General features: G+C 31.9%; 11 protein-coding genes across 11 annotated transcripts; 6 read left to right on the top strand and 5 right to left on the bottom strand.

The window, feature by feature from the left end:
- Positions 1-5733: 5733 nt before the first annotated feature.
- TRIADDRAFT_53164 (uncharacterized protein) lies at positions 5734-6800 on the bottom strand (the record flags this gene model as incomplete). The annotated part of the gene is made up of 3 exons (XM_002109249.1): positions 5734-5807; positions 6051-6287; positions 6530-6800. 3 exons carry the CDS (start codon positions 6798-6800, stop codon positions 5734-5736), a joined length of 582 nt encoding a protein of 193 aa, XP_002109285.1.
- A 3645-nt stretch (positions 6801-10445) lies between these two features.
- Positions 10446-12898, bottom strand: TRIADDRAFT_63088 (expressed hypothetical protein). Its single transcript, XM_002109248.1, has 7 exons — positions 12869-12898; positions 12622-12671; positions 12425-12466; positions 11579-11873; positions 10948-11333; positions 10570-10745; positions 10446-10459 (listed from the first exon to the last, which is right to left on the bottom strand). Exons 2-6 carry the CDS (start codon positions 12668-12670, stop codon positions 10672-10674), a joined length of 846 nt encoding a protein of 281 aa, XP_002109284.1. The 5' UTR covers position 12671; positions 12869-12898; the 3' UTR covers positions 10446-10459; positions 10570-10671.
- Positions 12899-19508: 6610 nt separating this feature from the next.
- On the top strand, positions 19509-21963 carry TRIADDRAFT_53162 (uncharacterized protein; the record flags this gene model as incomplete). Its single annotated transcript, XM_002109819.1, has 5 exons — positions 19509-19636; positions 19844-19999; positions 20165-20240; positions 21075-21158; positions 21913-21963. The coding sequence occupies 5 exons, from the start codon at positions 19509-19511 to the stop codon at positions 21961-21963; spliced, it is 495 nt and encodes a 164-aa protein (XP_002109855.1).
- A 141-nt stretch (positions 21964-22104) lies between these two features.
- TRIADDRAFT_53161 (uncharacterized protein) lies at positions 22105-25533 on the top strand (the record flags this gene model as incomplete). Its single annotated transcript, XM_002109818.1, has 10 exons — positions 22105-22230; positions 22320-22429; positions 22635-22701; positions 22891-22947; positions 23348-23418; positions 23512-23619; positions 23918-23950; positions 24423-24501; positions 24677-24710; positions 24857-25533. The coding sequence occupies 10 exons, from the start codon at positions 22105-22107 to the stop codon at positions 25531-25533; spliced, it is 1362 nt and encodes a 453-aa protein (XP_002109854.1).
- A 6408-nt stretch (positions 25534-31941) lies between these two features.
- TRIADDRAFT_63632 (uncharacterized protein) lies at positions 31942-39901 on the top strand (the record flags this gene model as incomplete). Its single annotated transcript, XM_002109817.1, has 19 exons — positions 31942-32072; positions 32286-32435; positions 32819-32894; positions 33083-33164; positions 34092-34198; positions 34434-34517; positions 34659-34708; positions 35323-35476; positions 35596-35645; positions 35876-35996; positions 36207-36316; positions 36564-36630; positions 36756-36977; positions 37250-37317; positions 37983-38021; positions 38212-38361; positions 38453-38531; positions 39110-39155; positions 39291-39901. 19 exons carry the CDS (start codon positions 31942-31944, stop codon positions 39899-39901), a joined length of 2397 nt encoding a protein of 798 aa, XP_002109853.1.
- Positions 39902-41906: 2005 nt separating this feature from the next.
- Positions 41907-43845, bottom strand: TRIADDRAFT_13686 (uncharacterized protein; the record flags this gene model as incomplete). Its single annotated transcript, XM_002109247.1, has 4 exons — positions 41907-42344; positions 42534-42629; positions 42908-43010; positions 43151-43845. Coding segments are annotated over 4 exons (1332 nt in total), but the record flags the coding sequence as incomplete, so codon positions are not given.
- Positions 43846-44905: 1060 nt separating this feature from the next.
- TRIADDRAFT_21640 (uncharacterized protein) lies at positions 44906-46465 on the top strand (the record flags this gene model as incomplete). Its single annotated transcript, XM_002109816.1, has 2 exons — positions 44906-45385; positions 45983-46465. The coding sequence occupies 2 exons, from the start codon at positions 44906-44908 to the stop codon at positions 46463-46465; spliced, it is 963 nt and encodes a 320-aa protein (XP_002109852.1).
- Positions 46466-47391: 926 nt separating this feature from the next.
- On the bottom strand, positions 47392-50788 carry TRIADDRAFT_20976 (uncharacterized protein; the record flags this gene model as incomplete). The annotated part of the gene is made up of 14 exons (XM_002109246.1): positions 47392-47457; positions 47603-47689; positions 47801-47874; positions 48004-48190; positions 48281-48370; positions 48449-48525; positions 48595-48715; positions 48809-48925; positions 49002-49088; positions 49204-49275; positions 49353-49430; positions 49506-49601; positions 50158-50209; positions 50724-50788. 14 exons carry the CDS (start codon positions 50786-50788, stop codon positions 47392-47394), a joined length of 1269 nt encoding a protein of 422 aa, XP_002109282.1.
- A 1639-nt stretch (positions 50789-52427) lies between these two features.
- TRIADDRAFT_21639 (uncharacterized protein) lies at positions 52428-54141 on the top strand (the record flags this gene model as incomplete). Its single annotated transcript, XM_002109815.1, has 6 exons — positions 52428-52505; positions 52601-52653; positions 53233-53273; positions 53485-53552; positions 53642-53760; positions 54009-54141. Coding segments are annotated over 6 exons (492 nt in total), but the record flags the coding sequence as incomplete, so codon positions are not given.
- Positions 54142-59641: 5500 nt separating this feature from the next.
- Positions 59642-61470, top strand: TRIADDRAFT_20602 (uncharacterized protein; the record flags this gene model as incomplete). The annotated part of the gene is made up of 11 exons (XM_002109814.1): positions 59642-59710; positions 59790-59863; positions 60033-60150; positions 60244-60326; positions 60443-60546; positions 60616-60665; positions 60754-60801; positions 60894-60929; positions 61012-61055; positions 61147-61224; positions 61380-61470. Coding segments are annotated over 11 exons (795 nt in total), but the record flags the coding sequence as incomplete, so codon positions are not given.
- A 1732-nt stretch (positions 61471-63202) lies between these two features.
- TRIADDRAFT_53154 (uncharacterized protein) lies at positions 63203-66375 on the bottom strand (the record flags this gene model as incomplete). Its single annotated transcript, XM_002109245.1, has 7 exons — positions 63203-63378; positions 63592-63679; positions 64131-64232; positions 64339-64444; positions 64529-64772; positions 64891-64990; positions 66301-66375. The coding sequence occupies 7 exons, from the start codon at positions 66373-66375 to the stop codon at positions 63203-63205; spliced, it is 891 nt and encodes a 296-aa protein (XP_002109281.1).
- Positions 66376-72089: the final 5714 nt, after the last annotated feature.

Genomic DNA, 72089 nt, shown 5'->3' with positions numbered 1-72089 from the left:
CATTACAAGATAATATTGTATTGAGAGATATAAAGTACGGGTATACGGCACTTTTACAAGCTAGAACTTGATAACTAGAGGATAATTTACTTAACTACATTGTGTATCATTTCTACTTTGAAAATGCCACTAATGGTTACTTATTTAAGTTGGTAAATAAATAAATGCTCAAAGTTAAAAGATTCAAGCTAAAAGGTAGAAGAGAAATATTTCACTGATATTTTTGAAAAAATTAATCAATTATGAATAGTGCATGATCATTTTATAAAATTTAAGAATTTTGATGTAATTAATTTATGAAAGAAGTAATGTATATAAGGAAATCATTACCTGTCCGTTTTGGTACACTACCCAGCTCTCAGATATGTTTGCATAGGCCACCGTATAATCCAATACGTATTCTTCACGTCCAATGTAGAAATTACGCCCTTGTGTTGAAATTCCACTGATATATGTTGGCGCAAGTAAGTCTACTTGGATAAATTGATCGTATGATGTCGCCGCACACCATCCGCCATAGCCCTTTACGTCATTTAATCGTCCGTACACAGGGCTTGTTAGGGAATTGCGAAATGATGAAGCAACCAATTGTTCATTGCTAACTCCCCCAGAGCTGATGCCTAATTGTCCCATGCAGACTATAAGCAAAAATTTTAATAATAAATGTTAGTCGTATATTATTTATAAAAAATTAGAGTGTTGGATCAAGGATCAATACATAAGAGAAGGCTTCAACTGCAAGGACATAAATAGCAACTTAAAAAACTAGCAATATTAACAAATAGCTGATACGAATAACATGAAAAGCATGACGAAACATTTATATTATTACATCACTTAAAAGCATACACTGGTCTTCACTAAGTATGCATGAAACTCTTAAGCTGATGCTGAGATACTTCGTAATCTAAAAATTATCTATCTCGAAGAAGATATTATACACACCACTTAAGAGGTAAATAATAAATTAGAAAGAAAACAGAAGATTAAACTTTGATATTAATCTTTTTCTGAAAAAAAATATAACTACTGTTTTTTATATTGATAAATCAATCTATAAAATGTCACATTATAGCTATTGGTATGATTTTACAGCCCTAACCTGTAATTAATAATTGAGAATTATAATTGCTTAGGAAAAGGAACTAATCCATATATACAAGTAACTATTAGTGGAATATAGTTCGCTGATTTACTGGTAATAACCACTACATGTTCGAAAATTCTTCTCCTACCCCAAATCCCTATGAATTCATGATAGCTTTCTAGTTTTAAAACATTTTATTGATCATTAAATGGAAAGTAATTCGTTTCCGATAGACTACAGAACTTTGCTACCGTATGTATTATAGTACACGAATAACTTTGGCTCTCTCATAGCTTTTAAATTGACCTACCAAACTTTAAACGACATACATTTTATGTTTTGTCATGATTGTCCTAGTATCTAGTCTAATAATTAATTAATCTAACCATTAAAGCTAGGGTAAAAGACAAGAGCAACTGGCATTCTAGGCGTAGTATATTGAGGCCTCGTGCAAATTTAGAATTATCTTTCTTGTATTTAAGAGAATTCTTTCAGCAATTATGTCATCATTAGTATGTAAAGTAGAAATAACTTTAAAGCAATTACGTCCCTATTATAGCATAGCAATTTCTACAAAAGTTTAATTGATCAACAAATTATATAAATTATAATTTTTATTGCCATACAAACCTTGTGCGTCAGTTTGCAGTAGGAAATGGAGGAGTACAGTAATTATTAAAGAAACTTTAACGTCTCCGGATAGCATATTTGATATTAGTAATAATTTTCGCCTTTCCTTGTTCACACTTCTACAATGATTAATTGATTTTAAGATTAAACTCCTTTAAAGGGCGATTGCAATATTTTATCAGGATCTTTGGACGCAAAATAAAAAATTTCTCACTTCAATTACTGATACTACTACGAATTTTTCAACATGTCGTTTTCAAAAGCGTAATTGGATCAAAAAATCTCGAAGATCAAGTTATAATATGCATTAGCATTATCCATGTGATCGCATTTAAAATACTAATGTTAAACAGATGGAACAACTGCGGTGATAGAGATCATACCAGTAGAGGCGTAGTTTAACTTACGCAAATTATAGGTGGAGTTTCACAAATATAATAATAAATCAAGATTGATAAATAGGGCAAAGAATTTTGATAAGTCAAGTAATAAGTCGGAAAAAGCAGGCGCAATTCTAAATTATTACCAGTTTAACAGTTGTTTTGTGCATATATATGCTAGGTTAAATTTATAGAATCTTTTTTGTTCAATTTATCGATCATACGGACCCTAACTTCAATATTTATATTTACGAAAGGCCCTTTAGTGTAGTTAAAGTAAATAAATATAAAAATAGCCAATTGAATTACTATAAAGAATATCTCACTTATAATTTGCATATAAATAAAAAAGCAGCTTTTGGGTCACTTTTTGGTATGTTACCACTTTAAAGTGACTCCGTGGATTTAAATCAGTATTTAATACGGACCACTTGATAACCTATCAGTATACTACGTCATATCATATTGTACCGTCTTCGCTGTGATAAAAATTTTCTAATTAACACCTTCCATTTTGTTAGTGATCAAAGAATATTGTTAATAGGATAAAGGTCTAGCATAGCTACAGCATAACTTAATTTAGTCGAGATTTTTAGTTATCAATAATACAGATCACTTTTCAAAGTAGAAATACTAAAAGTTTTGCGAAAAAATTGCTATACTCTGTGCTTAATAGTTGAACACAACTCTTAGTAAATTTTCTGTATCAGACATCGCAACGATTATTTTGACTTTAGTAAAAAGCGTTGAATGACAAAAAATTGGTACGTTGAGAACGTTGCAAATAGAATTCTAAATAATTGTGATTTAGGTAACAGAAACCTCATAACCATATTATTCTAGTTAGTTAACAAATTGAGCTAATAGAATACCTGGTATACGTATATTCTACTTTAATATTATCATTTGCTGTATAAAGTAATTCATATTTTCAAGATCTCCATGTAATACGTAAAATTGTGATATTTTACTATACTCGTTGATATTAGATACTGTACTCCTTCAATTAGCCCAATCTTTTCTTCGTTTTCTCGTACCATATTAGGTATCAGCATTCAATCATATATCTATATATCCCCTATGCGTCTTTACCTATATTCCTAATAATGCAATTAAGCATTTCATATACTACGTTTTCAAGTTTTTGATTACGTAAAAGTACTGGTTCTGATTTACATCATACTGTATAAAGATTTTAAATGCTTTTAAGAGAAAGTTTGGTTACTAATATTATTTACTTCAACTATCTTACACTTTTTAATGCTATAATGTGTAGTTGTATACCATACAGCGACGAGAAAATAATTTAAATATTTTTTTATTCCTGTACAAAATTGTCCACAACTTGAAATATTTCACTTACGTGAGGTCAATCTATCAAATAGAATTTTATTTGTAATCAAAATAACATATGCCCTTTGGATACATTCTATTTAGTTACCGCGTCAAGTCTGCAAGATAGTTGATACTATATGGCGCTGTATTCCAGTAAACTTATATATCCAATAAATGAGCGATGACGTATGGATTGGCGTCATCAAACTAACGTCGAATAAAGTTCATGATTACTTTTACATAATTCTTTTTTTAATATTTGTCTATGTTGAATAAGTACACTAAAAATAATTCTGCTGTACCTGTAAAATACTTTTTATAATGAATCTCCCTCATATTCTTTACAGTATTCGACCATATGCCATCAGTTACCTCAAAGTATAAAATGGCTACTTTATTATCATTCCTTTATTTCTCTAAATTAAGTGAAAGGTTTTTCACTAATAAAATAATTCATTGAATTTAATTCATCTTCCTTTTTATACTATCCAATTTATTTTTTAATTTTTTTTTGTAAAGCATAGACTGTCAATAAATAAGGTTCTGAATATTTATATATCTTAGGCATTGTTAAATTTAATGCTCCTTTTGTATTCCATAGTATCTCTAATAATCAATAAAATTATTTCTGGAAGCTCATAAATTTCTCTAGGGTTTATGTAGTTTTTCTGATAGATTCAGCTTTTAGTTAAGAATCTTTACTTGAATGGGATTATCATCAATCATATCAACAAATAGATAAGTTAATGCTACTTAATCTTTCCATAACTGCCCTTCTACAACAACAAACCTTAGAAACGTGGCAGATAACTATGAAAATCGATTTAATTTATGAAGCTTTATGATCACAGCTTAGTGTCTTACTGTATACCAATAAGATGCAAGCATCGTAATGCTGTTGCATATTTATTCAATTTATTAAATAGAAAAATTATGCACCGAAATTACCTTGTAGTTAATTCAAATTTAGGGTGGTAAGTTTCGATCAAAGAGAACTTAGTAAATTAATCTAACAAAATGTGTTATTATACTACTAAACATTGTACTGCATACGATGGGGAGCTGAAAGGTAATGTCTTTCATTCGTTAAAGAATTAACTATTCTAAAAACTTTATCATGGATAAGTGTATCACATTGAGGTGATTTATAGTCTACATTCATCAAATATTATCATGTATAGCTTCATATTACTTCAGCAATTACCCAACAAATCCAAAGCTATCTCTTACAGATTTATGCTCTAATGTAAAGAACACAGATGGTAGTATAGCTAGCTGTAGTAGGTAGATATTTATTATGTGATGTTCAAAAGACAAAGATCGATAAGCAGGACTCTGCCAGTAAGCAATATCACCGTTAGCACGTTTATTTCTGCACGAATAAAGCTCTTTATGGTGCAATGTACCACATATATTATAACCGGACTATAATTTAGGCATACTAAATTTTTCTTACTTCATCACAATGAATACAAAATATTATCAATGTGTAATTAACCGTTCATTTGTCCAGTAAAGTAAGATTTCAAGTTTCCAAATGTTACTATAATTGTTGAAACAATTTCAATTAATATTTTCAACGATGTCTTTGTCGGTGTAATAGTTACTAAATGAATGCAATCAATGATAATTAAATTTACTGTTTACGTGTGACGAAATAAATGTTAATTAAATTTCACTTTCAATGTTGTGATTTTGTAATAAAAGTAACTGTTTTTTCTATAGCTCAATCAGTGGGATCGCTATCTTCCCTCCTAATTATATTCGTCTAAATACTTATTTTGGAGAATCCTATTTTTTACTCTAGCAAATGCTCAACGTACACTTCATATTTAGAAGCACGCATTACGCTTTTTCTCCAAAATTGCTCGTTGACGCTAACATATCTTTACCGATATAAACTAATGATTACGTTACTACACAAATTCTTAATTGATAGTATATGGCCTAAAAGTATATCTCTAACTTAAATAATGTGCAAAAAAGCATGATACCAACTTTGATAACAGTGATTATAAAATCGATAGCAGATAGATCCTAAACCTGCATAGGATCAGATAACAGTAGCAAAAGAAGTTTTTTAAGGCAAGCCCTAACTTTCACTCAAAATTCATAAAGAATACAGGTTAGTTTAATGCTAAATTAGTTTATTTCTAGCAGTTAAAAACGATATAACAGCTAATGTAACATTAATTTTAGTCAAAAGTACATGGAGTTGTTCGATAGCTATCTCTCCTATGACAATATACCATACTATATTCAGTATAGATCAGAAGCTAAATCTAGTAATTCTCGATTTCTTTATTTATTGTTATTGATCCAGTCGTAGAAGGCTGAGACACGAGCATAGACATCAGGGTTACCACTAGCGCAAGCTGAGAATTAGAAGGAACAAGTTAAAAATAGTCAAGAAAGCAAATTATTAGCATCTTAAATAGAAAAAATATGGAGTGGTACTATTTTAAGATCAGGATGTCTGATTAACTCACGTGTCATGACATAGCTGCAAACACCATATTGAATGAAGGTGCTCTTACTTTCGTACACAAGTGGGCCACCACTGTCTCCCATGCAGATACCTTCGCCTCATGTGGTGTAGGTTGCAACTTGACTCTTACTCTTATAGTTGAAGAGTGTACCCCACCAAGCCTTGAAATCGCTGCATCTTTCAGTGGTAATTGCTTGCAAAATATTAGGTCTAGTTTTTGATTCGTAATTGGTATAACCCCAACCTGTTACAATACTGACTGTCTTATCAGGAGGAGTGCTGGAAGCAAGTGTAACCTTGGCAACATTGGAATCGTATTTGAAAACCCCTTGTATTTTAATTAATGCGACATCATTGTTGATAGCGGCTGCATTTCAATCAGGATGGATGATACTGTTTAATAAAAGTTAAAGGATAAAATGTTATGGAGAGACATTTTATATTATATAATATACTACAGTTACAATAAATTGATAATTTTAATTAATTTATCAATAAGTTTTTTCATTCTCGCCTTTACAGCAATATATTTTGATCTGCTACCATTGTTTACATCATTATAGTATTTAAGATCGTCAATAAACAATCAAAAATTCTCTTATTACTTACAGTTCTTTAACATAGATAGTAGTTTCAACACCTTCGATTTGTTAAAATCATATTCGGCACTGACAACCCTGTACTCGCTAGCTGGTTTGGAATCAACACAGTGAGCAGCAGTTAGGACCGTGTCATCGCCGATGATAGAACCACCGCACGTGTGATACCATACTCCAGTACTTGAGGTAGTTTGCAACGAAATTTGATATGGATGAGCATGTGGAACGTCGTTAGTACCACCGATAATTCTGTCCTGATAATGAGCATTTCTGTAGGTCATTATATTTGGCCTGATTTCAACAGGTTCTATATCAATTATTAATTCATTTCATTGTCAATCAAGAAATTAGCAAAAATAATCATACAGTAACGGTGTACGTATATCGTAGGTGTTTAAGACTCTGCTTACAAAAATTGGTATAAATCGCAACAAACATATACGCTCCAAATACTTTCTTTTAAACCATATTTCAGATTTTTAAATCGCGTAATGGGCGATGAAAAGATCTGCTTTAATTTTGGCTCATAAATAATTTTTGAGCAGACACACGATAAGTAATACTTTTATAAGGACGCGATGTACTATCACGTAGAATATAAAGGTAATCTATATGAATTCAGCATTAAAGTTGCAACAAATCAGAATTTGTTAAGAATTTTAATAATTACGTTAGATTTCTGATAATATTCCACACCTTGCAGTACAGTAAATAATTTACGGTGCTGTTGAGTGTCACGGTTATGTGTGGTTTGGCCATAAAAATGTTAATATATTGAGAGACATTTTAAGTGTTCATAAAATATAAAGTAGCGCAATCGGAAGGTGACGAAAAATTTTATGACTAAGTTGGGGTGCCTAATGTTCAAGAAATTATGCCGCATATTGCAATAATGATGGCTAAAGTGTTAATCTGTAAAGGAGAGTCCGCGAATATCAAAATCTTGTTAACATGACAAAAATATTGCTGCCCTTTTACGTAATTTCAAATACACTTTTATCCTTCTTTTATCATAGCCTTAGCAAAATAAATTAAAATTAGAAGCTTCCGTTTACTAATGCAAACGTATTTTGTTACAAGAAACTGTAAAGAAGTATATAAAACTCTGAATTATTCCTTGTAATGCAGTATCCTCATATTTATTTTGTGATTACAAAAAACTAATTACCATATTTGATTAAGTTAAACATATCAGTTTTATAATTTTATAATTTTTCTTAGTTATGATGATATTTACAATTAGTTGAAACAAACTCAATTGTATTATACAAAATTTATCTAGTCCTGATCTTATTTACATCCTATAGAGGTAATAAATCATAAAATTTGTACAGGCATAACTAATACAATTTTAAGAATTCTATTATATTTTTCATCTCGTCTTATCTCCTAGGTGCTGTAGGAATATTCAATTTTATATATGGCAAAGCCCATTTTGCTAGAAAATTAAGATATCACTTCTAATCAATTGATCAGTCATCCCTTACGAAAGATGACTTCTGAGTGTACAATTAATTCGCTATCAGCATAGTTTAAGGTGCAGAAAAGGTCACTAACGAACGATGTTATAAAGTTATGGTAGAATTTGACAGTATCGCACTAAATAATGCGCTATCAAAGCAGTAATTAGGTTTATAGCTTTCTTACCCGACCGAAGGACATTTGCGAAAGCGCAGCCAAATAAGGCGAGAGCAATGATGAGGGCCTTCATTTCTAAGCTGTACCTATTGAATTAAGTGAAAGATTAACAACAGATTAGTCTCCATAATTTTGTACTATATACTCGTAGAACAATTAAGTCTGTATATAGGATATATATAAATACTCACATATGTGTATTTTATTACTAATGCTATAAATTTTATATGGACGGCTTTTAGAAAAAAATTGATAACTAATGGATTAGATACTAATAGATCTTTACTCAGTTTTCATATTGAGATTCACTTATGTCGAATTTTTTAGGCAAATGAGCGATAAATGCTTGCGTATCTCGCTATCAAAGAGCACATGGTTAGAATGTTCGTAGACGTTATAATTAACATGATTATGTTGCACTATCCATCAGCTGTCGATAATTCTCAGTTTAATACTTTATTGCAGTATTACATTAAATATCATTGCTAGTTTTGGTCTTTAGTCTTATCATTCCATCTACAGTGGAGTATTACTGAAGATATAATTTTACTCTTATTACTACGATATCAGTAACATATCTAGCTTCGCTGTAAGTAGAGAATTTATTAAGTTAAAGAAAAGAATATTATACGTAATAACATCATTTTTGTCAATTAATCATTTTTCGATAACTTTAAGCAAAAACAGTAAAAATAACAGCTAGTCATATTGAATGATACCTTATGGATTCTACTTCGTTAAGATGTCAGTCTTATCTTGAAGAGTACTAAGGAGTGATTATGTGAATATTGGTAATGTAGATAGAGATTTAACTGATTTTTCTCAACGTCGATAAAATTAAGATTATTAGTTTAAGTAAATCGTAATTTATGTCAATACTAATAAAGTTATGAACTATTTACAGAACGGATGGAACTATCTCATTTGAATTTCAATAATGTAAGTAAGGAAATACGCCCTCACAAATAGAACTAAAAGGATTGCAAAGTAAATATTGTAATCGGGCCAGGTTCTATAGCATAATATCAATGATTTGAAGTCCTATTTATGCAAGCAATTCGGATCATTAGTATCTATTTACATAATATAAAAGACTTAATGGATTATATCTATTATACTATTTAAATTCTTGATAAATTATTGAAACAAACTAATTAAAATATTCAAAAGCTGAAGGTAAAAAAATTTAGCTTTCGACCTTTTGATAGCACTCAAAAGATACGGGTTATGGATAGTATTTCAGGTTTCAAGCGACCAGTCATATGTAAAATCTGCATTAAGGTTATTGTTATAAGTCATAGAAAGCAAAGATGACCTTCAATATGATTTAGTAGAACAAATATCGGTCACGCATAGTTATTAATTTGTTTTTAAACATAATTAATGACCTTTAGCCTCTCTCTATTTTGCTGAACATATGTAAATAAATTGCGTGGTAGAAAATAGTTTTATACATTTTGCATTATGCCTTAATGTAGATCATGCAGAAATATCATAGTTCCAAACTAGTCATAATTATACGTTGTTGCTTATAAACTACGATAAATATGTAAATGTATATTAACCGCGAAAATAAATTAATTAAAGTTATTGCGAATGACATCAATTTTCTTGCAAGTCCACCAATAAAATTTTACGTTATATGCGTATAACGTATATAAGATCAAGCAGGATCATTTTAGCTCGTTATAAGTTGCCAGTTTTTACTATACGCGTATCTTGCTATATTAGTCTCAAACTGATGATATGGCTTTATCATATTCAATCTTCAGCCAATACGTGATCGTAGACATCATTCTTACGAGTATATCATAAGATGAAAACTTGATGAATTAAAGATACTTACTCATTTCTTATGAGTATATTCGTTTGCAAGCTGCTCTCAGTGAACTCTTATACATTGAATTGCTATATTACCCAAATCAATATTCACTTTAGTTAGACACCTACGAACTTTTATAAAAATAATGGACACATTAAAGGGTTATATTATTGGAATTATCGATACTGTATCTTTATTTCATGATTGGTTCATAGCAATTTTACAGATTGGCTGATTGAATAGAGAGTATGTACACATGCACTATAACATACTACATTTTCTATGTCTGCAGATGATTTATTGTTACTAGTTTAGTCCACATACGTATGGTTATTTTATTAGTTAAGAAGAATTTTTTTAAAATGGTGCTCAGATTGCCGGCAATAGTTAATTATAAATGATAGCAGATAAAGCACACAAAAAGAAACAAGATGTTTAATAGTTTTGAAATATGCCTTTTATTAAGCTAGAATCTCGTTGCTGATATCTATTATGATTTCAAGCTGATTTACTCCTAGTTAACTCTAGAAATCAAACGGATCATAGTCCATATGATGTCTTTTTCTTCTAAGAAATTATAGCAATACCACCTAATAAATCATTTGTGTATTGCATAAATGCTACAGGAAGGTTTAAAGTCACCTAAAATTTACTAATGTAACTAATTACACGGTATGTGTCTTTGATCAAATTTAGGCCCTGGTTAGGATCCAACTTCTGAAGTAAGATACTCGTGCATAGTAGTCAGATTTGCTACTGCCGCAGGCTGTAAGAAAATTTTGAAACGTGTTATGTTAGTAATTTGCCTGGATATCCCTTTCATACTACAAGACTTCGATTAGAAAATTCATAAGCTGCTATGAAATCGATTTAATTATTCGTATTACAATAAGTAGTCTATGAGTTATCATATCAGTGACTTTCTCATCGCATAGTTACGTAGCAATTGATAAAGAACTAGAACTTACGGGTCAAGACGTAGCTGCAGACACCGTATTGCGTCAATACGTTGCCATTTTTGTATACGAGTGGACCACCGCTGTCTCCCATGCAGATGCCTTTGTTATAATTGTAACTTGCGACTTGAGTTTTTTCATCGTAGATACTGCTCTCTCTATCTCCCCAGTAATCGCTTTCCCTTTCAGTTGCCATAATTTGTAAAATGTCAGGTCTTACCGCGGGTTCGTATTGAGTCCTTCCCCATCCGGTAACCCAACTGTCTACACCGTCATTAGGCGTGGTTGTAGCCAATACGACTGGAGCAGCATAGGAATTGTAGGTGATTGACGAGGCCAACTTTACAACTGCAACATCATAGTTGATTACAGCTGGGTTCCACTGTTCGTGGATGATACTGTGAAATACAAAATGATAGAAGATGACTTCCTATGTTTATGCATTTATTTATACCCAATATTGTGGAAATATTGAAGATGTTATTATCACAATTGATTTCTAATATTACTATGCACGCAGTATGACAACAAAGAAAGGTACTTATTATAATATTAAGGGATTATTCATCTTAAAATTACTAAATGGTGTATTCAAATTAAACCTAATCAAAGTTCATTAAAATATCATATGTCGTTTTCCTACAGTTGGCTGACAGCAATGGTTTGTTCACCGCCATCCGATTTCTTCAAGTTGTATTCACAAGCGACTGCTCTATATTCTGAAGCGGAACCACTGTCAACGCAGTGAGCGGCTGTCAAAATAGCTCGGTTGTTAATGATGGAAGCACCGCAAGTGTGGTACCAGCTGCTGCCACGTCTTTGCAGAGAGATCTGGTATGGATGATCACCTCGATTTTCAACGTTGCCATTCACGATTTTGTTTGTACCACTTCCACGTTTCCTTGCAGGATAGGTCATCAACTTAGGCCTGACTTCGACTTCGGTATAATTCAAGATTATTACATTATATCAAATAATGAACATTTGCAACAACGGTACATGTTTTAAACTTTATTACCGTTATAGCCTTCGTAGATAGGGTAAAATATGATGATAGTCACGTCGATACGTTAGAATTAACACTGCCAGTTAACAGCAAAGATTTAACTGCTTCAAAGCTAGCATATCGTAGACTGGCTTAAACTTTATAATTTTATTTAGGGGTAATAGATATTTATGGCGATAATTATTGTAACATATAAACGGCGAAGATAGCGGCAAACTCTGGAAAATACTAATTTAAAAACATGCTAATTTTTTTTACTTGCTTACTGATATGAAAAGCGAACGGTTCCAGTATGTTTAATGACAGTTTGAACTTCAATAATTAATAAACAAGTACTGTAGGAGATTTAATGCTGATAAATAATTAATTAATTAACAATTCTAACCATAAGCTATTACTGATAAAAAATTCTATCAATCTGTTGTATAAGGATCTATATTAGGATTACATAGCAACCGTAAAATGTTATATCGACAAACTAACCAGCTTCAGGTGAGTCCTCCAAGTCGAAAGGGACTGGAGGAGCTGTCGGCGTTTCACGTAAATATAATTAGAAGGGAATATTACAGATTTACACAATGAAAATGGATGTACTGCAGCAGTTTTCATAAAGATTACAACTTAGATCCTTAATATCTTACTATCGACTATTTGAATATTATGATTTCCGTGAAATTTACCTGCGAGAGTTAAGGCAAACAAAGTGCAAAAGATGATAGCGGTCTTCATACTATATATTCCGGTAAAAGATTTTAAATTAAATTCGTTATCATAGCTATTCGAACTTTAGTGAAGCCAATTTAAGGTTTTAATTAGATTGATTAGTATTTCTGGATTTGCCTTTTAAGTTACTTTAAACTCAAAATTCGTGGTACTTTACAGATATTTTTTTGAAGTATAAATAGCTCGTCAACTTAATATACTTACATTGACAACGTATTTTGGTGGGTTGAATGTGGATAGTTACAAATTTCAACGGTATTTATATCATCGCATTACATTGTTAATCCATGCATAAAGTAAATAATCTATTGCATCTCATAATATTTGCTTAAATTTTTCTTTAGCAACGAAGATAGTACAGCAGTTATATGAATAGGGAAAACGTAATCAAGGTTTGCTTGATTATAGAATTCATCTATTTGTAATTTGCCTAAAACTATTTTAAGCGTTGAGTAAACATAATTTTCTTCAAATCCATTACATTCTTTTAGCATTGATTTTTTGAGTAGTTAATCGGTAAATAAGTCTTAAATTGTACAGTAACTTTTTATGATGAGTTATTTAGGGCCCTTGATGAATTGTCCATAGGAGAGGTTGTATCAGTAATTCGATAAAACGTAATTCATCATGAGAAACGACATAGCAGAGGAAGATATAATACAATAACAGAAGGCGATATTGCATGATAATATGATAATTTTGGAGACCTATTTAAAAATGGGACAGCACACATAGACATTTATGAAACTCAGAAAACAGCAGGTTACTGCTGACTAAATTATATAATTGCGACGCACCATTGTTCAAGACTGACTTAGTCGCCCTATTCGTTAATAATTAGTTGCACTTAGTTTTGTGATGATTTTATTTCAAGTTGGTTGAAAAGCTAAATCCATAACTACCGCATTGTACCTCCGTTGCTATCAACAATAAAGTATTTTGCTTTCATTAAAACCCCTTGCGTAATTTCTGAGAATGACTACTAAGTCCGCATCGGCTGAATCTTCGAACCCTCCATCATAGCTATCACCTCTGCAGATGAGTTTCTTGGATTTTGGCTACTATCTCCTTGGTAAATACTTTATCTTATAGAATGTCTTACAGCATAAACGACCCGATATTCTATTAAGATTTAATGCGCACACTTGCATACTGATAGACAATTGAGTTATGTAAAAGGAAACATTCATAATCCTTTAAGTATTTGTTTTGGTCTATGCTACGGTACTAGAGTTATCGCATGATATAATGCAAAATAAGTAATTTCAATGTGGATAAACTAAATTAGCAATGTCAACGTCATTAAAAACTAATCCTTAATGTATTTGCTTTGGCCTATTATATGGTACTATAGTTATCGCAAGATATAATGTAAATTAAGTAATTTTAATGTGGTGCAAAAGTTAATATTCATTGCGTGGATAAACTAAATTAGCTACGTCAATATCATTAAAAACTAGTCCTTAATGTATTTGTTTTGGCCTATTGTGCGGTACTATAGTTATTGCATGATGAAATGTAAAATAAGTAATTTTAATGTGGCGCGAAAGTACATATTCATTCCGCGGATAAACTAAATTAGCTATGTCATTATCATCAAAGACTAATGCTTTCGAAAATTCAAGATTTTAAACTATTGTAAATTATACACTGAAGAGCCAATTAAGAATACTGCAGGACACGTACATCAAACCGAGTCCTTAGGATATTTTAACTGCTGGTATAAAACCAATAAAGTATTACCTTTCCTGGTAGAAGATTACATTATGTCGGTCACGTATAAATTACGCAAATATCAACTATAATACTTTTTCTGGATTGATAATACGTCTTACAAAGTATACATAATTTGTTTATTAATGACTTTAATCACACCAATATCACGCAAGATATTTAGGCAATTACCTGCGTTATACCTCCATATTATATTATTTTAGCCATACCTTAAGTAATATAAGGCAGTACCATCATATCATCCTGCAATTAATAAATATTTAAGATGCAGAAAAGCCTTTTAAGATCATATCTCGGAGGTCAATCTATAGCTTTATTGCAGGTTATTTCATTTCCATTGTAGTGATGTATTACTTCAAAATAGTTAACATGGAGAGATTACCTTATGATAATTATAATAGTGTCAATACTTAATTTCCTTAAAGATTATGTCTGCGAACATGATTTAGTAGAACCAATTTATTGAAAGTTTTTCAATCACAATTAAACTAAACTTACATTTAAAGTTCATAATGTGGCATTATAGTATCTAAGCAGTTCACATACTTGTACGCATGAGCTCTTAATTATTTGCATACTTATCTGCATTTGATTACTAAATTAATCAAAATATTTGATGAGATTATACATAAAATTCTAAAAAGAATAAAGACTAATCAATCACATGCAAAGTAAATGATCTTAAATTATGGACAGAGAATATGGTTAACTTTCCTCTCCTTTCTACTTATGAATGTAACATAAAAAATATGGATTTATGGCAATGACCTCTATGAGGTCATTCTATGAGGTCATTTACTGATTCTATAGTATTGCAAAATATACCATTACAGTGATTGTGAAGCTTCAGAAATTTGATCTCATAGCAGTATCAGATAAGGATTTACTTATAAGCTACTTTTAGTCATCGAATATTTAGCTTTATATGATGGATAAAATCAGTGGCATGTCTTAACTTTTAATGTGGTGTCTACAAAGCAAATATTACAGAGACATGATCTAAAATATAGCTAATAACAGTGACTTCAATAAAATTAAAACAGCTTAATAGAAAATTTACGATAGAATTTTTATTACAATATCTAATGATAATGTAACAGACTTTCACGATAATTGATTATAAATAGAAAAAATTACAAATACAAACTTCCTTCAAGCAAGATAAAATACTTTCGAGACAACAATTGATGAGACTGATTCATCAATTTTGCAATAAGTTCAATTGTAAGTAAAATCAGTTAGATATTTATTAGGCAGATGCGAGCTGGTTCCAACAAACTTTAATTCTATATATCGCTAACACTGACAGTGACATTCTGCTATTTGAAATTTCAACTGTTTATTGTACGTTTCCAATAGGTTAATCAGAATCATGTTCTATTAACGCTTTAGTACCGTAATATAGAGTATTAATGTAAGGTATCTCTTATTTTTATTATTTTCTTAGGCACTTGGTACAAGTAAAAATCTTCCGTTATTTTCTGTTTACGAAATAAAGTATGATAATTAATTTACTAAACTTTTAATTTATTATTAGTAGCCCGGTATGAATAAAAACTCATAATATCAAGCCAGCTATGTTAATTGCATAGTCATATACAATCAACAAAGAATCAGCCTGATGAAAACATAATTAGACATATACTAGTAAATCTCGACATATCATTTGCTACCATATAGCCAGCCATTCGCTGTATTACACCTATCAATCACATCATACTGAATCATAATTTGCAGTTAACTATTTAGTTATTCGTAAGAAAGTCTAACGGAAATTTTCAAAAGTTACGAAGCATACATAGCCTAAGAAAGATTTACCAATTTCTGATTTTTTCATCTGATGAAACTTCACTGAACAATCGCACTACAGGCTGGCATGCTCCTATTATATCTACCATCACTGAAATTTAGTTCTTCCCTCAACTACTTATTCGCTATTGCTTAAATCAAATGATACTAGATAATAGCACTATTTTTAGACCGGCTCAATAATTACAACTGGCTGTTATTATGCATTTTAAAATGCTGAGTCTAGTGGTGCTGTGGTAGCAATCAGTATGACTGAATGAGTGTGCGATTGGTCACTGACAAAATATTACATCGATAATGATGACTGTGTACTGAGCATAACATCAATTAGACAGAAATTTTATTTGCACGCCATTTTAACTGCACTCTACAATTTGATTCATTTCATTTACATGGCAAATAGTAACTATTAATTTGATCAATATCGAGAACGATAATTATTATCCGAAGACATAAACATGAATTTTATGTACTGAACTTACTACTTGGGTGTACATAACATTTCATTTATTTTATTTTATTTACTGTTAAAACGCTAGTGCTTTATTTTAACCTTAATTGCCTTTCATGCTCGTTCCCATCCTTCTGTATATCGGTCGGTACAGTACAGTTACGTCATTGCTGTAATTGACATTTAAAAATGTTACTTACCTTATATTTTTCATATAAGAAAAAGTACTTACCAATATTCCATTTCCTGACACTATTTCATAGCTGGATCTATTTTTATTTCATAAATAAAAAAATATTTGAAACCTTTCAGTTCCAGTCAATTAACAGAGAACAAGATCTTGAAGAAAATCTTTCCATATTGTCGTTGAATTATATCTGTTGCGTATCCATTACTAATGGCAGTGTATAACAATGTTTCGCCTGCCGCCACATCAGGTTAGTGTTCGTGCAGTCAATACATCATGCCAATATTTTGTCCCTTTGGGTAACCAAGTAAAATTGCGGTTAAAGGTTGACTCTTCCCAAAGTAAAATGGTGACCATTCACTATTTGTATATTAAAATGACTTCTATGATATAATCCGTTCTTAAATAAACATCTATACCGTCTATGTGAAAGACACACATCAGAAAATGTAACATTGAAAACGATGTCATAATGTTCGAGATGTCAGTAAAGTACTGCAGAGGGTACACCACAGAAAGCAAGGAGATTTTAACATAGCATGAAGTCAATGGAGCACAGCGCTAAATTCAGTTAATTAACTAGCTTGTTGATTATTGTCAAGAGAGTTGATATAATTATCCTTTGTAGCACTTAACTGCACAGGCATGTACACATTTCGTCTATTTTAATCCTGCTCATTTACTTAACGTACCGAATCAGCATGGTGCAATTCTGTCATCAATGGGTGATCATTTCCACAGTAATATTGGAATGCGTGTAATTAAGCGGCATACTTTTTTGCCATATAGATATTATATTTGAAACTTCTTGAGTACAGTAAGTATGCTAGATTGTCATCGGATAGCTGTGCAGCCTGTACTGTAGGTTTGTAAGCTGTAGTCATGGCATTCATGCTTGCAAGCCATTAGAAAGGTAATACCATATGAGGGCTATTCAGTATTAGCCGTTTATTACAGTTTTCACTTTATACTCGTGAATAAATCCAATATAGTAGATCTTAACTATAAATAAGTTATACGGATACTATTGATACAATTAATGGCAATGGCTAAAGATTAAAAAACCCTTTGTAATTATTTCATCTATGAAAACAATAATGCACTTGATACTTTCATTTTTTTAAAATCAATCCGTGCTTTTAACTACTTACCGTGCACTAACAATGACTATAATTCATTGAAACAATTTATCGTTTGCATATTCATACCTTCTTTCTTTCTAATTGTGAATTGCTTTAGGATATGTCGTTTCCCTTCTGACTATTTTTATTTGTATTGCAGTGAATGCGATAAAAGCCCATTGTCAGTAACTGTGTCTCTGTCTCTTTTCGCTACGATGATCACAATAAAGGCGATTACATTATAAAGTATTGGATGGAACGAACATACACTCAATATTCAAGCCAACACTCTTAAAGTTTTGACTATATTATATTATTATAGCAGTACTTAGTTGCGTTTTGAATTATGTTTTGCCGTGATTATAACTACTGCATTCACATTAGCTAAACTGCCGTCGGTCAAATTTATTGTAATTTACAACTAGGTTTTTAACATAGTTTGGCAGCATATGGCCAAATCTGAAGCATTGCCCTTGTATGTACTAACTTTAGCAGCATTTATCCGAATTCTACAATTTTTTTTAATCTATCATAGTCAGTGAGCTGCTACATTATGGACACCGAAGTTGTGCAGTCCGATGAGATATTAAGCGTTTATGACACAGAACTTGAGTCATTCCGGTATCTATCAGCAGAATAAGCAGGTTTGTTATGGATTGAAATGAAATCAGTTCACAGCGGCTGAGTAAATCCGGTACTGAGAAAAAATTTGCTTGCTACGATATGTGTTGAGAGCAAACCATAGTACGAGCGAAATTTTGAACGACTTAATGCGATACTCGTGTTGTTACTTTTAGCCGCAATATCCCACGAATAGAGCCATATAAAGTTGGATAATTAGCTATACCGCAAGATTATTAACAAAAAAGTATTCAATATCGCGAAATTACATTAAATAATTTGCTTTAATCGACATTCACGAATGATGCGAAAGTTTTTGTTAGTGGTGGGCATAAAATTGGCAGTGATCTTCAATGTCACGTTAAACCCGGTTTAACACTAATTAATATTTATTTATCACATCTACAACACAAAATAAGTTACCAACGATTGTAACCAGGATTGCACGAGTATTTAATAATTACGAGATGTAATAATATTACTTCACTTCGCGATACTTGGGCTGATAACGCATTAGCGTTATTAGAAATGGGTATATTTTTTATATGCTGTTTTGCATAAGAGATTACTAATAACTTTTTATGCAACGTAAATGGATAACCGAATGTATGGGCGGACCAAGACTTAGCCACAAAAAATCTACATCACTTGCAGTCGCTATAGCACGGTGAAATAAGGAATTATTACAACTTTTAACCCTGGAAGATTATTAGTATCAATTGAACAGCAGCTACAGGAAAACAGACCAGGCTGTTGGCTCATCACTTTTCACCATAAATATCAATTTTTGACACAGACTATACCATAATTCAAATTCAATTATAAAATGCTCTATCTTCATGATACATTACGCACTCAGCATGTTCATCGTTGCTTTATTTTACTAACAACAAGTTGAATTTTAATTTAATTACTACAGAAATGGCTACGATGCATGAAATTACTATTGGAAGAGACGAATCGGAATTATTGAACTACTTGGAAGAGTTTGATTTAGATTACTTCAGGAAAAGTTACTTGTCCGCAACAAGTGAAGAAGAGAGGTGTCGGTAAGCCAAGTTTTCTTCTTATTAATACGAAGAGATGATTAAAAAATATAAGTATTCAATTGTTTACCAGACTTAATTAATCTTAATATGACTGTATTCCAAAGGCACTACTGACTTCCATGACATAATCGACTCTCTTGCTGCTTCAATACTAACTGTAAAATTGTGTGCTTTTGTTATTGACTTGCGGTTTGTGTTCTCAATTAGAGTTGACGACCTCTTCATAAATCGTTGGGAATTATTTGAATATTCTGATGGGCAAAGTGAAAAGCTTTTTACTAAAAAATTGGAAATACAGCACAAAATTATTAGTCAAATTAGAGGCTTACCTTGGCCAATTGACAGAAAGATGGAAATTTTGAAGTAAGATAAATAGATTTTGTGGTATTGTATATTAGTGTGATCTTATGACTTTCTTAGCTCGAGTATTGCCTACGTATATACCACTAATATGATCAAAGTTTTATTTTTCCACGGTTAAAACACTTTTCTGATCTCTGTTATCATGTCATTACTGATAAATAATAGTAAACATATTGAATTCATGAATGCAGTTTCAAGTGATGTAATCGACATTCATGGATCCAAGATCTCTAGAACTACGGTTCGTACTATAAATCTATTATAATTATTATAATTTAATGAGTATATTAAAACTATTTCTACTAAATTATAGATTTGTGAGCAGTAGAATAGTAACCAACAGATTATACTACCGTAAAAATAATGTTTAAGCTGCCACAAAAATATCTTGTGCATCAATTTTATTTGATTATTCAATATGCTCACATTGCAACCAAATGTAACCATAGAGGCTATTCTACTCACCTATAACTTTTAATGATAGCTCTAATGATGTAATATTTTGCATAATTATTGATATTGCTTAGGGAACGATAAAATTTTACCGTAGCATTAAAAGCTTTTTCAATTATTTTGTTGTCTGGGAAAATCGAATCAAATTAATTGAAGGTACTGCTATTGCTATATTGCACGTCATAATTTACGCGTAGATAGCTTTCAACTATAATGCTCCTTTTATGATACTTAAGCGACTTAGTAGGGATTGCTTTTTCTATATACAGTAGAACATTGTATTTCTGTTCTTGCGCTTAAATTTACAACATGATTTTGACTGCCGTTCTGTATATTCCAGGTCACTTTGGATCCATTGTGTCGTCATTTTTCACATTTTTACGATCTTTGTTTCTGCTTAACCTAATTCTGTCGTTGATATATATTGGATTCATATTGATTCCTCAGGTAGCAGCCTCAATAATATTTCATATGTTAATTTGAAGTTTTTATTAATAAACAACACTTTCATATAATAATTCACAATAAATTTAAATTGTTGCTAAAATGTTTTCTTTAGTTACTTTCTATTCTTTTGAACTGTATAAGATATATTTGTAAATGTCTTTTGAATCTACACTAGTTAATTTTATACAAATGGACTCAACCGTCAACGTCATATAGTGCCCTGCAAGCTGATACGATTGAAAATGTAATCAATTTTCAGGTTGGTAGATCTCTATGGTATTTTTATCAATTTTTGAAATCAATTTTTATGCAAAGGGTATTTTATATCTGTTATATAAATGCATCGTCATCCGACTAATACACTTTACCTGAATCGAATTTAGGGGCCGGTTACCTATTCTTTCCTATTTTACGGGGCTTATAGTGTTATACCTATAGGTACAAAGAACAGCATAAACGTTTATGATATGCGCATAGCATATTTCATAGCACAAATTGGCATTCTTTTGATAAGTTATGTATATATTCTGAACAGGTACAGTAGTTGCACGTGATCTGTAAGCTTGGTACTTTGTTAAACTTTTACTTATTAGGACTAACATAAATACACATTCAACAGAATTAGTCGACACCGTCAGAAAACGAATAGGAAAACCATATCTTCCAGGACCAATTATCTATTTTCTTGGCAATTATTTACACGTTGGGACTATTTGATTACTTCTGCCAATTCAGCATCAGAGAAGAAGCAATCTATCAAAACTCAATTCAGGGTATGAATTAGCAGAGTATTAACGAGCTCTATAGCCTCTTGCATCTCGTATTTCTACCTTATTGTATTAACGGAATCGCCAATAATTATAATTTATGATACTCGATTCGTAAATTGGTATATCCTAGCGCGTAAACTGAGGATTAATAACGTTTCGGAAGCTGATTGGTATCTAGATTTAAACTATAATAAAGTCAGCAAGCATTTGATTTCTATCGCCATTTGTGCATTTCTTTACTAGGAATATATTGGAGATGTAACAGAACGTGACAAACCTTCCAGGCCTCTGTAATTACAATTATTACTACGCTGCACATTTAATAAATTTAATTTTTCTGCACTTAGATAGAAATATTTAAAATACGTACTTTCATTTCGTCAGATGTATTATTTTAATGGAATATTAATTTCTTTCAGTATTATTCATATCATCATGGGTATCATATCTAATTTTTTGGTGTTATTGACTTGGATTGCTTGTGGTGCTGCCATTCTGCTTACTCTTAGGGCGTATGAATGCTACCTTAAAAATACAAACAATATTATTATCCGCTATATGGTAATCGAAATGATCCTGCAACATGATTTAGAAGATGACTGCATCGAATGCTATTGCTTATTTATTGCAGTTTTACTATGATTTTATAGGTATCACTAGTAATTGCCGGATCAAATATAGTTGCCCCATTTTTATTTGATTTATTTGCCAAAATTGAGAATTATAAGGTTGGAACACAACTTAAACTTAAGTTATTTAGGTAAGTTTACATATATTTCTGTTTAATGCCTCACTAAATCTAGCTTTCAAAAGGTCTTTGAAACAGTACTAACAAGTTGTAACAAATTTAAAACATTTCATCAATTATTGAAAACAGTGTAATATACAGATATAAGAAAATTTGTTTGCAATAGTGATGTAATTCTAGAATGTTTATAAACCTTATAATCTGCTACATATAATAGAGTTATGGTAATGTACCTGTTGAACATGAGCGTGCTAATGTTTACATTATTTGGACTTACGCCGGTGGTAAGCAATCTACTACTTATACTGAGTAAACGCTATGAATTACGAGCCCTTATAGTTACTCTGCACATAAAATCGCTTTTACGAAATGTTTTTAAAGGAATACTAAAATGATTCAGGAAGAAATTAGCATTATTTCTGCCCTTATGCATAGTCTTAGGAATAACTGTAACATATATTTCATGATTGCAGGCAGGAACTGCCCAAAATCCATTATTTTGTGGCAATGTAACTATCGGATCGTCGAATGTTAGTTGCTGGGAAACATCAGTAGGCCAAGAGTTGATGAAAGTTTCCGTGATTGATCTTTATGCCGTTTTTGTTGGAATTTTTTTCGAAATATTAAGAGCCGCATTCGTACGCAGTTTTCCTGGCTTGCGTGATGGTACAATCGAAAATGTGAATATCTAAACAGTAATTCCAGTTTATGTAGACAATACGTCATTTTGAATTAACTCAGAGTTTGCTATAGCTTAAATTACTCAATATACGGCTGAAGGACTTAGCTGTTATAGATTGCTTTAAAATGCTCTAATATTTTACGTGCGCTAGCCGAATTTTAGTCAAAATTATAACAATAAATTTTAAAATGCACTGTTTCCATTTATGCTGCTGGAGCTGCATGACTGTATCCTGTATTTGTTTTTAGCCCCCTCCTTACCCAGAATTTGAACTTGCTAAGAGCGTGCTGCAGTTGATTTATAGTCAAGGCTTAGCTTGGTAACCAGTTTACTCAATAAATTATCAAGAATACAATCATCATAATTCTTTACTAAAATTACGAATAAAAGAGTTTATCTTTAATTTATGAAGGTTAGGCGTTTTTTTTGCTCCTGCACTTCCAGCACTCGCTATGGTAAAGTGTGGAATAATATTCTACGTTCGTGGATGGTCAGTAAAGACTGTTAACATAGCGCCAAGGTCGGCATTTACAGCAGTCAGCACTATAGGAACTTATTTTCAAATTTGCTTGGTAATGTTGTTCATCACCACATTTATAGCTGGTTTCTCAATAACCAAGTACGTCTATTAATTAATAATTATTAGTAGAGTTTTTCACGTACAACCGATCTTGCTCTTCCGTTTTAATTAATACTAATGAAAGTTGTGATTTTCTTATCCTAAAAAAATATTACGCCAAAGCCAACTTAGTTTCGATTTTTGAATTCTGTATATTGAAATACTTCAAAACACTAATTTTGCCTTATTTGTGTACTAGCATCGTTGTATCTCCAGATTGTGGACCATACAGGTGAGAAAATGTAATCACTAGCGGTTATAGTAAATTGCTGCCAGATACTTGTTATAGAATTTTCTTTTCGAAGTATATCGGCTTACTTTAATTAAATTTTAAATTAAAATAACGATATAAATTTTCTAGCAGCTCTTAATTAAAAACAATGGATTTTTTTATTTCATTTCATAAAAGGAGCTTCGTTGGAATGACTTTATATCAAATTATTGATGATTTTGTAAGAAGAAGCCCAGAAGGCGTTCGCACTTTCTTCGAATATATAACGCAAACTTTCGTTATTATTCCACTTATAATCTTACTCGTGTGCGTATGATAAAACGCTCTGATGAATTTGTCAGGATATTTCATTGTATAATTTTATTTTGGATTATGATTGGGCCTTTGCACCATTATGATGACAGTCAATTGTATTTAGTTTGACATTTGCGGTTATTTTCAATTTATATAAAATTTATATAATACTTTACAGGCTGATCGTATTATACTTTCGTGATTTGTCAGCGAGCTACAAAACTCTTAGTAATGACTTAAGAGTACAATTACAAAAGGTTCGTATCATCTAGTTGTAATACTTGATCTTGCTAATATACATTATAATTAGGCAGTATCGAAATAAAATAATGATATTGTGGTTGAGACGCTTTAATATATAATCGTACATTTAAACATAAAGTGCTGATTTGAAATTAATATCTACTATATATATATATATATGAATTCTAGGCTGTGTCTAGCGATACAAGGAGATTGCTTGCGAGTAAGATGTCACCGTTTTGTCTGGAGTTCTTGCTTGCCATATTTAAGATATAATTATGCAACTCTTCCCTGTAGTTTGCTATGTTCTTATTTGAAATTTTTATCAGCTTACAGTAAGGAATACTTATTTATTTCATATTTTAACAGTTCAGAATAAGCCATACTATGGCGATCGTTACAGAACTGTCTCTTATTTAGATCAAGATCGCATACACGTGGCGGATAATAAATTGGGGCCATTTTCATATCATTATCTGCATACAGAGAAACTTAGAAAAAGAGAGCTTTCAAGTAATGCAATAAGACAAAAGAGTAAAGTATCAAGCCTAGTTGCTATCGATGGAAGATATTTACAATCTAATACACCAGCGAGTGATCAACAGGATTCCGAAAATTTAAGAAGTTCTCTGCAGATAGATTTTCATTCATTCGGTGGAAAGGGTTCCGCTTTGAACGACATAAGTAGTGGTGAACGCTTGTCAACTACTCCACCGTTTGATACACCAAATACCACGGTTGACGAAACCCAAATTAGCGAACCTGTACAAGCAGATCAAATATCCATAACGACTAATCGTAGTTTATCCCTAACTGAATCAGCTATGGATCCTAATCGATCGGGAGAAAATACTAAAACTGAGTTAGCTCAAGCAAAGACGTCATCTTCGTCTCACTCACTAAATGACTTGATGACTCGAATGAAAAATAATCCTAGCGATCTCACAAGAGAAGAAATGCAACGTGTATTAAATTCCTTGCCCACGAATGCTCGACAAGCAGTATCTGAGATGTATTATAAATATAAAGCCAAAATGCGGAAATAACTAGCATCCCCAGTAATATCTAATATGCTTTATTAAAATTTTCGCTGAAAAACCATTTAAATAATCATTTCTTACAGTTTAACTGGTTTTAACTGACCTTATTAATTATTTATAAAGGAGCAAATCTCTATCATGCATATAAATTTTATAGTAGCTGCGAATGTGTCATGTTTAAAATTTTCTTGTCATTATGGAATTTAAATTAAAATAGTGAACGTACAAGTAGCTTAGTCTACTTCATACTTTGGTTTTAACGTTACCTTGATTTCTAATTTTGTTTGAGTTTAATATATTTTGCACATGCGATATTAGAAATTCTATTCTTTCTGTATTGAGATCAAATTGAAAGTAAAATTCGAGTACGACCTTGTATTCGTATCAGAATACTTTTTCGTAATAGTTATCGAGGGTGATGTCTAAAAAAATAATTTGATAGTAATTTTGTGTATCTGTTTGCAGTAACAGAGATATAATGATTTGACTTATGGAAGCTCTTTGCTTGCAAATGTACAACACTGAAGGTGCGTTATGAGGTAAACGTATACGGTATGAATGCACTACCGGTCGGTACACAGGCATGTTCCAAACATTAATGGTCTTCAATTACTTAGCAACAAATAATAATCAATCGAAAGCAAGGTGATTTACATATATGCGTATACTGCCTTAGCAGCGATGATGTGATATTGAGTCTGGCTCATTATGTAGAACGATGATACGGTATGCTTGCCATCCAAAGACCAAATAGTAGTAGTATTAGCACCAGGCATCATAATTAATGAGGCAATGATATGATCACTGTATTTCCATTTCACTTGCACTTTTTAAACTAGGGAGTTATTACGTCCATTATCGTATAATCTCAGCACACACTTACTATAGTTTCAGGATGTTGTAGTTCGCAATGATCTGTTGATTTACTCTCTTCATTTGTCAAAATTCAGTGTTTGCACCTAAGTGTTACGACTGGATCCCAGTAGCTTCGCAATGAATAAACACCGCTATTAATGTTCACTCACTGTCTTGATAATGCCTGAGTGGTTTACTGAACCTACAACAGAGGATGTACAGTATATTTAATTCCCTTTCCATTATTTCAGTTTTACAATAACGTAACCAACAGCTACTGCCAATAGACTTACACTTTCGCATAGGTACCGTTTCTAATAATAAAATCAATTTTCCTAATGTCAAAGCTTTTATTCACGATAATATTTTATCACGTCGGTCATTTCGTTACGTTTTTACGTCACGTATTCCTTATTTCATTTTTAAACTAATTTAGATAATTCACTATAATATCGGTTAATGAAAGAAATGTATATCTTAAAATATAGCAATTCTCTTCTTCAGTTATTCCTTATAATGATCTATCCATGTATAATGAACGATTTCATAACGCATTCCGACACTACGCCTTTGGTTACAGTAGTACCGTAGTTAAGAGATCGAAAACCAAAGATTAACTTAAAACAGCGAGTTAGTACTCTTTTCCAATATGAGTATCGTCACAGTGAATGAAAGTGGTTCAAAGGAACACAAGTTCCAAAATTTTATGGTTGACCGTAATTTGGTCTTACATGCTGTTAGCTATTGATTAGCTAAAAACAGAGATTATATCTAATCATTATAATTACTAATTTTAAACTATTTATACCAAATCTAAAGATAACATAACTTATTTATTGGAATGTATTAGTTTCCGCATTTACAATGATCTTACAGAATAAAGGATGAATCAATCCTGATCATTAATGAGCTTTCTTAGCAAGTGATAGTACCCATAATATGAGTATGTCGTTTTTTTACGATTTATTACTGTTTTCCAATGATTAATACCAGACCAAGCATTGATTCACTTTAGTTAAAATTTGACTATTGTAAGATATCTAATAGTTCATTCGTCTATAGCCATGGTAAAAGTACGTATTTGCAACTTCCCAGCGATGAAGCTGGCCTTTAATTTACAACATATCCATTCTGATAGATAGTTTTTTCCTTACAATTTTATAACAAGTAGCGGTACTCATATATCACCATACTGTATGTTAGATATAAGTTTTGATAAAGTAAAGTTATTGACCTATTATTAGGCTTAATTTTATGTCATTGTTGGTGTTAAACGGTAAAAATGTAAGCTATACCCTATGTTCTTGATTACAACCATTACTGTATCCATCTATATCCTTAACCAAATAGTTAATATTTACTAATTTAAGAAACTTTGAACGTGCTGACCATATAAAAAGAACGTGGAAGTTCGAATAGGGTACCCTAAGTAATACATTCGTACGATCTAGCGCAACAACACTGGTAATAAAAGTTACTTAATTATTATCATACATAAATACCGTAATGTTATTTTAGAGCGAAATAAAAACAGGAACAACTAGTTATAAGAGCCTTGTCACTAGTCTTCGAAATACTTTAAAGGCAAATTGTTGCAGCCCTAAATAATATTTTTACAAGGTACAGTAATAATTAATTGTATAAGAGCATACGGAGATATTTGTAAATTCACTAAATTGTAACTACTATATATCTTTTAGAGTTCATAGTATTGCATGTACCACTAATATCGTACCGCACATACACGTAGTGTACGCATATACTATAAGTTTTGGTGTATATCTGTAACTGTCGATTCCATCACCTGATTCATTATCTTAGTGTCTATGAGTAAAACGTTATCAACCTCTCCCGCTTCTGCCGAGAACTTCGCGCTCATTTCTGTCCGAATGAATAACTTGATTGCCTACGCTAAGATTCTAGGTTTATTTCCTTGATCTCACTGAAGGTCTACCTGTCATAGCTTCGTAAACATACCGAACTCCTTATATTACATACAGTACAAGAATAATTAATTGACCTAACTAACAATAATTATAATTATCAATCACCTTATAGTAGACACCTATCGAACAAAGTATCTCTGGCGATTTAGATAGTAATTATTTATTAAACTAATTAATCTAAATCCACAACCGGTGCGGTATAAGAGGATACGAAACTATAGCTGCATAGTGCCTAGGAACTAGCATGAGTATCATTTGATTTTGGATCGTATGATCTCATAGTGTACGGTAATAGCTTGCGTAATTATAATAATCTGAAATGATTTGCTTTCGAAAGTAATTCAACAGCACGTAATGGTCCATGGTATGAATATTCGTTTAATACTCTAGTGCAAAGACAATATGGCGCGGTACTTGATACCGTACATAAGTTTAATAAAGATATTGTCTAATTGTTAGTTCTCAAATAGTAATTAGCCAATAAAAGAAAGAACTCTTATCCAGTACAACCTTCTACGTCACTACCTTTGGTTTTAATGTTCAATCTGACAATAACCTTCTAATAAATATCGTTTACTTTAACCGTACTCCTTTTTTATTCTATTACAGATGAAAGGATGCTACCTACTATTGATTGTCCACAAAAATAAGTGACAGCGAAGGTGAGTTGTTTTCGATATAAAACTTGCATATTTTTAGCCTATATTCTAGATTGTAGTATATAAAGGGCTATATAGACAATAGCAGGCGTATCTCATATATGTATTACTATTATATTTTTTACGTAAGCGTCCTTCCGTGTCTGTATGTTAATTAGTATAGAAGCACCCAACCAATCAATATCAGTCAGTAATTCACAAAATGAAAACCACTTTCGAAAAATAATACTTTGATTATCACTTCCCGTAATCCACTGCATTAAACAGTCTTTGCGTCCATAAATTGGCTCCTCTAGACAATCATCGACATTTTAACTCATCAAAGTCATTAGAATACTTAAAAAGTAGTAGCTACAAAGAATCAAAATTTTCATAACAGCTAATCAAAGTACTTGTTATGGCAAGCAGCAGAAATCAGGAAGATTTAGAAGATGGTTTCGGTAACGTAAATTGTTTTATTTTAGAATAGTAATTAGCTAAGACATAATAATTTAGAAGCTTTAGTTATAATAAAAAATGTCGACTCTGAGAAAGTATTACCAACTAGATTTGTTTCCAATCGCGAATAAGTGAAGACTTCTATGTACAAAAAAATAGTTTTTCCACTTAAACATGATCATTTATTATTGTTAACTTAACAAGTTACGAAAAATTGATAAACACGATATAGTGATATTTTCACAAATTCATCACCAAATATCGAATAAAATTATATTAAAATACCGAGAAAAGCTTCGTAATCATCAAGAAAATCGTATACGGAGTACTTGTAACGTTATTTCAAGTATTGCAAGTTCAAATGTCGTTCCGCTAAGACTAAAACTTCATTTCTTAAACGTAAGCCCTGTCTTTATTTTTAGTTAGGGTACAATCTGATTTAATACAGCTATTGCAAAAATTACTTTAATAAGCAGAAACTAGCAAACATCAGTTCACTTCAATGGTAAATCGATTTCAGATTTACTTAGATTAATTAAGAAATGTATGTTTTAAACAGAATTATTGTACACAATGTTAAAATTAAAGAATGCTCATTGGGTTTTTGCTGCCCTACAGACTGAAAATTAAATTATAATAAACTGATTTTTTATTTCGCTGCTAATAGTAATACACGTAAGCATGATATTCATTTCTCAATACATATATAAAGGGCAAACTTCTATTAAGTTTCGTTTTTTGCAGCCGGAAAATAAGCTTCGTATTATTATAACTGATACGTGTATAGAGAAATAGTCACTAACTTTTATAAACTACGATGCTCTGTTAAATATTCTAAAATAATTAAGCCTTACTTTATCAAACACAGTACTTATATTACGTAATGATAGAGATGCTTATAATATTCTTGACACCATTTATCGATCATATTAAACCGAACGTAGGAGTATATCACTTTTAACACAGAATAAACAGTAGGACGAAGATTTAATTAATTCAGAAATTCTATCATACCTGTTTCGGATTTATGTATACAGTGTAATATATTTAGACTGTACTGTAACTATAATCTATTCTTAATATAGACCTTTCGTATAGCTCTTAAACATATTAAACATAGATATCTTTACAGCCTGTTTGCACCATATTCAAATTGGCTAGCTGTATTTACAACAGTTACTTATAGCACTTACAGTCTTTACCATTTCTACAATCATTTGCTATTACATAGTCTGTTTTGGTAAACGTTGTATCTAATTTTACAATCCTGTTCTCTGCATGTGTTCTATCTTAAAAGCTACAAATGCCACCGATTTCTACCTTAGAAATCATTAGTTGTACTAGCCACAGTATTAGTACTTTCACACGTTACTTGCGATAGCTTACATGCTCATCTACCATAACTACTAAGTTGTATCTTAGTTACTGTCTACAATAAAGTATCCACTTCCCTTGTGCAATTCCGTGAATCGCAACTAAGTTCACAGCCGCTGACTTTTCAAACCCTCTATCATATATGGGACTTTTTTGTGTTTTCACCTACTTAAAGTCTGATAGCAGTCATTAAATATTATATTGCGATAACCGCCACCGACATACATTGGCGGACAAGAAAATTTACTAGTAGCGACTTCATTGCGTCAGTTTTAGTTGTCAAGTCTCGTTCATAACAAAATAGTGAATCAAGATATTATCAATTTTGTTCTTAATCTCTATGATAATATAAAATCTTATTTATATGAGCAATCTATATCGCAATTTTGACTGAATTTAAATCATTGATTACAATAAAAAATTCAGAGTTGTAATTTGATGATTTAATTCTTTAGTGTCGGTGCAATGGTTTTAAACTGATATCTTTCAATCCTAGTATTTCATTTAAAACTATAATTTCTTACTATTAAACTATGAGGCAAAAATTCCTTCTAGCTTTGCTTCAATCCACAGAGCAAGACAACTACCAAATTTTTAATTTCCTGTAAGGCAAACATCACGTTGCAAAGCCTTACTGTTTGCTCGATGAAAACTACCTGTCGTTCTGTATTCGACTATAGCTATCGATATTTAAATTAGAAGTAGTAGTCAATAATTCAATTACTAAAATCCGTTCGGAATGTCAACTTGACGTTATTAGTTGAAAACTTTCCTAAAACTTATTAATGAAAGATTTACGAGATGTTCTCCATAGAGTTTGGTGTTACTTATCTTTACTATAAAAACGTTTCGTTAGAGTTAATTACCTCTTAGTCTTAGCTTTAATCTAGAAACTAGATTAGGGCTAGTTATGAATAAGGTGATACTAAGTTCGTAGGATAAGTAAGCGCTTGTATATCTTAATAAGGTTTGCAAAGTGTTGTTTAATATCTGCTGATGTATCACTTATATTCCTGAAGGACAGTAGCCCAGACTTAAAAAAGTGTTATAAATAGCGATACACTCATGCTATCAAGCACAGCTTAGATAGTAAAAATGTTAAACCATTACCATAATAACTATAACTTTAGTAATTCTACTTTATGATTATATTCAAAACTTTAACCCTCGTTCTAGATGACCGATACAGTGAGCAAGAAAGACAACTGCTAACTTTACAACCGGGATTCCTTATTAAAGCATTAAGAAGGCCCTATAGTGGCAACCTCGAAAGGTAAAAATATAAAAGTAAACCTGATTTTCTATAAAGGGCGTCAGATTTATTTGTTACATTTACGCGGTAACAAATTAGTGATTGATCGTCTTAAGTTTTTCTTTGATAAACTTTATAATTTAATTTTTATAAACAGGGCATTAAAATTTATAATGTACAGCATCTATTTCGAATTTTTGATTAAATAATGTTTACTTTAAATAATCGTTACAGCGTTGAGGAAGAATATATAAAACCAATCTTCCACTGGAATAGCCTCGATAGCAATGATTTGCTTTTGAAAAAGAAGGAATTGCAATACGAGATTATTAGTATAGTCAAAGAATTGCCATGGCCTTATGCTAAGAAAGAGGAATTATTAGAGTAAGTTGTATGACATCACTGGGTAATATCTTGATTGATTCATCCCTTTACTTATTACATTCCTATAATATAATCAATGAGAAATAGTTTTCACAATTAAAATGCGCCATTACAATATTTGATATTTTTTGATTGAATTCTATAGCTACGTTTCCCTTTTACTCGACTAAAAAACAAACAACAAACTTTTAATAATCTATACGAGTAACAACTAACATATATCGATAGATAGATAGGCCAACTAGTGAAAGAAAAATCAGATAAATGTAAAAGCCCTATCGATAATATTTAAACCATTCACTATAGCAATCGAAATCATAACTGTTTTAGTTTTCAATTCTCAATATAGTGACGGTAACTTTAAAATATGTTCTATTCACTAGATTACATAAATCTTATGTACAAAAGCAAACCGGTAGTACTTCCCGTAACTCAGCGAATTATCAATATTCCAGAGGGGTATGTAGAAATTTATGTTATCTTTACTCAAGAAAAAGAAAATATATACTGCAGATATCTGTTTATAATAATTAAAATTTTCTAGATGATAGAAAAGTTTATTTTTACCGTAACTCTGTAATTTTCCTTCATAAATGCCTTAAGCTGCGATGATTGCTTACGTCTATATTTTTATGTATACTTTGTAGTTGGGTAAGAAGCTTGTTCGATGGTTGGGAAACTTGCTCTTTGGGTACAAAATATGGCGCGAAAGGATTAAAGCTATAGAATGTAAGCTACGATACTTTCTATTTTTCTATATTGATTTTAATTCATTAAATTTTAGTACTTTATATATCAGTGTAGCTCAAAGCTGATGATACATGTAGATATTCGATCAAACCCGTTGAAGATACAGGATATCTAATCCATTCTATTGTCGACGCATACATTTCTCCAAAATATTTTTGATTGAATCACCTGATATAGTAGTTGTGGCTTATAACTCTAAATGTGGTTTCTAAAATATATAAAATGTTAGAACATATTAGAAGTAATGCAGCGCTTAATTATAAGGCATTTATTAAATCTTATCCTTAAAGTTAAAACATTAGCAACTAAAACCCAATTTCGCAAATTTCAATTCTAATCAGATCACATCGATTTGATGCTAATCTTGTACTGATAGTAGTCATGTAAATTACTATCACAAAGATACTTAATGTCCTCACTTTACGGTTACCTAACACTAGTTCATTTAACAGGGGCTAAATATTTTTTATAACCAGTCAGATTGGCTATTGTTACCACATTATGTTAATATTACTTTAGCTAATTGATGATCTCAACACAGTAACTACAATAACATTCGCTTTGGAACTACTCAAAGCAGTGTTTGTAATTCAAAATACAGCATATCACACTGCATAGTTAGTGAAAATGATATTCAGAGAAAATACTTATAATTGCTAATTTTATTAGAATTTTGAAATCTGCTTTTAGTCATTACAATAGATTAACATTAGGTGCTACAACAAGAAAATATAAACTGAATCTAGAAATATTCTATTCTATTCCATCAATCCATTCTCTGATATAAAATAAAATTAATGAAAGTGGCTAGCTGTCAAAAGACATTATAACTGGATTATACCATTATTTAGTAAGCTTTCGTAGCGATCAGCTAATGGCGATTTAATTTCTTCTGCTAATGTCTAGGTTTCTTTGGTTCTATTGTAGCCTCTTACTTTATATTCGTAAGAGGAGTGTTTTTACTTAACCTTGTACTTTCTCTCTTTTTTGTGGGATTTGTCGTTGTACCAAAGGTATTACTAAATCGTATTACGAACATGATCGTGTTATTCAAAAATTGCTAGCAGTGTCATTTCTTAGCCGATCTAATGCCTATATAGGGAGTTTTGCATAAAAATTTAGCCTGCTAATTTAATAAATATAAGGTTATGTTTATTGTTTCTTATAAGGACTTCAAACTAACTAGATCATATAATTACTTCCCACCAATATTGTGCTCAAAGTTCTAATTTATTTTTGAATTTGTAGCTGTATTTATTTAATACAACAGATACAACTATTCCTGCTGCTGCCCTTACAGATGATCGAATAGCGACTGTACTTAACTTTCAGGTAAGTTTACAATTTTAATATTCTATAGTTGGGCAAATCGCAACCCTAATTTAATAAACTTCAGATAAGTACTGCATGTAGATCACTGAAACCGTAAATACAGTAAAGTGTTAAGATATGCTATTTTAATTGCATTTTAAGTTTAATATCACTAAATTAAAGTTAATAAGATGTAATATATATGTTAGCAGGTACATAAATGATACTTAATTTGAAGAAATACTTCCAATTAGCATACTCTTGTTCTATAAAGCGTAGCTGTGACCATTATGAGCGGGAATTTATGACATCAGTGCCTACCTTACGAGAATACTGTAACGTCATAGACAATTCTTAGTAAACATATAGAAGTAACCTGCTGTATTGTTTTTTAGGGCCCTATTCGATATTCTATACTTTTTTTTGGCAATTACACTGCCTTTCCGCATAAAAATATTGAAAGATACAATTTGCCGCTGGCTTACTTCTTGACTACAACAGGAGCTTATATATTCAGCTACGCGTTTTTGTTAATAAGGTTTACCATTTATAAATTTTGATCCCTTAATATTGTTATTGAAAATATAGGAAATTTTGCTAACTAGTGATGCATTTAGTATTTAAAAAGAAGTATTTGATAGTTTTATGTTGTATATTTTCCACCTTAGTTTCCATTGTATTCTACTGCATCATAGACTACTAAATAATATAGCGATATACCGATTTACGCATTTACTGGTTGTTCATGGCTACAAGTACCGTCGTAGCAACATTACTATCTTTCATTTCGATTGTATCAAGTCTATTAAATCCAATTTACTTCTAGAATTGCACAAAGCCGAAAGAAGACGACAAAGATATCGATAGTTACCAGCACTAATTTCAATTTTATATGGAAATTGTGCACTAACTGGGATTTCTTAATTAATAACGAAGGCAATGCCATTTCAAAGAAACAGTCCCTTAGGACAGAATTTACGGTTAGTATCCCATTCAGATATTTTAAAATTACAGGCCTCGATCGTAATAATACGTAATCCATATGGAGTTACTACTTGCTTTACTAGCACTAAGTAATGTAAAAAATAAATCTACGCAGGAATTGCTTGGAGATTTACGAGATGTTCGAGAGAGCAAAAACTATGGAATGTAAGTACTGTAGTAGTACATATTCGAGTTATCAATTTTACACCGGTATTTTTGTTACACTACTAACTAATCTCTTGTCTTGGAAATCTCATACTGTACTATAGTTATATTGTCATATGCAATTCTGATCTTGATAGTTTCTGAATATTCATGCTGATCTATTGCGTAAATGTGCCTGTCTAAGAAATTTATAAACAATGAAAAATTAGATTCATAAAATATATCCGAAGGATTATTGCATGGTTATTGGTGATCATGACATGGCTAGGATGCGGAACACTTATTCTTTACACCCTAATTCAATACGAGTGCAACTTAAAAGATCATACCAATATAATCGTGAGATATTTGGTTAGTTACATAATTACTGCGGTTCAAAATAGCGAATGTTATATTTGAAATAATGACCTTCAATTGAGTGAGAGAAGAGCTGGTTGCAGTCATTGTTCTATAGCTTGTTAATCAGTCCCTTATTTTATATGTGTAATTATCTAAGTAATAGTCAATAGCAGTATTTAACCTTAATAAAGTTAAAAGTATGTCGAAATTTGTGATTTATAGGTATCCATCGTACTTGCTCTATGCAACGCTATTTCACCAGTACTATTCGATGTTTACTCTACCCTTGAGGATTATAAACAGCAAACAAAATTGAAACTGAAAATATTTCGGTAATTGAATGAAAGCCAATCATGTTCATTTATATGTATCGAACTAAATCTTTAATCTATGAATACCGGATAAAGTATGTATCGTAATTTGAGCTAGAATCATACCATGCATAAGATAGAAATTAATTTGGCTTACTGAAACTATTTCTTCATTTGTAAAATATCCGAAAGTAGATTTGCTTGCTTAGTTATTTACTCTTCAAATACGATAAAAAATTCATTCTAAACTTTTGTTTAATTGCTACAGGGTCATGATCATGTACTTGTTTAATCTAAGTGTATTGGTTATATCAATTGTTTCCGTAACTCCGCTGGTCAGTGTAAAAATTAGTCATAACTGTAGCATATATCAAATTTTTCAAAGCAGTTACAAGTGGATATTAAAAATAGATCGTATGTAATTAGTAATATGGTTCCACTTTATATTTTGTATCGCTAGTCAAATTCCATTCAGCTTACAAATTTCTTTGCACCGGGAGAGGTATGCCGCTTAGCATCTGGCAGCCAAAACATTGGAAAGTGTTGGGAAAGTACAGTTGGTCAAGAGTTGTTTAAAGTTTCAACTATCGATCTAATTAGCGTTATTAGTGGGGTATTAATTGGTGACTTTGTGAGAGCCGGACTAGTTCGATGTTTACCAGCTTGCCGAACAAAAAAAGAGGTCCGTATTTTAAATCGTAGTTAATTTCGTTTACGTTTCCTGTAAATATGCTGTATTTAATTGAGTTTTGAATTCGCTTCGGTACTCGAATTATTATTAAGAATAATTTCATATATAAAGTAAATTGCGGTACTATCATTGTATCAATCGATTTTCTTGCGAGTTTATCTTTGCTTAAGTTAGTAGTAAACAAAATCAGTTACTTTACACCAAAAATTGAATTTTTATCGTTTTCTAGCAGTGCTAATTACTTTAATTTTAACATCAATTAGCCTCCTTATCCGACTTTTACTGTGGCTCAAAGCATTTTACAAATCGTTTATTCGCAAGGCTTAACTTGGTAAGAGCAACAACTTAGATCCGAATAAATACCTAGCTTTTCTTTCGTAAATATGTATTTATTTAACTGTATTTGATGCTACTTCACATTGCTATATTACTAATACTCGATTGGAGTTTGATGCCGTAACAAATACTTATAATTGCCTTATTAAAAGAAAGCTGAATATTTGCAAGTTCTAACTTAACCAAATATTATGATTTATCGAAATCTATTTTGTAATTATTGTGTTATTTTTGTTTTTGCAATCGGATCAGGCTTGGAATGTTTTTTTCACCTTTTTTACCCATCCTAGCTCTATTTAAAAATTTGGTGATATTCTACTTAAAAGGCTGGTCGGTTATGACATGTACCGTATTGCCAAATACAGTATTTACAGCTACAAGCACTCTGGGCACATATTACTTAATCAGTCTCTTGATGTTATTTATCACTACAATTTTCTATGGTATTATCATTTCCAAGTATGTAAATTATTTCGATTAATATTCTAAGTTATAGATTGTCTTTGGTAGAATTGTACATACTGTACAACCATTATTACTTCATGTAAACACATTCTGTTATCCGTATTTTATTACAAGATATGAAATATTGTCATTGATAATACAGGCTCACGGGTTATTCCATCATTTTAATTCTATTTTACAATGTTGCTGGTATAGCTTTGCCTTATCACCGGATTGTGGGCCATTTCAAGTGTAGTAAGTCTTATATATTCACTTTTTTCTTTCTCTATGAGATATCGGTATTTGTTACGATAAATTGAATAAGAAATGAAACGCTGTACAAAGCATGTCGTAGAACTACGTTCAGAAACATATTTTCGGTGCACTTAGATCCTTAGGAAATATTTCTAATCAGTAATTTTTATGTCTATATTTCATATAATAGCTTAACTAACACCAATATAACTGGAAATGCGACCGCTTTGAACCTAATCGTAGATAAATACATTAGGAGTCCTGATAGCGGGGCCTTGACCTTTATTTTTGAACAGATAACAAGCGCCCATGTTATCATTCCTGTTATTATCTTATTATGGTAAGCTTGATACAATATCGAGTAATAATCGTAAAATGCTTCATTATATTTATAACTGGCGTGGTATATTATATCTTGCTTCATCGTTTAGCTTGGCCATAGCATATTTTAAAAGCCTATCAACTAATTATAAGGACCTGAGTAATGATCTACGGGTTGAATTATATCAAGTAAGGCTTTTAAAAACCAATTCTAAGATAGACCTAAATAATATCTAAACTGCTAAATCTAAAAGGATACTGGACCGTGAATACTACCTTAACTTGATAGAAATTAAAGATTAATATGAGATAAATGCATCCTTCAACTATTTCAATATTAAATACCATAGTCTGTCATGGATTAACGCACAATACATTAGGTTCAATCTATAATATAAATTGAGTCTAGTTGTCGTACTACAAGTCATTATGTAACTTCATCTTAAACGAAACAGTAAACGCTTGATCGCGTTCACGCCTAAGCTAATAGCAATTACTGTATGACGATGATCATAATCATTAGCAACAGTTCGAGCTGTTTACACATCATGATCATCACATAACGTTCACAATAATAATATGGTACGTAAAATGTACTTAATCTCTATAAACATGCACTATATTTTAACAAACAACAAATCCCACTAGATTTTAATAGTTAATTAGTGGATATGACTAGTATAATTTCCGTATTTCCGGTATTAATGAACGTAAAATGAGTACCTCGCGAAAATTAAATGGTTGTTTTAATTTTTATTTGGTTATAGGCGAAAGATACAATGAAGCGTCTACTACCTTACATATCTGCAGGGGGTAAGAGAATGAATATTTGACTTCATACTTTTCTGATGTGCATGTCTCCCGTATTATAATTGATTGTGATCGGAGAATCAAAGTATCAAATATTCGAATATTTTAATTCGAAACTAAAGATTCTATGCTTTATAGTAGCTGGTCAAGCGACTTCTGCTAGCCGCTCGTCAGGTCTAGTGCAAAGATCTAGTGTATACAATCGGAAGAAAAATCAATTTAGCACTCCTGCAGCTAGAAATCCGTCAAAATCGGAAATCCGAACAGTTGCAATGGTGGAAAAAGCAGCTCAGTCTTCGCCAGAATCTCCTACCTCAAGCCAGTCAAATGTTCAAGGACCAAAACAGATTCAGCAAAGAGCCACGAAAGTATCTACAGCTTCGCCACCAGCTAATAGCGAAAAGAAAGTACAAGCTCAACAGCCTACTACGAAATCTCCTCAAGCCTCTCAATCTACCAGCGAACAAATGTCCCCTTCAAACGTCGCCGACTCTCAAGTTGTTGGTAAGACTGCTGAAACGCAAAGAGTAGGACAACCCATTCAGTCTTCGAGATCTAATACACCGTCTTCTTCGGGAAGTGATGCTGTTACAGCGCCCACTACCAAGATTAAGGTTAATTTAAATGATATTATGCGTCGTTTGCAAGACAATCCAAAGTCTGTTTCTGATCAAGAAAAACAAGAACTATTATCTGCTATGCCGCCGAATAAACGAGCTGTGGTTGAACAATGCTTGGCAAAAATATAATAAGACCATGTCATAAATGCACTTTATAATTTTGCTACCCTATTTCCTGTTCTTGTAATAGATTTATCATTCTAACACTGATACGGTATCTTTCACAATTTAGAATTCATATATTGCTTTTCTACTAATAAATACAAGAATGAGTACGAAGGTGTCTACAATGTATTTAAATGATTGTTGCTTGATAAAAGCTTGGTCTGTGATTATCATTATAGATGTACGAGCATCTTTTTCTTTTTTAATCGTCAGAAATTTTTTTGTAATATGTTTATTTATTTATAATAAAATGATTAATTGTATATTTAAACTAAGTACCGAACGCACATAAGGCTAAAATAATCACTTTTGGTAGTTTTTTTCTAAATACAATCAAGTAAGATAGTTCACTAAGTAATGTAGAAAACATTGATTCTATCTTGATGTTGATGTTTTCTTAATAACTTTTAACACTAGGCTAATGATTACCTTGGGTTAGGAGACTTGTGTATTTACTAAGTTAGTCTTAGTTGTTATTAAAGATATTTTTTCTTATTATTACTGCTAGCGAGCAGATCGAGCGAATTTTAAGTAACGACCTTATCAAAAGCTACTTCGAAATATTTATCTCAGCCACCTTATCAGTATACGTCTATACTCGATTAAAATTGTTTTCTTGTGTTTATCCCTACAGTACAAGCAAAGTAAATGCAGCCATTACAATTAATAGCAAGTATGTGTACTGTGATTAAATTATGTTGGAACATAAAACAATTAAGGCATATACATTTTCTAAGTTGCAGTATTTTAAGATATCATTAGTTAGCAGATATTTTAATTAATGCCTTAAAATGTAGTACGATTTACAACCAGATTTATCAGTAACAGCCGCGCTATGAGCTTCTATTAACCGTTGTAATGTCATTTGTGGTCTCATTTAAGGTGAAAGGGCAAATTTATTCAGTCATAATATCATTCACTAATCACGGAATGTCTATGAAGAATGGTTATTTAGCTTCAGGATATAATTATAGTATGGTAACAGAAAAATGTTTTCAATTAATTTTTACAGACTTTATGCATCTATTTAACGGCACGTATCAAATAATCACATTAGTGAACGCGACTATCATCATTAGTACGCACTACTTTATTTGCTTATATTTAACAAATATTCACAAATATTCCGTGTTACTCAAAGGATGAAAAGTTATTCACAAACATGACACATTAATTCCGAATATTCACATATCTAGGCGCGTTGCATAAATTACAGTACTGTACATAATTTAAAATTTTTTAAGTAATTACTTCAATTTTTAGATTTAGATTCACTTGAAGATAATGGATGCAAATCATTCTATTTAGAAATCTACGACTAGCGCCATGTTTACATACGCATATGTACAAGTTGAGAAGATAGTAAATACTTCGTTTCATACAGCAATATCTTAGGAGTTAATGTCAGCCCAATGTACTGTACGTAAAACTATATTACAATCCAATTGGAAGATTTTATACTTAATTTAAGTAACAAAGGCTTATATTAATTTTTGATGTAATAGTAAACTTCCAGTTAGATAACATCAATTAATCGATAACGAAGATATAGAATAATATGCTATAATAAAATAAAACCTATCTCAATTCCATCATAACTTAACAACTAGAAAGTATTATTCAAATTCATCATCCATCAATGTAGAAGTAGGACCATGGGAATATCTTCTCTCTGAAAATTTTGCCCTTAGCTTATCCGCTTCTAAACTCTTCATCATGCTACGACATACATCCTTGGTAAATTTATCATCCTGTAATAAAGGTTACCATACATTTAGATGAATGTGACTACTGATTTGGGTAGCAACCAAGATTATAGTTTGATACTCTAAGCACTAATGATGTACACTACTAACATGTAACTTAAATTAGTGTTTATTAATGCTTGGATGTAATATAGCAATTACGGTATGTCCCAAACTTAACTATATCTATTACTTACAAGTCCTTTTGAAATGACATAGTCCAGTATAATAGAAACATTGGATGATGCCATTCTTCTGTAATTGAACCACAGCAACCGTAGCATATGTTTGGTACAATCGACATTTTCACATTGCAGAAAAAATTCTTCGAATACTGTCTGATAAAATTCATCATTTCCGTGTTCTTCCAGAAATGATATTACCAGTTGATAAATAAATAGATGCAAAAAGATGTTATCGGATATATCAGGAGTTCTAAAAGCGGGCGCTACCTTTGGTAGCAAGAGGCTTAGATCGCTCAGGTTATGTTTATTACACAAATGTAATATAAGCTCGCAAGCAATCCGACGTGCAATAGGATTTTCATGAATATACGAAGAGAAAAAGTCTAAGTCTATGTTTGGAGGACATATACCATTATTTTTCAGAGAGTGAATTAACAGCATAATTGTCGGTATAAATCGCAGCACAATAACATTATCCTATAATAGATTAGTAAAATTTCATAATTTAGATTGTGCCACATAATCTACTCTGTTAATATCTGCAGAAATAACTGCGGCCAACTTGTATGCGATATATCTCATTTATATGATTATTGATACTATTTTAGATAGCCATTTCAATGCATATTTTAATTCATTTAACTATCTCTTTTGCTTAAGCCTTACAATATCAATTTCGGCAAAATCTTGCCGATGTATCATTTGCGAAGCGTTGAGTCCAAGCGATAAAAGTCTAAGTAGCGAGTGCAATAACGGAACATCCTATAAAGCAGTGGATGTGAGCAAAGTAATTAGTAGACATACATCTTCATCATATAACGTATCAATAGGGATACTCAATGGTCATGCAATTTAGCTTTATACAGGCAAATAAGAACTAATAAATTTGATCATCACTACCACAAGAGCATGCGTGATAGCAACCAGTACAAAATAATTACTTTACAGAATTGTAAGGCTGAACGAACGGCAGTTACTTACTTTATCTACAAATAAACCCATAAGCTAACTACTGTTGGTTATTGATATGGTAAACTCACCCTTGGTAGCAATTCTTGGTCATAAAGTAGCTGAATACTCCTGAATATAGTCCCAGTCAAAGCATGGATAACAAATGGGTCCGCTAAAATAATAGCAAAGTCGCTGAAAGCATAGAATGAATGCAATTTTCCATTACTTAGCAATTAATTATATAAATCAGCCTCAATTGCAACTATATTAGGCATTTGGAAGTATTATTCATTATTAACATGGAGATGATAAGTCATTCATTCAAATTTTACCCCAATATTTGCTTGCCACTTTCCTTTGTAGCTTCTTCCATTAATGCAATTAATTCATTACAACGTTTACTATCAACCAGGCCATCACGTAGGCAAGCATCCAAACACCATACAAATTTATAGCATGGATCAAGGGATAATATCTCTCTAACATCATTATCGTGTAGTTTCATCAAAATTTCCAAGCGTAAGGTACAATAATGCTCAATTGCATTTCTAAAATAGAGCGTTCTCAGAATCTGTAAGGTGGTGTTATATAATTTCACTGATCTACCAATCAATTCTACTATTTTTTGTAATACTTCATTCTGGCGACGTTTTCGAGGTGCTTTATTGAAGAAATGCTGCTGCTTATCGAAATTCAAGGAAAACATGAAGTCTTCGGTGCTTCGAAGGTAGGTGTCAATTAAGGGATTAATTTCGAGAGCAAAGAGTTTGAGGTTATTCTGCCAGACCTGTCGTCGGACTTCGATTGGCAATATTTGAAGTAAATCTTGATTGTCTTCTAACAAAGTTAGATAATTTTGTGGCAAACTTGGCAAACGCTTCATGATTTCGATACATACTGGTCTGATCGATTTTATATGGATGGAAGGGAAAGTTACCGCAAGTAATTGTTGCAACTTTTCCGGATTGCTTTTCTCCACTTCTTCAGTCAACCTCTTTCGCAAAGCATCAATCAAAGATCGATGCAATTCTAGCCTAGGTACTCCTAGTAAGTCTAATAACGGAACGCAACAACGGAATTCTTCACTAACTTTAACATTATTTTCCTTTTGGAAGTTTTCTATGATGGTTAGTGGATTATCTGCATTCGCAAATTGTATTCTTAAGTAACGTTGACCTTGCTTGCCATCGAGTGGCTCCATGTTTGCTCCCAAAAAAGACTGTTACTGTTAGTACAGTATGTGCTCGTCTGACAATAGTTAGTACAGTACAGTACAGTACAGTATACAGTACTGTAGTAAAGTGTACAGTACAGTACTGTACAGTACAGTACTGTAGACCGTTCCGATTTTTGACTGTACACTCAGTGTACTGTACAGTACAGTACAGTACTGTACAGTGTACAGTACAGTGCTTCAGATTAGCCCATCGTAGAACAATGTACTGTAGCACTTACAACTGTACTGTACTGTACTGTACTGTACTGTACTGTCGATTTGTAGATGGGTAAAAGTCGATTTAGTTTTAGTACAGTCAAGAAGTGGAGGTCTTGATGGTGGTGTTTAGCTAACTTAGTTTTACCATCATTGAACATCAATCGTTGCACTTACAACTGTACTGTGCTGTACTGTACTGTATTGTACTGTCGATTTGCAGATGGCTAAAAGTCGATTTAGTTTTAGTACAGTCAAGAAGTGGAGGTCTTGATGGTGGTGGTTAGCTAACTTAGTTTTACCATTATTGAACATCAATCGTTGTAAAGGAGGGTTCCCATTGTAAGAAATTTCAATTTTAACAGCTTTTACTATCAAGAAAATGGAAGCGATCGACGTACTGTACTGTCCATTACAGTACAGCATAGCACATACAGTATATTGTACTGTAGTACCGTCATGAGAAGACAATTGTCTTTGTACTGTAGTTAGCAGGTAACCGTGATATCTTCATTTATAAAATACCCTATTACCCTACTTTACGGCATCCATTTTGGTTAATAGTTCATTAGAATTATTATTATTAATATTGCAATTTACTGCTAACCATAATCTAATTTACAGTAGTTGTCAATTGCTTCGAGAGTCTTGAATTATGGCCACAAACTCAACGCTATTTTCACCTCGTGTTATTAGCTTAGTTGTGTTAACATTGCAGACTACTATATTTGTTTTAATTTTACGTTACTCTAGAACTAGTCAAGCTGGAGCAACGCGTTATCTATCATCAACAGCAGTTCTATTAGCTGAAATTGTCAAGATTATTATTAATATGTTTATGATACACTATAATAATAACTTTAATTTCTCCAAATCGATTTCAAACATTAGACGAGAAATTTTGTCAAAGCCATTAGATACTCTTAAAGTATCGGTACCGGCGTTATTATACACTGTCCAGAACAATTTACTATTTTTAGCCTTATCAAATTTAGACGCTGCAACTTATCAAGTAACCTATCAGTTAAAGATATTAGCAACCGCGATATTTTCTGTTATCTTGATGGGGAAAAAATTGAATCCTTTAAAATGGTTTGCTTTAGTGCAGCTCACATGTGGAATAGCTTTAGTTCAGGTAATTTGATAACTTAATGTTGTATATGTATGGATATTGAATTGCCACTGTATCATCAAGCACTACTTGAGTTAGTATTCGTATGATAAAATTATAGTATAAATACATTCTATGCTGAATAAAATTGAGATTTATTCCTAAAGTTAAACTGGACCATCTACGTAAACAAGGAATCGTCATTTCATGCTCTACAACTGCGTTTGATGTAGAAATCACTCGTGCTTATACATTACCATAGCTTCTCAGACTCTGGTGAATTACTCTGTACTGTGTTAAAAGGAAATCTATTTTGCAGTACGATATCGCCTGACAACCTGTAAGAGCTGACAATGTAGTTGATAGGGATCAAGTTGATTGTAAATTGGGCTACAGTACTGAAAAAGTGGAAATGAGATTGAAGATTGATTCGCTTCCAACATTTGTAACGAATAGCCTTCCTACTGTACGCTACTGTACACTGCATACAGTTGTGCTTCAGATTTACTATAGCTTTGAAAGATAAAATAATGAATGATGTACTAATTAATTACTGATTTACTAAGTATGAGTATGTCAAAGAAATCATCTCAACCTCATTTCTTGTATGAACAACTGTAGTTAGCAACTAATGGCCAATCGTCTAAATCAACGTCAAATGCTCAAGGATCTCCTACTATTGGATTGATTGCAGTTTTATGCGCTTGTTTAACTAGCGGATTCTCAGGAGTTTACTTTGAAATGATCTTAAAAGGTTCCGCAGTCTCGCTATGGATGAGAAATTTACAACTTGGTGGATTCTCTATTCTATGCAGTTCCCTCGGCATTCTTTTTAATGATTGGCATATTATTAGAGCGAAAGGCTTCTTCTACGGTTATAACTATCTAACCTGGATTGTGGTAATATTACAAGCAGTAGGTGGTTTAATTGTTGCTAATGTTGTTAAGTACGCTGATAATATCTTAAAGGGTTTTGCTGCGGCGGTATCGATCTTATTGATGGGCTACATCTCGTGGATTTGGCTGCAAGATTTTACACCAACGACCAATTTTTTCGTTGGTACTGGTTTCGTTATTACTTCAACATACCTGTATAGTCTTTAATTTGGTTATAGGGACGTCACCGCTGCTGTTGTAACTACGTAATCTTTTTCTTACTTCCTATAAATGAATCTGAAGCCCTTTTAAAAAGTTGCGAGCTTGTAGCCTTCGCTGGTCTGTAATAGCAATTGAAATTGATACTATAATTTATCTATTACTGTACACGGTTATGTGATGATCTAATGTCTTTAAAAATTTTCTAAATTTTACACATACTACTGTAGTAATCTGTAAAGTTATTTACCAATAATTTACTGCAATTTGCTCCATTATCAGTTCTATGATACTGTATGATTTCTAATGAATGAACCCATGAGAATAGTTGATCAATACAAGTTAATTGAAACGGGAACTCATTAGAGTTAAATTAATAATCATTTGTTAAGGGTATTATTAGTGGCATATTGAATTAATTCACTAGGACAAATTGATATTGACACTTCATCAAATTAAAATTAAAATTATTACAAAATTTACAAATTGATAAACAAGATCCAACCGCATCAATTTATTATTCTGTTGTTTCCCTACAAGATGATACTAAGTTCGATAGGAATACCACAGACGAAATTACCCAAATTGGGGTAATAGCTTATTGCTGACATGTGTAGTGTAGCTACATATTCGATACCAATCTTAAGTTCAGAATGACTGACACAGCTGATGCAAGGTTCATTAAGCAATAGCAAAATAGATCAAAGTAAACATTAAAATCCATCTGTAAACTACATCATCAAATGTATTATAATAGCCAAAACTTTATCGTTATACAGTACCATATTTGTACAGCAAACATAACTGATAAATTATATATACTGTACTACGTGTACATTATCGGCCGAAGGTATTATTGGAATATGATTTTAAAAAACCGCTGGAATTCGATATCATTAAGACACTGCAAAATACTAGTGGCATGAATGGTACAATTATTTCTTTAAAGATCGGGCCCATTCGTTAAATTTTTCTTCCGCCATCGTCATCGTTGTGTCATTCTATCAGTAAAAGTACAAAAAACATTCACTATTAATGAATTTTGGACGCAACTCTGAAGCTAGTTAGAGCAAGTAAGAAATTCGTAGCTTAGTTAGAAGAGAAAAAATAAAATCAATCTAAAATAAATTAATCACTTGTCTGTACCTTTATGAAACAAAATCGAATAAATTTCTTTGAAAGATCCTTATGTTCCTTGGAATAAAAAGCGCTGGGTGGGATGCAAGCGATTCCCTAAAGCAGAAGCATTAAAAGTAATTTCGGTATAAACATAAACTGAGAGGTGATAAACTTTTTTTTTGATAGGATTTATAATCTTTCAATACTAACTGTAAGCTGCAATACCTTTTGTTTAATTAGCCACCGTGAAAACTTGTAATCGTACGGCGATGTATCGTCTCCATCGTTAAATTTAATACCTACATTATGTTAGTCGCTAGCATTATACATTATAGTTATTAAAGCAGTCCTCCGTAAATCACAGCGAATAATAGCTAACTGCACTTGATTATTTCGGTAGTTGTGGATTTTAAGCTATAGTACTATACCGAGTGGTGACACGTCTGCCATCATAAAATAACCACCTTCAGGAATAATAGGTACAACACCGATAGATTTTAAGAGAACGGCCATTTTATCACGTTTTCTCTCCAACATTTTAGGCAACTGACGAAAGTAACAATTTTTATCTCCTAGCCTTTCGCTTTCAGTCTCTATTGCATTAGCAACGGCTTCCTGATTTTTAAATTTCATTTAGAAGCATGATTTATTCAATAAAACCAAAGTGACACTAACAAGGTTAAACTAACAGCAGCCTTAATGTACCTGAGTTATTGTTGAACAATGATATATACTATTCGTATGAACAACTCGTAAATGTTTGATCAAATTCGACGGCCCCATAGACCAGCCGACCTGTTAGAATAATATAAATTGATTGCTAAAACTTTCGAAATAACAGATAAACGATCAACTTTATTGCTTTTTGTTTACTTTCCATCCGGTGACACTGAAAGTTTTACCCGCACTGCCAACTGTTATTGTTCGATCATACATTCCAGGAAGTGTTGCTACAAGAAATTACTGATAGTCAAAAGCCTTCAAATTTTAAAATTCATGCAGTTGCATATAGAATTAACCTATCCTGGTATGTTCAGAGCCAGAGTAAATCAACCATTCATAAACTTCATCCGTAATACAAATCACGTCATGTTTAATACATAGCTCAGCAATCAACTCTAACTCTTTCCTTGAGAACACCTAGTGCGTAACATGACAAATTCGTAATGTAGCTAATACATAATATTCGATGACGTTTCATAGCTTACTATATACTGTAATACAATCAATTACCTTTCCAGTAGGATTATGAGGAGTATTAAGAAGGATGCACTTAGTCTTAGCATTAAAAGCATTCCTTATTTCATTCTCATCCCAGCAAAAGTCAGCTGAAGATTTTGCGTCTTCCTTCTATCAACCGAAGAATGGATATAATTCAATTCACAGGCAATTCAATGCAACAATAAGGAGCTCTATAGTGTATTACCGCTCTTAACGAGACACAAACTGTTTTTGCACCAGCCATTTTAGCAAATGGAACGTAACAATCAAAGAAAGGTTCAATAAGAATAACCTATATATTTATGTAAGCGATTTTCAACATGTTGTCAAATAATTTACAGAACTAAAGCGTCATATCAAGTACTGAAAACGATTTCATTGATTATCCAAATTCTGTATTGATATACCTCATCTCCTTCATTAATAAGTCCCATAGCACAGCAATAAAGTGACTCATACGCTCCAACGGTAACTAGAATCTATATCACGTAACATTCGATAAACACAATCAAATTGCAACCATATCTTACAGTCTAGACCAATGTAAGTGACTCACCTCAGATTCTGGATCTAATTTACGCCCAAGTAAAGGTCCATACAGCTTAGCAAGAGCATTAATAAGCTTTGGATGGCCCTTTAAAATTATTAAATAATCTAATGTCAAAGGATTGGTTCATTGATATAGTCGCCAGCATTTCTTCGCACTTACCCAACCACGGGTATATTGATGGTTCATGTCACTACTTTGTATAGCTTTCATCATGGAGTCTCTCAGAAAGGGAGGGACAGGAAGATCTGGAAAGCCCTAAAGCACAAGATTCATGTATCTTATCAGAACACAGAATATCACAGTTATAATGTTGGATCCGAATTAGGAGCTTTTCATTTTGTATATATCACGTACGACAATATTGTTTATGTCCACTATATAGCGCTTTCACAATAACCTCTTACAATAATTGTTATTATTTGTTCCAAATAACCATGCAGACTCTCCATGGTAATTCAGAAATAGAATATCAACTATATTATGAATTATAGTAAGATTTGAAGCAGATTTCAAGATGAAAACTTCTATATTCGGTAATATTGAATTGAATATTTCGATTCCTGATGATATACCTTAATAAATTGTAGGTAGTTGATAAATTGTCCATTAAATATTACACTCTCATACAAAATAGCTGTTAGATCACTAAAACTATGAAAACACGTTCACGAAAGCAATAGGTGTAGTTACTGCTAAACTTAGTAATTTCTAGGTAATGATCTTACATCTTGTCGATGTGATTAGAATTTGATAACCACATGTTCGCATTAAATATTTAAGATATGAAGGCCACGAACATATACGAACTTACCTGGCCTAAATTAACTGGCTGGTACTGTCTGGCTAATCCGGCAAATTCTACCCTGTAATATAAGAGTATTTACCTACTGTTTAATACTATTTGCTAACATTGGTAAAATTGGACCCAGTAGCGAACATAAATAGTCTGTTACATATTCTGCTAGACAAAGATATAGCTCCTATTTACATGTTTACTAATAAAACAAATTTGTGCACCGTTACAAAATGCTATGAAATTGCCGTTTTATCACTTAAATTGAGCCCTAAGTATTTATAGCACACATTTTAATAGAATGCCTAACAATCAGGCAATAAAATCCCTATACAGGACCATGTTCGAGTACAATAAAGTCCTTTCCTATGGATATTTAGCATCACTAACGTAATTTCTTTCAACACATGCTTAATTACCGCAGCTCAAGGTAATGTTACAAAAATATAGTATTCTAATTGTATTAATATATATATTTTCTGACTGAGTAGAGTAACCGGTAACGTAGCGTATACACGAGCAGTTACACAATCATAAGCATGGCATTACAGCTTAGCACCATAAATTTATGTGAGCTAACTCACCAGACATTTTCATACATCCCTTCCAACCTTCTTGCACCGATTAATTTGGAAGTACTGGATTCCATTTTTAGAAAACTTTAAAATTAACCTACTGAAATTCATGTTAATCCCAAATGCAATATTACTGTATTGACTGTTAAAATACTCAAAAATATCAACAAGTTACCCAAAAATATATCCAACACTAGAAAATGCTGGTTACCATAGATTGATTCTATTTCAAAGAGAAATTAATAGAAGGAAAACAGATTTCAGTTCTTTCCTACATCATAGTAAATAGGTAGGTATTGGGGCATTGCAAGGCAACATTATATAATACTTTCCAATAGCCGTTCTCAAAATTTCAGTCTGAACAGTTAAGCGAGAAATAGCAGTAGTATATAACACATAAAAAAGTTAATGTCGTATCGTTACGGCTAATTCTGTAATTTTCAGTTATTGTAGCTCTTCGGTTTTGCACTTGTAAACAAGTATACACTATGTTAATACTAGAGTGTAATTGAAGACAGCACGAGACACTATAGAAATATTTTAAACAGCAAGAAAGCTTTACCAAATTTGCTACAGTACTCTGAGCAAATGTACTGATATGGTTACTATGATATTATTTGGTAGACATTGCTGGTATACAGTGCATTCCCCTAGTGATACAGCTGCTGGTGTTGATATTTTACGCTTACAAATAGTACGCAATGGAGGTGTTTACCGTACGTTTATGCAGACAGTAACAATATACGAAAATCTATCAATTTTAACTTCCCATAACAACATTTACTAGCAATCAAAACAGCGCTACTACTATAATACTGCAGCAATATAGCAAAATATTCGATAATTTCATTACAGTCTACATGATGCACTTACCTGAAGTCAGAAGCCAACGTTGACAGCGAAATCGCACCAATTCTCAGGTTCTAGATTATGGGAGGGGAGGGGGGGGGGGGGGGATTGATGCAGTTACACTAAAAATAATAGTTCATCAGTCCTTGCAGACCTCTGGGTTACAGTACCGAATGACTGTATTACAGTACAGTACTGTACAGTACTGTACAGTACTGTACAGTACTGTACTGTATATCATGCTGTACTGTACAGTGTACAGTACTGTACTATACTGTACTGTACTGTAAACTGTACACTGTACTGTACACAGTGTACAGTACAGTACTTACAGTACTGTGTTTGCTGCATACTCAGCGGTGTACAGTACTGCTGCCGTTCATGATATAATATCCTCAAGCTCAATATCACTCGCTCACTCAATAAATCCCGCTTTTGCAAATTTAATACTTTGTCCTTGAGGAATTAATATATTCAACAGGAACAAAGTTGCTAATCACTGTGCAAAAACCAGACCGCTAGTATTTCAAAATACGACACTTACGCTAAGGGGCTTGAAACTTCCTGTACAATCAATCAATTAAAAGAATTTCTCTACGAAGAATGCAAAGCACGATATACGGTTAAAGTACGATATATAAAATGGTTAGTTCACAGTATACAATAGAAATTCGAGCATACGCGTACTTGCAACTAGTAACCATATTGAATCATTAAGTAATTTACTAGCTGTAAAATTGATAAGACTTACATATTAATTATACAAATATAATTGAGCGATTGGATAAATTGAGATATCACAACTTATACATTATGACAAAAGCAAAACGGAACTTGCTCAAATTCTAATAGAAATCTTTCTTGCAGTCTGTTACACTGCATACTGACCTAGGAGATTTGAAGATTGAATTATTTTGTGACGAATGCCCAAAAGCTTGTGAGGTACCGGGCGATATCATATCAACTATTGGATAATTTCTGATTAAAGGAGTTCTGCAATAGTTTTGACTGTAACTTGAATGAATATTCTCTTGTAGAACTTTTTAGCTTTGTGTGCTAGTAATTACTATGATGATTGCCAGTTTCATAGGTAAGTTCATTCTATAATCATGCTACACTGCCTTGATAAATTAGCTATATTAGCAACCTTGAAGAGTGCCATTATATAAATTTTAATTTACCGTATTACATGATAGCCATGATAAGTACATTACGAGGAGTACCGTTTAAAGAGCACTTTAGCTGTTGATGATATACGAAATTAATTAGTTACACATGATACGAATGTGGTATTCAATTACATTTCTGAACAGTTTTTAAATTTCTCAATTACTAACGGGCTAATAGTTTATATGTTCAATATTGCACTTCGTCATAGTATAATGGAAAACATTAGATTATATCAAACCTTCTAGTTCGGTGCAACGTAAATTAGTACAGTATAATACAATGATTACAGATTTTTATCAAGTCCCGTTTACTAGGATCATAATGCAAATCAATTGAATGGCCAATTATTGATCTTAATGTACTGTTTTTATTGCAACGTATACTAAGCAACTTTACTAACTTATACTAGTGATTAGTTGTCGTATATTCATACTTGTATACCTAAAGAAATTGGGTCGGTTTACTTACAACTTGATCTTGTATCATCATACTACAATAGAAATATTCCAGGATTTATGGTACAAGCCGGAGATCCTACAGGTTGAATTGCTAAACAATATGATATTTCTACTGCTTTATGATGTGTATCAGTAATTTGTTTAATACCTGTGTAATCATTCAACTGTACGTATGTAATTAATTACCCATATCCTTCACGCACTATATAAAGATAGCAGATTCATTCTAGCAGTTATACTGTAGCTGTAGTATTAATCTTAATTCATAAATGAATATGGGTATGATGATGCAGGAACCGGAAAAGGTGGTAATAGCATTTGGGGTAGAAAATTCGAAGACGAATTTAATGATGCTGTCAAGGTATAAGCCCTTATCTACGTCTGGAACAAAAAATTCATTAAGAATTAGTTATGTATTAGAAACTACATCGGCATCTTTTTATGTTATAGCACAGTAGAAGAGGTATGGTTTCAATGGCAAATAGTGGACCAAACACGAATGGATCTCAATTTTTTATCACCTATGCAAAGCAATCGCATTTGGATAACAAATACACAATTTTTGGAAAGTAAGTACAACGTAATAGTTACAGTTACTCATACTGTATGTTCAGGAGTATAATAAATTGCATAATTACTATAGAATGTTGCTGGTAGATGAAAATTATGAGGTAATTACTGTACTACTTTGCTGTTTTATCAAATCTATATGCGGTGTGCAATGTAGTTTATCTATTTGATACTTTTGAGACCATTTATAAAACAATAGCTTTTATTAATTTTCTGATATATTATTATTAATATTTAATTTCGACAGGGTAATTGATGGATTTGAAATACTTGATGATCTTGAGAAGATTCCAGTCGACGAAAAATCTTATCGGCCCCTCCGAAATATTCATATAAGAAAAATTACGATTCACGCTAATCCGATAGCAGAAAATGCATAAAACTATGTATTAAAATTTAAAGTTTATGTAGTCTTTTCCTCTCATTATTATACCCTTAAAAATCCGCCAGGACAGGAAATGCATAATAAAGCAGTTGCGATCCCATAAACTGATGCAACTTAAATACATTAAATATTTTATTTACTTTTGAACCATAGCTGGCAAAGTATTCTGATTATAGTGCATTTGTATTTGGCAGTGTCATACAAATTTTAAAGTCTCCAGTTATGTTATCTAGTAAATTCTGTAATTATTTATGCAGTCTAGACTATCAGGCCTGCACATCAAACAATGAAAATTGTAGATAGTACGACAAGTCTGAAATTGATTCTTATTTCTCATTGTTTATCAGTTGTAAATTATGAGTATTATAACTTCTTAAATTTTTTTACCTGCAATACTAGCCTTCATATGCATATATAACTGATTGCGGAGTGCATGTACTTTATTAAGATAAATAATTGACGAAATATTGGGCGCAGTTTTTGACTTTAATCTCATTCATTGAATAGCTGCAATTGCCATTTAGGCTAAAGCATGCAGTTGTATTGAAATATTTAATGCCTTCGTAGTTTAAGATGATATCGTCACTTTATTAGGTGGAAGATGTTAACGAATGCTGATTAGAGGCGGTTGCAACAACTACGATATGTATCATTATTTCGATTTAGTCTTTAGATTATCTTAGCTATATGGTTAACAAAGCTTGTTGACTGTAAATAAATGCATACTTTTAGAATGAGATCCATTCACCCAGTCAGTAGCCAAAGTTTGATATCTATACGAAGTCATGCAACCAGTTGGAATTATCAAATTTCATTGTTACTATTAGTGAAACGAAACCAATCTGCTGTAATTAATTCTCGATCGCAAAACTTTACGATTTGTTAGTAGGGATCATTCAAAAGTTGAAATATGATGTAAAGGTCTATTTCTAATTATTAAAATAAAATAGAAATGCCGTATATCAGATCACCAACATTCAGATTCATACCAGCGAATTAGTTTAAAAATATGCGCAATCCGTCCTGAATTATTATGTTTAAGTCATAATTAAGAATAGGACAAATACAGTATATAGAAATAATGTAATTCAAAATTTTACTGACACTGATGACTGATCCTGCTTTACTCAGTTGTCCAGCTAATTAATCTAAAGTTAGTTCTATTGCCTATTATCGCTAAGTTATACCTACACTGGACATACAAAGTATTGACGACTGCGATTTTGATTAATATAATATAACTTGCTCGGCATTGGCAATAGTAACTGCCAAGTATACTGATGCAAACAGCCATTACTAAAATGCTGACATTCATTTATATCTGTTTACCGGTATAATATATGATGGATAAACGCATAAAATACAAGTCGTCTATAGACATAAATGGAGTACCTAGCTTATCATGTTTACAGTTTCGAACAATCTCATTACTTAGATCCAAAAAATTATTCTATAATTACATTGCACTGTGTATTTTTATACATAAGCGTATAATTAAGTAGTGAGTGTATATTCACTATATCATCCTCTAAATCATCCGAGCTCAAATTCATTTAAGGAGCTGCAGATATACGTTAGAAAGTATACGCGATCAACTTCTAAGTCCGTTTAGGGCAACGCCGGGCATAACAGCTATTACAATTATTGACATATACCGTATGTCATCGATCACTTCAACATATAATTAATTAGCCATTTTGGCCAGCACTTGAACACGAGTATTTTTGTGATGCATGATAGTACTGCGCAAAATAATATTGTCCATTGTTTCTCAAATTCATAACGAAGTCACAATGATTACCCATAAGAATGTTTTATAGTCATGAACCTCTAGAATCCTAGGGAATTCTATTGTACAGTACAGTACAGTAGACCAATTGAGTCAAAATTTCAGCTTGAACTTTCTTGGGATCGGCATCCCCCAAAAATACAGATGAAGGTCCCTGCTGTACTGTACAGTACAGTACTGTACACTACAGTGTACAGTACTGTAGACTCTACAGTGTACAGTACTGTACTGTACTGTACAGGTCAATGATACTGTAGTGTCCTGTACGATGACTAATTAATTATATTAAGTAGTAATTACGTCATCTAGACTCCCAATGTACTGTACAGTGTACAGTAGTGTACAGTTCAGTACACAGTACTGTACAGTAGAGTAATGTACTGTAGTAATTTAACTACAGTGTACAGTACGCAGAACAAGACCACTTGTGTACTGTACACTGTAGAAGTTGGCGACTGTACACTGTACAGTACAAAGAACAGTACGTTCAGCCACAGCAAAGTGCCACGGTGTTGCTGTAGAAAAGGAAAGATACCTACCGAAATCATCATGGCGTTGATTCGAAGTTATACCCGGCTAAGTCTCTTGCTGCTGTCCATTTCAGTGATTTGTAATGCCAACATACACATTCTAAATGTAAAGGTTAGGGAGTACTATCGCTATAGTAAAAGCAAAATCGATCATACTTTAGCCACTGAATATCTGTTTGAATGCTTATTATAATGCATTGACTTGTTAAAATTAAAATTACGTATTTATGATATATATTATTATTCAATAATAATTACTGTCGTGTACCTGCTGTATATACCTGTCTTTCGTTTATGTTCCTATAACAAATTTCTGTAATTTTAACACAATCCTTTTTCATTATTAAACGGCAATGGTTAAATACTCTATCCTATTGATGATGGTATACTGCGCAGAACGATAACCGAAAAAGTTTTACCTTAAGTTCATTCGGATTTTATAAAGGCGGCAGGTTACAGGTTTATATCAAAATGTTTAATGCGAGTATTTCCAATCCCAAGAAAAAGGTAAGTTACAATCTAATTATATAGTGTTCTATAAATATTATACGGTACCGTATTGCATCACGTAGCTAGTACGCACTCTTATAACTATAATTTGACTGTGTCGTATCTGTCTGTAATTGCTCGAATAAATCGAATGGCTGCTACTCCGTAAACTGTACAGTATACTCGCTCCTCGACAAAAAGGATTAAAATGATCTGCAAAATTTTCATGATCTTACAAGTGTTATACTCTTTATCACGTATTACATTACTGTATCTTCTGAAACATTAAGTAGCTTATTCTCCTGCGTACAGTTTCGCTGCTGAGCAAGAGTGAACGTTTTATAATATATTTTCTTTCCGTCAATTTACTGATAGATTGGATTCTCTTTAGTTAAAACAGCAAGCGATGGCATCTCGTCTTATATGGTAAGTACTGTATTATCACCATATAATTTCAACTGTTTGATGATTTTATTTTATTTATACTGAAGGATCTACTAACAATTGCAAGTTTCGATTAGACTCTTACAGTGTAGTAAAGTATAGTGCCTAGACGTTATGAAGATAATTAAAACATTATTATATGCATTTTAGAGCAGACAAATAATATTGTAAATTCCACTTTTATGCCCACATTGTCAATAATAATCATCCTATGAAGTACAATCGTATTGTCTAACTTTATAAAGGTGGCTTTTGCGTCTTATCACCAAAAATCATTTCGAAGGATCAATTTCAATCATAATTTAAGTTATTAAGACGATTTAGTTCAATTTTTAACTTAAACAATACATTATGTAAATATTGTTCACTAGCCACCGTATGAATGCGCTAGATTTTTCTTCATAAGTGTGATCGTGATAGATTTAGAATACTGCTGACTACTTTCACTAACATGTTGAAATGCTAAATTACATTGATTGAGGTTGTTATGCAATAGTCTTGAGGAATTTCGGTGGTTATATCGAATTTTCTATACTTCTTCCCGAAATAGGAACGTCGTAATCACGATTCATGTGGCCTGAGTAAACGCAAACAAGTTAAAAAGCATCCATCAGTTGTGTTTACGTTTGATCTTGTAAAGAAAAGGTTAGTTATGTGCTTGATTTGGATATATGATTAGATAAAATATGATATCAGCCTATAGTAATTGTTATTAATAAAACAGTGATTATTATAATGGACACAGCAATGCCAAAAATCGCATATTACTATTATGTCATAATGTGAATTGACTAAGTTATACCAAGTTTTACGCTACAGTAAACGCTGTGGTAAATTGACGATCATGGTTGAACCATAGACAACTGATACTAATATTATGATAAGTCATTGCGATCTACACTAGACTAATACTAAGTAAATATCTACTTACCCTGAGTAATACGCTATGTATATACTACATAGCCCTTTAGCTAGTAAGGCAAGTAAATATTCAGTTTTTAAAAGGAACCCATTTTACTTTATTTATTAGGATAATTGTTGCAAGATATTACGATTCTAAGAACCTAATGATTCAAAGCATCGCACCAGATGATCCTAGTATTACCCCTACAATTCTTGTGCCAACGAATGCCACTGAAGTCAATGTTACCGATATCACGTCCACCGCTACTTCTATAAAAGTAACAAATTCTACTACAAGTACCAAGACAAAGTTAACTGCTGAAGATCATGATAGCATCAAGATCAAGAGATCTTTACGGCAAGGTATTAAAAGTGTATTGTAACGCTTTATCATTTAGACCAATGCTTTTTTAAAACTAACAAGCGCAATAATCTCAACAAACTGTATCGTAAACCTCGTGATTAGCAAAAATATTGATGCTAATAAATACGTTATAATTTCATTGCGCCAGGAAGTGGCAAAGGCGGAGGAAAGCGCAGTGGAAAAGGGGAAGGACCTAACAAGACGCATGATAAAAGGAGGCGTATCCTTTATATTCCTCTTACCTACAAAGATAAACAGTATTCGGGTCAAGTAAGACAACTATATCAGACTGCGAAATATTTTTTGACGTAATACTGTGCTTATATCACCAGGAAGCTAACATACGATGTTAGAATCTTTACTCAAAATTTTGCTGATTGTAATATTTCTAGTTTAAGGTAGTTATTGAAAATCTGGATCAAGAAGGATTATATAATTTATACTTTCACAACTGCTACAATGATAAAGGCGATAGCGACAAAGTATCTAAGCCCCTTGTTATTAATATGGAGGTAACTACACTTACTTCGTAACGATTATCAGCTAACTCAATCCATAGTCACATTGTATCTTATTAGATTTGATAATGCCAGAATGAAACTATTTAGTACAGTAGATATAAAAATACTTTGGTAGCTAATATATCCATGTCTTGCACAATATTAGACTAAAATTGTAGAGAAAAATGAAGAGGGTTATCTATCAGCTGGAGAGGTAGAACAGTAAATTCCTACAAAGTTTTGTTATTGCGACAACGTCCTTAATTGAAATAGCTACTTTAATTAGTAATCATAATTCGATCTAGCGACCGCTACCGAAAGTTTATGGTATTATGTCCGGAATTTTTTTTGTTTCCGCAATAATTTGGTTTACCGTGATGAGAAGAAATCGGTAAAAATGATGTAAACGATTTCCTATCTAGATTGTGATATCTTGCTACTAATTTGTTACAACTATCTTGTATTCTAGAGAAAAGGTTTTCATTATTCACTACCTAATGTTGCTGTTGGTAATATTTAAGGCCTTAGACCTAGCTTTTCATGCTGTAAGTTCCCTCTTCCAACTGAGATATGTGCTGCAGAGATATATAACATTGCTTTTAATTTTATCTACATAATAACTAGGTACACTACCATATGATTGATTTATATGGTTTGAAAGCGGATTCGTGGGCCATTCTGTACTATATAATTCATCTGTAAGTGAAGGGCAATGCGCAGTAGTTTATCCAATATATAGCGTTCGAATGGAATGCTAAATAACCATTAAACCTTATACAAAAGTATAGATTACGAGTCCCACGCCTTATCAGCGATGGAATGATTAATTATTTAACAATTTATGTATTGTAATTTATATGTCCCTAGTATGAAAGGAGCATTGCTAATTATCACCATTGTACTTATTGGAACTGGATGGGCATTCGTGAAGCACATATTATCTGATAGAGACAAGAAATTATTCTTAATGATCATTCCACTACAGGTAAACAATATTGCATGGCCTGTTCTTGTTTAGTAATTATCTTCTGATAGGAATATAAATAGTAATTTGCAATACTTTATCATCTACGACTAGGTATTAGCTAATATTGCACAAATAGTAATGGAATCGACAGATGAAGGCAAAGCCCAATATGCTACTTGGATATCCTTATTCTAGTGTAATTAGTGTACGAAAATAATCTTATGAATTTGATATATCTTTCAACGATAATAATTAAAGATTAATTAGACAGTTTTACTGCATCGTCTCTGGTTCTTAACTCTTCCTACAGCGAAATTTTCATCTTAGTTGATTTAATTTGTTGCGGTGCAATTTTATTCCCGGTCGTATGGTCGATAAAGCACTTGCAGGAAGCCTCAAAGACTGACGGAAAAGGTTTACATTTGAAATTGTACATATATCTAGACAAAAAATTAAACTTTTAATTTGTTAAACTTTATCTAGCCGCTCAGAATTTGGCTAAGCTTAAATTGTTTCGACAATTCTATGTCATGGTACTTATGCGACAAAATGAATACTATGATGATTTAAATCAACTTCTGTAATATCGCAATAATAATAATATAATTTACTTATGGTTAGATTGTGTGCTACATCTATTTTACGAGAATCATTGTTTACTTATTGAAGGTAATGCGAATATAAAAATATATGTAAAGCTACTGTATGATTTTTCAACATAACTTTCATACCTTCTTCATAATGAAATTTTTTCACCTTAGATCACCGTACCATTTCAATATGAATGGCTAGCTCCCGTAAGAAAATCATTCACGATCTATCTTATTGACATAAATGTCTATCGCCTTTTAGCTAACTTTGTATTACTCGCTCTTGTAGTTCTTTACAGACCTAGCAACTTTCGTTTTCTTTTTCTTAACTGGGTAAGATATATGCGCTGACATAGTGCAGAAGTAATGCAGTAGTATTGCACCGAATCGTACAATAACGTCTTACTGACTCTTTGAATGTTAGATACAAATTTCGACCCATTGCCGATAACCCTTACTTTCAGCTTCCAACAGAAGATGACGATATACCTGTGGATGAAGTGTAAGATGTTGTCCATATACTGTACTGTATCATTTTCAGTGTTTGTGCTGCTGCTGGCTACGTGTGCAGTTAATAATTCATCATTTCTCTAGAACCACGTTTCTAACTTTAAACTTTTATAATTTGGCATATTCTCATTCAATATTACTCTTTAGCGTCACAACAACCGGTGCTACCGAGGGAATTTCGAGAGTGAGCAACTCGGCCACATCGAGAATCAAGAGGCTACATGACACTAACGTCTGAGCTTAGAATGTTGCTAGCGTGGATTGATATAATTATTAGTGGCTGTGTTGCAGTAATTGGAAACTTATCTTACAAATTGGGATATATCTTACTAAAAATTGTCGCTGTTATTAATATAACAGCATCGCAAATATTCCACACAATATTACAAAGTTCTTTTACTTTTAATTAATCTTCGTAAAAGGTCTTATTGGGAATGGTTGCAACTTCTAGAATATTTGTTTCGCTAGTATTTAGATGCCTTTAACCATTGCGAAAGTAATCGCTATTTCGCAGTGAATGCCAAACAGTATTTAGTTATCACTAGAGTACTCAATGTATACGAAAGGTGTTTACATAATTGTTAATTGATGATGTTTATGTACAGTCATATACATATATAATACTGCTGATGCAATGAGCACAAATATTGCCACGTAGAAATGTCCAGATTCCGGAGTCAATCATTACAGTTGGTTAATTCTCACTACGAAATTGATTGTAAATATTGACTGTATAATATTTGATATGATATGATTGAGATGGAACTAGGTTCTATACGGTGTATTATACCATCAGGATAAATTAATTTTTAAAATTTGTAGACTTCCCGAACAATTATATAAAGTAAATAAACTTTTTCTCTACATGCTATAAACTTTATTTACTCGTACTTTGAGTCAAGCAAGACAACTGCCGTATTAGTGGGTTTAAGTAGCAATTGCGATCCATACTATGTTCGAAGATATTGCATATTTGCACGGCAAGTAAAATTTAGTAGAGCATGATTGAAATAAGCAATAATCCCTATCTTTTCTGAATAATGGGCAACCATGAGCTTATTCCATGTTTAACAATACGGTAATACGGCACCCGAGGATTTCGTAAGAACAATGCTGGCTATTTTGCAAGTCCTCCATGCGTCTAAAAGTACAATAACCTATTCGTGTAATCAAGGGATACATTCTAATGAGGTAGAACATTTGCATTATTGATAACGTAAATACTTAGAACGCTTAATGAAAAAATCTATGGCTAGCTCTGACTGTAGACTGTAAGATAGTAGTTTTCTATTTTTAGTTACTAATTACATTACTATTGCCAATTGTGCTGTGTGGGACTAAATAATAGGTACTGAAGCTCTAAAACTGCAATATCTGATCATACAGAATTGGCTTTGACTACGTTACTCGTTGGCCTTTTCAATAGTTTGCCTTTATTGCTATTACAACTATAATAGGCGCTGAGTGTGAATTTATAGTCGTTGTTTATTGATTGTTCTAGAAGAGGTAAATATCCTCTTATGATAAATCTTGCATAACTGTTACTGTATATTCGATCGTGTATGGACGATGAATCTCAATAATTTCAGTATACTGAAAAATTCACCTACGCAATAGAAATGTACCAGCACGGAATTTAATTAAGATAGATTACCTCTGAAGTCATTACTAGACGCAAGAAATTATTTTACTTTGCTTGATGTGTTCAGTATTGTATCAAATTGATAAAATAGGATCGTCTTCAGTTTAATGACTTTTACAAAATAATACATCGTGTAAATAACATTTTATTATATTGATCTAATCTAGATAAAAAAATTTTAGCTAATGAAAATAAGGAATTTATGCGCGTGCTCATGACACAAGAATTTAAACAATAATTATCCAATTTACATTGTAACCCAAAATAATCTATTTCAATTTCGTAACAGATGCCACGGTATATTACTATAGTTTTAATGCCGATGTTTCTATGCGGGACACTTCAATCGTGAATTAAAACACGTTGTCAGCTCCCTGCTACAAGATCGACGATAATTCCGTCTTACATCTACTGCAAATAAGTTACGAATCATGTATATTACTGCGTTAATGATATCGGATACTATAAAATATTGCTTTAACCATCCACCTAGCTCATGTATAGCTAAAATCAATCAAAAGCAGTATTTACTCACATACACTAAGAGAGAGCGAGATTTATATATATATATACAGTTCTATTTACACAACTGCGTTCATACACAAGCTGTGACTTTGATTACAATATATCTTGTATTGAATTTATCATTAAAAAGTTCTTTCCTGACATTTAATTAACAGCCATTAGGTAACTCATATACCCCATGATGAAAGATACCTTTACGAGCTGTTCCATCCTGATAAAGCTTTTGAAATGATGCTTCACGTGCTTTAACTGATCTAAAAGTTTCTAAATGTGCCGGAACCTATCGTAGTGTGAAATAATTTTTGGTTATCAGTAAGGATAATATCCGTTAGATTACCGATGAAATGTTATGTGCACATACATGTATTAAATACCATCGTTTAATTATAGTTTATATAATACGTTATATACATGACTACTTTACGCAATCTATTAAGTTCTTTAACTTAAGTTTGCAATTGTAATACCGGAAAAAGTTTATCTTCTCAACATTGATCTGATTTTCAACAGTTTAACTTTCAAAAATGCAAGACTAATAAATAAGTAAAGCTCCTATAACACACTTGCGTTTGGATATACCGTATCATACCTCATTCTAAACATTTTATTCGATAAAATTATATAGTACTTTGCATCTTTGACAATATAAACAACTAATAGTAGCCTTGATAGCACCCATAGCCACGATTATAATGCACCACATGATTTAAGTGTAATTATGATTAGCTTACCTTCTCCCATTTGGGCATATGCCAAAATGAAGTTTGTTGTACAGGTGGTTCAAATTTCCGTAGAAGAGAAGCCTTAGTTTCATATATCTTGCCATTTAACATCTGAATTTATTAGGCAATGCTTATTATTACATTGATTCATTTACCAAATACGTACGGTATCATATAAATACATCTCATACAAAACTGATGCTTTATGTAGACAAACCTTTTGCTGCTTCTTCTCGCGGGTATGAAGCTCATGCTGTCTTTTTTCTTGTATCCATTTCTCTTGATATTTATGTTCCAACAGATCAAAAACTGGCGTAGATGGCCTTATAGAAAGAATACAAGTGATTAAGAAAATTTATCAAAATTTTGAATTTATAATATCATGCAATGTATTCATGTGGTTCTACCTTGTGGGATGACCGAAGACTGCTTCTACTGGTATCCTATGAGCTTGTTTAGCTCTCCTCTCGTATGATTTCTTTAGTCTAATTTCATTGACTTCTCTAAACTCTGCTTGTTCCTTAGATGTTGTTATACCAGATTGAGTTGCAGCTTTATTCATCGTAATAAAATCTTTCGGTTGCTGCTCTTTCTTCTTCAAAGCAGGCAATTTCGTCTTATGATTTAAGTCTTTATTCCAATGCATTATAGCTATTCATTACAAGTAAAATATATCAATTTTTACTTAATCCATAATACATCCAGAATAAATGTAAATTAAAGCAGATAGTTCTTGAAATATTCATGTTTTATGCCTATATAAATTTACCCTGAGCAGCGCCGCCACCTTTATCATGATTAGCCACACCGTAAACAAAATCATCGCCAGGCAGGGTAAAGCCACGATTTAATGGACGTCCTAATTCAGACTGTTCATAAATACAATATTATACATGCAGGTTTAAAGGCTGTGATAGCAAATCTGAACAATGTTCAAGTAAAATTTCATTCTTATAATAATTTGAACTTAACTCTTAAATTTAATACCACACATATGCGATACGTACTTTAGTCATATCTCATCAAATATTGTATATATAGCATATATACGAACGCAGTGCAGATCGTAGATTTATGATATGTGATATTACATTTTGCAACAGAAAATTAATAGTATCAACTTCCAAATAATATTTCTTTCATTTTTGTATTAGAGAAACTAAAATATAATGGTTTACTGTGTCATCGTACTCCACAGAAAGTTATAACCCGTATCGATTATGAATATGCTCTATAAGGTGATAACAACATTAGAATTTGTGATACTTTATATATTATGAGAGTATTCCTAACCGTAGGGATTAAATTTGTTATTTTACTAATTTATAGCCAACACATAATTTACAAACCGAGCGGTAACACTATTTGCATTCTTTACGATATATAACGTCATATACAAATTAATCTTACAGAAAATCGATTACTTTTGTGTACTAAAATTTTCGGTACTTTGCGCTTCAGTTATAGACATGAAAGCTAATAGTAAAATATCTATAAAATATCTATCGCTCTTATCGATAATCGGAAATGATCAGAAATATGCTTACAATAAATTGTTATCAATTCTATGTCAGCTGCATTCTTCAATGCAGTTTATAACGATACTTTAATATAAAGCCTTGATTATATTCGGAAACTTGCTGCAAACTCATATAAAATTCATAATGTTTTTTAATTTAGCCTTGATTTTAAGTGACTCTAACAGCATAAATTTTGTTCTAATAAAATTTCAATCGAGTTCTAATTAATAAAATGTCATGAAAAAAATTTCGTGCTCTTTCGGATGCTTTTTAAAACGATATGTATAACGATTTCATGTCAACAAAAAAGCACCTGCATTCCTCCTGATTAGAAACAATGTTACTGTGTTTGACGATAATGATTAATTTAAGTACTATTGCTAATTGAACAAATACGTACTGTTCCGTTTTCATTATTCTTACAGGTTATCAAAGTATGGATTAATCAAAGCTATTTACCTAAAATACTTACTGATATTCACTAATTCTTACTATTAGTATGAAGCCGGGTTATTACACTAGGAATTAAATTGCTAGAAAGGAACTGAAAGTTATCTTAAATCTTTAGCATAAATTTCATACCATTTACTAGAGGGCAAAGGCTCACTAAAAATCTGTTATAATCTGTTTGATTTCCTTGATACAAAGGATAAATTTACCTTCTTCAGTAATGGATTAGTTTCATATGATTCTCTGTAAGTACCGACAAAAGTTCCGCTTACAACTGCCGTCATCTTGTTTCACTGCTACAATTATCGCGATTGGTGTAGTAAGTATATATTCTTGATATTATAATTACAAGTCTCAGAATGATACTTGTTAAGATCTTCCTGATCTGTTACCGTAGTATCGCAAAGTAATCTATCCTTGTGGTATCTAAGCTACCAGATTGTTACAAAGATTAAATAAGATCCGTAATATCGCTAATGAAATTATAGACAGTACACAGTAAGCAATATTGTAATGGAATATACCGTCAATGCAGCGTCAGCATTACTATAGCAACCGCCAAAAACCTTCCAACTAGCTAGAATTGCTGCTGTCATGGAAACTAATTGACATTGTCTGGATATGTCTGAATTCTAAATTAGCGAAACCTGTGAGTAGTTGCTATACATAAACTGTCCAATGAATGCTACTGACTATGCTCTGAAGGCTTTTATGCATTAGGTTAAATAATACAGTGTAATGCTATACTGTAGGAAATCACAGAAATAACATCAAAGGTGAAAAGTGAATAGAAAAATAGAAGGTCTAAACTAAAGTCTATGATCAGTCGCATCGTAACCAATTACAGTATACGATACAGACACATACCTATGCATATCTGAAAAATTAACTACAGGCAGTATTGTATCTAGTTACTACACAAAATATATAGTTATAGAGTAAAATCAAGTATTTACCTACAGGCGCATGTAGTGATGTGTACATTTATGAATGATACACATCCCTAAAAATATATGTAATTGTTTAAGACTTTGTGTAGGAGGATATTTTTTGAACAGATGATGAACTCTATTCTATAATCTCCATCACTACTCCATAGATGAACGCAACATGTCAGCAAACCCCTTAAATGAGAGATTGTGAATGAACTACATACGTAAATTTCATAAAGACTATTGGACGATTAGAACCTAGGATTGGTACACGCTTTATCACTACTTGAACTAATACTATTAATATAATAGTAAGTCAAAGCATACTTTACCATCTTTACTTTCCCCCCCCCCCCATAATGTTCGCATAACAAGCATTCAATTGTTACAAAAGCATTTGAAAATGAGCTAGTAAACCGTCGATATACGAGTAAACTCGATCAATAATAACACAAAACAGGAAAACTGAATCATAATTGGAATAAAGAATCGAAATATACTACTTAAAAGAGTAGCTATGGCGATGGAAGGTACATCTTCGTCTTTCTTTCTTTCACAATTAGTAAGCTTTAAAGAAGATATAATGGATCCTTGCTTTAGCAATATATTTGAGGACCCTGTTAAATTTTACCTTTTCATGGGATCCACTTTCCTTATTGTTTCTGCTCTTGTAATCTTACTTGCTGGAAGTGTAGAATTGAAGCCCGATCTAACTTAAACAAGAAATTATAATAGTGTCTTTTCGTTTATTTGATGTATTGTTACTTACTACAATCAATTTGAGACAAGGAAAAATCAATCTTGGAATAAATCTTTAAACTCAAGTGCTAAAAGTTTCTAAAGCATCGTAAATTACTATTACGATATTTTAAATACTGTACACATAAAACGTAACTTTCTTTGCATAAAGAAATTTAACAAAACTTATTTTCTATTTAAAGAGATAAGGATAGCCAGATATATTTGAAAAATATGTTCTTTACTTTTGAAATTTTTGTAGTTAGAAATGGATAATTCAAAATGTAGGCTGCAAAATCTAGTATAGTACTGCGCACTGTAGTTTGCTGCAGAGATAACATCTTAGATAATCTCAAGTCTCAACCAATGGAAGTATTAATGATAGCCAGAATTGATAATGCTATTGAAGTGTACATTCCACTTCTGATCAAGGATTGTACCGAGTCGGTAATTATCGTTCCTGTAAAGTTCGTAGAAGTAAGCATAGATACGCTTTACGAAATGTATCTTTTTACAGTTATCCAGGTAAATGATATTAATACGGTATGATTATTCTGATTAAGTAGTTTAAGCAAAAATAAAAAATGTAATTTTGTAAATATCTGCTAAATGCTAGTATCTACAGTTCATAGCAACGGCATCTTGTATTCGCTTTTAATTCATCAAAGAATAATATTGCGCTGTTTTATGATTCATTTATTAGTTAGAAACTGCAAATAATTTACTTCGAACCTATTTGTACATTCGCCAATCGCTAATAATTTTTCATTCTACATGAGATTGTTATATTTCTTTGGATAAATTTTTAATAATAAAAACATATTTGTCTTTTAAATCCTTTATTGTCTTATCTATCGATCGTAATATCGGCCAGCCATTTCTTGGCAAGCCTCATAACCAGAGACTACTAAAGAAAAAATTTTACCTTGAACTCAACTTTATAAAAATCCCTACTCTTACTTTATAATCCCAGATTAAAAGTAAGAGTAGGGATGGTACAGTCTTATACACTGCGATATCGAGGTTAGAGTAGAAACATCTACGTTAGGATAATTTTGTTGGTTTACTCTTATTTAGTGAGTTTCTAATTTAGATATATAGTGTTTAAATACAGCACTAGCTTTTATGGCAGCGATATATACATACATCATTAGAGACTTCTAAGACCAATACGTTAGTCTTAGAAATTTCTGACAGCATACCGAAATTAGTACTTAAATTTCGGGAATCGAGAATAATCTTCCTACAATTCAAATCACTATGATTGTAACTTACTTATGGTAGATTGTAGATTATCATGGAAATGTTTCGTTATAGGATATATTGCAATCCGACTATTTTGTATTAGTCATTAGATGTCTATGTTCGTAAACACTATTGCCTTCATTAGGTAGTAGCAGATAAAATTAGCTTTTGATTCATTAGAAGGTTTCAGCATTAATATTACTAACTAGGATGTCTAAAGTATTGTAAAAGAGTATGGAAATGCGGTATATATCGTATAATAAAGAGGGCTCTTTAGATTAGCGTTTAACGTAAAATACGAGGCGAGTAAGTCTTTGTGTAGTTAGCTAGTATAGGAAAAGTATTCCTGATGGAGTAGATATTGCTCCCTGATATGCGGTTCAGGGAATCGACTTATTGATCGTACATTACGTTATTTTGTTGCAAAGCTGTTTTATAAAAAGGAATTTTATTAAGTTAAGCTCAAGGTAACATTTTTATTTTGTCGTCCTATCACAACAATCATTTTCTTGCAGCTATTCTATAATGCTAAAATATTGCAATCAGAGTTTACATCTAGCTATTATTAAAATATCTAAGAGTATGGTATTAAAACAAAATCCTTGTTACTTCGATTTAAAATATTTAACCTTTCTCATATAAAAACTGCAAAATATCAAAATATACTCGTGAGTGATTTCGATAAATTATGGAAGCATAATGAAAGTTTTATATGATTTAAAGTACTGTAGGACATAGATAAGTCTGCTATGCTTAATGAAGTAACTTGTAGATGATGACTGGTATAATGAAACAGTATACTTCTGGAATAGTGAAATTTTTTGTTTACCTTCCGAACTGAAAATGAATTAAATGGCTGCAATACTTACAAGTACAGCAGTTAACGTACAGTATGTTATAGTTTATTATAGTTAATTGCTATTCGATTATCGAATATACATCTCAGTATTGTGGTACACATCATCAAATAAAGCAATTATATTCCCGTAATAAACATTCAAAATTAGTGCGCTCTCTAATCTACTCGATATGGTAATTGATAAAAACTTTTCTGATTACATGCCTTCACCGCTTTATCGATATACACGGATGATATACCAGCGAGCATAATTAGGTAAATAATCTACAAGACGAATTTGTTGAAGTATAAGACGTCGCAATTCATATGAAAAATATGAATCGCGACTATTAAGAAACAAGTTATAGCATAACAGAAATAACTCCAGCTACATTTTGTAATATTCTTATTTAGTTTATAAAATTTGATACAGTTTTAATCATTGGCTTACATTATTACGAATATAAAATTATCACTGTGGTCGGTACTTTCATTAAAGATATATTGAACTTGCCAGTAACAGCGATTTCAGTCTGCAATTGAGACACGTGGATAGCTGTAATACGCTAATTTCTTACGTGTACTTACTCGCGTGCAAGTTACAGTACTGCTTAAAAATTTATCAATTTGATCCATACAACAAATTATTTTACTACGATTCTGAATATGCTTATCACAAAATTACGGCTGTTTTAAATTCTATTTGCATTGAGAGCTAAATTTAGCATGACATTTAATGAAGCAAATCATAAGCATCACCTTTTGGTATTTTTAATAGCCATATTTTCGAAATCTGTACATTATACGCGTATATATAGCGTTGTATGAATTAAATCGGTATTCAGAAACGGTAATGAATCTGAATCTGAGAATACTAGCCTGCGTAAATGATTAACTTAATATACGCGTATTACCTCATCCACGTTACTGATTTCATGTCTTTACATTGTTTATTAGAAATTATCTCTTTTGTCAGTCGCTATTTTTGTAAAAAATGAATATTGCAATGGTGTTAAAATACTAATAATACCTTTAAAAATATTTCTCACTTAATCTTCCGCTACATGCTTTGAGAAATGAATGCGAAAATCTTATAGACAAAATTAGCAATTAAATGTTGATATCTATTTTTCTATATATGCAGGGTAAACTATAATTATTTCCTAGCGTTTAAGGTCTTCGGAAATGGCGCATTCTAAATTATATGGGGCAACGTTGACATCAGTTTATTTAGTGAGAATTTTACCGTATAGACATAAAAATATGGCAATCAATCTTTTAATTAGTCGATAACGTAGTGATAAGTACGAAATTATTATATAAGCTCTTATAGTTATTGAGTGATCAGGTTATTTGAGTCTTGTACAGTATATATGCAGCATTTGATACGGCATTGGGATAATCTTTAATCCGATTAGTTCTTTCATAATTAAAATACTGCGGATATTATACGATTTAGTGTACTCCGTCTTGGACAGACTTTTACGTCAAATGATCCTGCAAAACGTTCAAATATAGTAATCTGACATATTTCATCGATTTAAATTTGCCTTTAAACAATAAGCTAAACGTCTATATTAAGCTCCTTTTAAAACTTTACTTCTATATATTAGTACCATTTCATCATTCTATTTTGTGTTATTGTGCCACTAAATCAATGTTCATAAGTTTCAATAGTTTCAATACTTCATCTTTTTTTTAATTATATGAGTAATTATGGGACATTGTAATTTTATTCGAAAAGCAAGGATGTGTGTTTAGATTAGATCTAGACGAATCTATAAATTTGGCTATTAAGTGTGTAATGTCCACTTTTTGAAATTAAATTATAAACGTAGTCAAAAGTAGATTATAGTTGATGAAGCTCTGCTATTCGTCAAAGATGCACGTTATTCATTAAAATCATTCATAAAACAGCCAAGTATCACTTGGCATGCAATCTTACTGAAAAGTAACCTAAGTTGGTAACACTTAGACTTTTAAACCAAATGGTTAAAATTTTTGGTGTATGACAAGATTTTACGAATTGTAAATGCCATATTTAAGCCGTGGCATGATATCTTGTTGAAGCTTTCAAGAAGCACCAGAAAGAAACTTTTTTCGTTCATTCTAACAGTAATTCTATTTACTGTACTTCCGCAAAAAATGTAGGTTTGCACGGTAGTGAGCAATAAATATGAGATCTTTCCTAGATTCAATATCGTATCATACTGAGCGTATCGAGCGTTGGACCGTTGCTAAATGT

Source organism: Trichoplax adhaerens, genomic scaffold (assembly GCF_000150275.1).
Source record: "Trichoplax adhaerens TRIADscaffold_2 genomic scaffold, whole genome shotgun sequence".
Classification (NCBI taxonomy): domain Eukaryota; kingdom Metazoa; phylum Placozoa; class Uniplacotomia; order Trichoplacea; family Trichoplacidae; genus Trichoplax; species Trichoplax adhaerens.
The sequence above is the reverse complement of the archived record's forward strand: the minus strand, read 5'-3'. Positions and strand labels throughout refer to the sequence as shown.

Coding starts and splice junctions, on each gene's coding strand:
- TRIADDRAFT_63088 (XM_002109248.1), bottom strand. CDS start 12,670: ATGAAGACCGCTATCATCTTTTGCACTTTGTTTGCCTTAACTCTCGCA. Junction 11,874..12,424: donor GGAGGACTCACCTGAAGCTG/GTTAGTTTGTCG, acceptor ATTATACCGAAG/TCGAAGTCAGGCCTAAGTTG. Junction 11,334..11,578: donor ACCATTGCTGTCAGCCAACT/GTAGGAAAACGA, acceptor TGTATTTCACAG/TATCATCCACGAACAGTGGA.